This window comes from Cibotium barometz, chromosome 8 (assembly GCF_041138505.1).
Source record: "Cibotium barometz isolate CiBa-2024 chromosome 8, ASM4113850v1, whole genome shotgun sequence".
Taxonomy (NCBI): Eukaryota; Viridiplantae; Streptophyta; class Polypodiopsida; order Cyatheales; family Cibotiaceae; genus Cibotium; species Cibotium barometz.
Genome location: NC_141053.1, coordinates 43,333,306 through 43,405,394, shown reverse-complemented (window position 1 = coordinate 43,405,394; position 72,089 = coordinate 43,333,306). Strand labels below are relative to the sequence as shown.

General features: G+C 39.8%; 1 protein-coding gene across 2 annotated transcripts; it reads right to left on the bottom strand.

The window, feature by feature from the left end:
- Positions 1 to 53,175: 53,175 nt before the first annotated feature.
- LOC147636301 (sugar transport protein 7-like) lies at positions 53,176 to 62,977 on the bottom strand. Of its 2 annotated transcripts, none has more exons than XM_086801136.1 (6): positions 62,718 to 62,977; positions 58,893 to 59,218; positions 58,550 to 58,800; positions 58,312 to 58,440; positions 55,193 to 55,442; positions 53,176 to 53,956 (listed from the first exon to the last, which is right to left on the bottom strand). In XM_086801136.1, the coding sequence occupies exons 1-6, from the start codon at positions 62,854 to 62,856 to the stop codon at positions 53,474 to 53,476; spliced, it is 1,578 nt and encodes a 525-aa protein (XP_086657262.1). In that variant the 5' UTR covers positions 62,857 to 62,977; the 3' UTR covers positions 53,176 to 53,473. The 2 variants fall into 2 exon arrangements, with proteins under 2 accessions (XP_086657262.1, XP_086657263.1); XM_086801137.1 differs by lacking the exon at positions 62,718 to 62,977 and adding an exon at positions 60,183 to 60,277.
- Positions 62,978 to 72,089: the final 9,112 nt, after the last annotated feature.

Below are 72,089 nucleotides of genomic sequence, written 5' to 3'. Positions count from 1 at the left end.
TTTCTCTTTAAAAAAGACTAAGGCAGGTCCTCCTCATTGTGATAGAGGCCATTGTTTCAAACTAAACAATAGAGAATAAATAAAAGTTTAATATACTTGAACATAAACAACCATAGCTTGTCTATCTTCAAAGAGGGAAATGAAAACCTAGAAACAAGCCGCACTGGTATGACCTGTTTTTGGGGTTTTTTTATGTTAAAAAATCCCAATGGGCTCCATAATGACCCCCTTTGGCCAAGCCTAACCTGGTCCTTAGCCTCACTTAATATTACTAGGGCATATTTTCAAAAGGAAAAAAAACCCCAGAAACAGGCCGCATGGGTTTTTTTTTCCCTTTTGGATATCCCAATGGGCTACATGAGTCCCCTTTGGTCAAGCATTCGAAGCAAGCAATAAACCATGGAAAAAAAAAAGCACAGCTTGTATAACTTTTAAGATCTTGAAAGAAAGCTCAAATAAGACAAAGATGGAATGTTAAAAAAAACCCTAGAAACAAGCCACTGGGGTTTTTTTTCCCTCTTTAAAGATGAGTAAGAAGACAAGATTGAAGATGAGCAAGAGAAGCCACTCACCTAGGCATTGGTGGATCCCAGAGTCGCTTGCCATGGTCCATCTTCCTTTCCTCCCATGAATTCCTTCAAAGGTTAAGCAAAGCACTCCCTTTCTCTTCTTTTTTTTAATAGAATTACCCTTCTTTATCTCCCTACCCTTCTTTTTCTATATACCTACCCTTCTTTCTTTATCTCCCTACCCTTCGTTTTTTCCATATACCTACCCTTCTTTCTTTGGACCTTGGACATCCATGATTTTTTAGATATCTATATCCATAATGTAAAACTAGATATGTGCCCTTCTTCTTTGGACATTGGACATCCATAATTTTTATTAGACCTACCCTTTGGTTGTTTACAATGTCCCAACTCTTTAGTTGGGTTTGTGCCTTTCTTTACTTATACCTTGATTGATTGCAATATTTATAAACATACCCTTCCTTAAGTAGTTTAATAGATAAATTCAAGTACTATTTCTTCTTGGAAAAAAAAAAACCTTCCTTTGAAAGGAAAGACTTTAAGATCTAAAAGACATCACCACTTAAATATGTATTAAAGCTAAAAAAAGGATATATGTTTTTCCATACTCTCTCTGTATGTTTCTCTCAAACCACATATACAAACTAAGAGATTTTAGAATCTAGATGACATCAACACATTAATACTTAAAGGAAGTCTTTTTACAGCCAACTGGTGACCCTCGAGATCCCAATCATATTCTCCACTCTCAACATTTTTAAAGTCCGGTTTAAAAATGTGTAAGGTTAAAAATTCAATTCATGGGAAGGTTAAAAATGTACTAGGTGGCCCACTAGTGGCTACTGACACTACTTTCTTCAGTGTTTAATGAGCAATAAATGATCCCAATAAACAAATATAATATATCTTCAGAGCCATTATAATCATTACCGGCAACTACTTTGATGGCACCACAACGTGTTCATAAATTAAAGAATATTTAGAGATTTTCTATAATCAATTATTTGTAAAGAGAATGGATATTTTATATAAAAATTGTTAATTGTTATTAGTGGTACTACAAGGAGAGAATCAACCTAGTTTGAAAATCTAGGTAGACCTTCTTTGAGTCTATTTTGTGCCATTTTTCTCCTATTTATTACAACTATGAATGATACAATGAGCAGGAATATTATTGTGTATGGCTCTAGCCAAGACAAAATTATTGTGTATGACTCTAGCCAAGACAAAAATGGCTCTAGCCATTTTTCTCCCACTGTTTATTACAATGGTGAATGATACAATGAGCAAGAATATTATTGTGTATGGCTCTAGCCAACAAAAACTATGCCTGGTCTCTAATGAGAGATTTTTTGAGCTTTACTTATCTACATTCTGTGATTATTTTGATCTGGCTGGACTTTTGATTGCACTGAAGCCCCTTTCTCTGAGCTCTGAGCCTTTAAAACTGGACCCCGTTCGACTGAATATAGGTGAAATGGGTTTTGAGCTTGATGCAGACATGTTTGAATTTTATAAGCTTTTGTTGACAATGATAAAAATAATACTCCAAAAGAAAATGCTTTGAGTGTGCTAGATGCTATTAGGGCTTTTCCTCTTAATAGCAGTTTGCATGTTGCATTACATAGTACCATCAATATACATAGAGTGGATAAATTTCCCCCATCATATGATAGATATGTTGCTTATGAGATGCCGCCATGTGGGAGTGCTTCTGTAATGTATGGTATGGAACAAAGGCAGGATGGTCACTCATGGGTTATGTGACAAGCAGCTCTAGTTGTTTTATGGTGCTGGTCGATTTAGTAGATGCTCAAGCCATTTACGTTGTGTGAATGTAGATTGTCCTTATTACTCTAGGATGCACTTGCATAATGAGACACAATGGAAAGGCTAATTGAAAAGAAGTTGTCCAAAGGGAATCGTTGGTTCAAAGTTTGGTAATATTTCTTGCAAACATTGTGATCAAATGCTTGAATGTGTGAAAACATGCCCAACTATTATCTATTACTGTCTACCAAGAGATCATCAAAATAAAAGTAGATTTGCTATACATATGGGTAATCATGCTCATCCTTACAGAGAAGGCATAAGTACATGCATTGATAAAGATGTGGAAGAGAAGGTGAATAGTAGGGTCACTCTGAATCCTTTCACTATAGCAAAGTAGTTGCAAACAACAATGGCCCAAGATGTTATATTTGACATGCTTATGAAGGATGATGCACATGGCTACTCAAATATTGGGGATAATGAGTTTGCACAAATGTTGGAGTATGTTACTCCTTTAACCAATAAGAAACGCATTGAGAGGTGTTTTGAATATGCCAAGCGAATTAAAAATTATTTTAGCTACCAGTCTTGAGGCAATTCTTGAACTCAAGAATAAGTGTCGATACCCTTTTCTTCAAAGTGTGCTCTTTTTTGGGGCTAGTTTGGGGACAAACATCAACCCCATGTTTTTAAGATGTCTACCAAGGGTCCTGGTAGTGGATTAGACCTAGTTAACAAGATGAGGCCAGGTGGTAGTTTGGAACATATGTGGGTCCATTTCAACCTTGTTCACAGGGTATCTGGATGGCCCACTATGTATGCCCATGTATACGATACATTCATCTGTGAACTGGTCACCATAGCTACTATGTGCGAATTTAGAGTTGAGGATCGACATGCACAAATAGAATTTTGGAAAATGTTGTATATAGTGGTACAATAATTGATAACCTGAGTTTCGTGGATTCATGGGACAAATGAAGCAAATGTGAATTGGATCGCTATTCGTACTATTTATTTTGGAGGGGCAAAGAAAATATTGCTTGAGAAAGAGAGAATTTGTATTTTTCATTGGGAGCAAAGTATGGTGCGGCACTCGCATAAGTGTATTCGACTATCTGTCACTGAGGAACACAAGTCTCTGTGTAGAAAATGGAAAAATACACCTTCAAAGACAGCCGCTGAGGCTTGTAAAAAATGAGATTCGAAAGTTTTGGTTTTCAGGCCATGCTATGCATGGAGAGATTCCTGCATTGGAGACATGGCTAGCTTGGTGGGATATTAGGGTTTTTCACTGGGGCTCTTAGATTGTTACTCAGAAGGACTCTGAATGTGGTCAATTTGCAAAACTACTCCTGGTAGAAAAATAACTTGTTTTGGGAGATTTCTAGGATAGAATGTCAGATGTAACTCTCAAATTATTGATTTGGGTTGGACAAAAATAGTGGAGTGTTGGCTCCATGCTTTTGGGGTCGCATAGAAACTATCTCGATGGAGTTGTTAGGGGGTATGTGTGGTTTTGCAATTCGTCTTCAACACACTCTACTCTGTTTACTTGCAGGTCCTTGGTTTGGATGCGACTGCTCTGAGTTTATTCACCATGAATCTCTAACAAAAATTGAGTTGTTTCAGGCACTTGGAGGTAGGCGATCAAATGTCGCACCTTGAAAGAGAGCAGTTGAATGTGGTTATGTTTCATTGGATATTTATGCCTTTTTGGGGTCTGCAGGACAAGGGATCATTAGATTGTTTTTTGTGGTTCAATTTTGGGTGGTTACAATGTCTTCTCTGCCTTTATTATGGATTGGTTTTGTGTGTTGGTGGTTCAGGCAATTTTGGGATCTTCCAACGTAGTTGTGGTTATGTAAGAAAGCTCAATTATATATGCACTTTGATATAGATTGGTTTGTGTGTTGGTGGTTCATGGAATTTTAGTGTCTTTGGACTAGTTAATGGAGAGGTATTATATGTAAGTGCATTGTGAAATATAGTCTAAAAACTACCAATTTTTTTGGGGTATATTACCAAGTTTGGCTCTAATTTTTAGCTTGCTCTCGGAGAAGGTTTCTCGGAGAATGGGATTGCTCCTTTGTTGAAGACTTTAAGAATGGTTGTAGAGTCATTGCCAAGGGCAAGAAGGAAGGCAGGTTATTCAAATTGGATGCAGGTATTCCAGAGTTGAAATTGGCCATGTTTTCTAAAAGTCATAATGTGGTCCAAGATATTGAGATGTGGCACAAACGTATTGGGCATGTGAACATACAGAAGTTGAAGAATATGTAAGCAAGAGGCATAGTTGGTGGGCAGCCCAGATTCAAATACGATGGGAGTATGCATGTATGTTATGCTTGCTAGTTTGGAAAGCAAGCAAGGTTGCTATTCCCTAGAGAAGGCAACATGAGCAGTAGGCCACTTGAGATTGTTCACAATGATGTATGGGGGCCTGCACAAAGCCCATCCATTAGTGGCAGAGTAGGTAACATTCATTGGTGATTATAGTAGAATGAATTGGATCTATTTTATCAAAGAGAAGAGCGAAGTGTTAGCAAAGTTCATGCATTTGAAGAAAATCAATATTGGTTGTTGGATCAAATTCTTGAGGACAGATGGAGGTGGTGAATTGTTTTTCCTCTTAGCAACACCATTTTGTTGAGGTGTGTACCTGCACATGAAATCTACCAAGTTCTAATGCGATTATTTCTCAAGAAGTCCTCAAATGCATGTGAGGTGTGGGTCATTGGTGATGTGTCTAGGGAAATGCTAAATGAGAAGAGTATGCCAAACTTTTATTGTGGGCAGAAGCATGTGCCACAATGGTGTATTTTCTTAATAAGACACCTATAGTTGCCATACATGAAAGTATGCCAGAGATGCAAATTCTGGTTGAGAATTGATGAATTGATTTAGATTCTGAGTGAAAGATGATGATTTCTGAATTCTGGTTGAAAGTAGATAAGTTGATGAGGATGAATGGAGGGAATCCCAGTGTGATAATGTTAGTAACCTGGAAGACGATTAAGACTTTCAGCAGATCAATATGAGATTAATGGATCGTGCTGACAGATTGTTGCTGTTTGACTTTTGATCCAGTGGACCTAATTGTGGAATGACAAATTGAGAACCTACATAACTGAAATTCCCGTGGGGAAAATGTTCAGATGGAATGACAAATTGAGAACCTGCATAACTGAAATTCCCGTGGGAAAAATGTTCAGATGGAATTTTCGGTCTGATAGACCATTATTGTGTTAAGGATATGAATGAACTATATTTTGATAATGAGTTTTGTATGTTCTTCTCGTAGAAGGGATCTTCATCCCAAGGTTCTATGAGGGTTGACCAGACTTTAAGGAAATCAATTGGATCTAAAGTTGGATTCGAATTATAAATAAAGTGGTCTTTTCACCTGAGCGTCTTGGTTAAGTTGGGAAAAGGGGACTTTTAACAAAGAATTTTCGTATTAATAGGATCATGGATCAAGATATCCCAAGGGTAGCTTTCATGCAGGATATTCTCAGAGAATACTTGGATGATTTGTTCTTGTCTTCTTCGATGATATTCTGATATACTCTAAGAATGCGACAGATCATGAGGGTCATCTGTGTGTAAAGAAGAGTAAATATACCTTGTCCATAGATTGTACTGATTCTGGATTCATAGTATCTAAGGATAGAGATTATCCTGACACCGTTAAAATCCAAGAAGCCATAGATTGGCCAGAACCTAAGTTAGTAAAAGAAGTCAGTGGGTGGTATCAAATCTTTATACCCAGCTATGCTCAAATGGCATCCCCTTTGACTAACCTTCTCAAGAGAATGTTCCGCTTCAGTGGATTGCTTCATGGCAAAGTATTTTTGTTAAGCTGAAGGCTGCCTTAATAACCAAACTCGAAGAAGAAGATGAAAGAGATTATCCTCCCAGTTACGAGATGAGGGCATCTCGCATTTTTTAAGTGGGGTAGGATGTAAGTTTCCTCCCTCCATCTTTTGAGATGAAAAGTTGTAAGAAACTCCCCTTTAGCCTCTTGTATCATCCCCCCCCTCAAAAATGGAAAAAGATCTTGTTTTACCCTATTTTAGCCTAGAGAGAGAAAATATCTAGAGAGAGAGAATTCAAAATTGAGATATTTTTGGATACAAAATTATCCTAATGTCTAAGATGAATTCCCCTGAAACCGAAGTTCAAAATGAACTTTCCAATGTGCATTCCTAGGAATTAATTGAATATGTGTATAAGGGACCTTAGCCTAAGGGTCCACATTTTCAGAAATTTTTGGATTAAGATCTAAATAAGGTTCCAGAGGGCCAATAGGATTAATCCAAGTGTTGGGATGAGATAAATGCAATGAATAAAAGAAAATAGCCCAAAAATGAGTAAATGCTCACATAAGATGAAGAGTTGACTGAGTACAAGGTTTATTAGTTAAAAACTACGGTATATTAGTAAAAAAATAAAATATTTTGGTGAAATAATGCATTTTTGGCACCTTGGTAAGGAGAGGAAGACACTTGAGCTAGGTGCCTTCTTTATCATCATTGTTTGGCTTTTTTAATTAAAAATAATCAAGATATTTCATATCTCCTCTCTCTTGGTGCAAACTGGATCAAAAAGGGAGCCAAACTGATCAAATCTTGTCCAAATTGGGTCAAACTGAAGCTGGAAGGCTCTAGAACCCAATTGGACTTGGTTAGTGGCCTCCCTCACCTATAAATAGACCCTTATTCCTTTGTATTTTCATATGGGAGCAATACCATGCTAATATTATCTCTAAATTAGCTTATTTTTATTATCTCTCTAATTTTCCTCTTCTCTTGAGAGCTTTGGAGCTTCTCTCTCCTCCAACCTCTCTTGGAGATTACTCTCTCTCTCTTGGTGCCCAAATCAAAGGTAAACCTAATTTAATGGTTTTTTTTCAATTCTCTCAATGATTTTCTTCTTCTCAACCCCTCTAAATCTTGAGAAGCTTTCAAAGTAATGGTTTTTCTTCAAATCAAGCTTTCCCAAAGATTCATAATGTCTATTTAGATTCATTTTAATTTTTATGCTTAATCTTAATGTTTTTCCTTAAGAAAATCTCTCTCTTGAAAAAATTAGTCATTCCTATGGCTAAATCCTTGGTAGAAGGATGATTCTTATTCATAATCTCTTTATTCTAAGCCAAACTCTATGCTTGACAAGCTAGAGAAAGAGATTAGTTATTTTCATGACTTTTAATCTAGTAAAAAGAAAGATTAATTCTTTTAATCTTGTTTATGGTATGGAAAAATCATATAAATTCATCCTATATTGAAAGGAGGTTATGCTAAAATTTTCAAAAATGAGGAATGATTATTTTAGTTAATTTAGAGAATTAATCATAATTATGCTTATAATTATGGTGACAATTATGCTATGTATGCATAAATCTAATTTTAGCTTAAAAGAGAAGTTTCTATCATATTTTCATTACAAGTTTTCATTTCAAATAGAAAATTGAATATTCTCAATGAATGCAGCGAAGCTCTGGTAAAATTTCCTAGAAAAGAGATAAATCTTATTTTTAATTTTAATAAAGCAAAAAGAGGAATTCCTATCATATTCTAGGCATAGATATTTTATGCTAAAAGAGGAGTTTTGAGCATTATTCAATAGTCAAAAAAATAAAGAAGGTTATGCACAAATTTTATAAAATTGTTGAATGTAGGAATGATGAGAATGAATGTGAATGAATGTAGGAATGATGGGAATGGATGTGAATGAATGTAGGAATGATGGGAATGGATGTGAATGAATGTAGGAATGATGAGAATGGATGTGAATAGGTATAGGAACGATGTGAATGGAAGTAAATAGATGTGAATGGATGTAGGATATGATGTGAATGGATGTAGTAAAAAGTGTATGCCAAAAGCATCCAATGTGTGCAGATCCAAGTGAGATCTTGGATGAAGAAAGTCACCCTCTAGGCTCCTTCGCAGGTCACCTAGCGCTTCACTCATAGGCCACTTCCTTGGTCCCTCATCCACCATACCAGAGGCTCACCATTTTAATCGAATCAAGGCTGGTCAAGACCTCGACCGACCTTGCCACCACACGCGAGACGTCCTTCATTAACTCTCCATCATCTGGATAATATTTTTGCTTATAACGTCAAGGTCTTAGATTCACTCGTATATATTATTAGTAAAAGACTGCAGTTCTACCCCCACGGTATATACAGGTAATCACGGTCCTTGGAGCTATAAGGTAAATACCATCATATATAGGTCTCAACAAGCAAGTCAGGGATTTCACACAATTGCGGTACTTCCACCTGAAGACCCAATTCCCAATTTATGAATCTTCATTATTCTAAATATCAATTTGTATGAATTTCATCACACAATTACAATCTTTTACTGGTACTTTGTAAATTTTTGACATTTCTTGCTTCTCGGTTGATGAACTTTAGCTGATTCGCTCTGATACCAGCTAAAGATCAGTGTTCCACATCAAAATATCTAGATAAAAAAGGGAGCCAAACTGATCCAAATTGGTATCCATTCACTATCTGTCTTTTATAAGGGGGTGGCATTGGTAGCTCCCTTGTAGGAAGTTTTATAAGTCCAAAGTGTTACCCACGATAGCTTTTGTTCCCAATCGTTGCGTCAAGCCTCCACAGTTTTGGTAAAAATGGCACACAAAACTTTGTTCATGCTTTCTGCTTGGCCATTCTCTTGCGGGTAATAGGGGGAGGACTTTCTATGTGTGACAAGGAACTCTTGAAAGAGGAATTTGTCGAAATATACAAGTGAATAGGGTGTGTGCGAGCACAAACCCTTAGCAAAAGAGAATCTATAAATGTGAGAGAAGCTGTGAAAAGGTGAGAAGTATCTACTAGGAGAGAATAAAGGGTAGCATGAGAAGATTTAGGAGGTGTGGAGATATTTTGGGAAGAGGTGGAGAGAATCAAGTAAAAGAGGTGGAGTGAATCAAGGAGAGATCAGTGGGATTAGATGCTTGGATGTAAACTCTATAAATTGAGGCATTGGCCTAATGAGAATTTGCTGGTTTTTGATTATCCATGCCTACATTAAGCTATCAGTTAATTGCTCACTAATCACATCTTAATTATCATCTAATCTCTTTTCTAATGATATTGATTCTAGCATTTGATCCACCATAGCTCATCACATTGCTGCAAATTTAACATGGTATCAGAGCCTAGCTTAGAATCCATCAAATTTATGAGCCCACTACCCTTGAATCTTGAAATTGGATCAAGAGGTAAGACCCTCTTCACATCATCACAAGCACGGCACAAGAGATAGCCAAATTTAATGGGGAGCAATTTTATACATGGCAAACAAAAACCATGTATTTTCTCATGAGGAAAAATATGTGGGGGCTAGTTGAGGGAAGAGATGAATGCCTAGAGGTGAGTGGGAAAAATGAGTGGAAGAGAGGAATGAGAAAGCATTAGGACTTATCGCACTCAGTTTAAATGATGAAATCATTCATCACATCACAGGGATACAATGGGCAAAAGATGCATGGGATGAACTCAATAAATTATTTGGCAGTCAAGCAAAAAAATTTAAAGATAAATATGTTAATGCAATTTTACAAACTGGATATGAATGAAAGTAAACCTTTAATCACACACTTGAACAAATATAAACGCATTAAGCAACAACTAGCAGCCATTGGCAAGAAGGTAGAAGATGATGAGGCACTAGTAGTGCTTCTGAAGAGTGTGGACAAAGGTGAATATGAAAACATTGTAACAAAATTAAATAATGTACCTGAATTGAAGCTGCAGGAGATAGAAGGAGCTCTACTAGAGCAAGAGACCGGAGTCAACAAAGAGAAGAAATGGCTGGACTCAACAGCTAGTGAAGAAAAAGCATTCTCCATCCGAGGAGGATTCTCTCGAGGAAAAGGACGAGGAAGAGGCAGAGTAGGAGGAAGGACCTTCACTTGCCACAACTGTGGAAAGCCAGGACACATGGCAAGAGACTGCTACAGCAAACCCAGTGGAGAAGGAACGACATCGGCAAACTGCATGGAGGCTCCTAAGGAAGTGGAGTCAGATCATCTTTTCTGAGAGAGAGAGAGAGAGAGAGAGAGAGAGAGAGAGAGAGAGAGAGAGAGAGAGAGAGAGAAACCCCACAACCCAACGTAACCTGCCCCAACAGAGCAAACCACCTCTGAGCCACCGATGATGTAGGCCATGTGGTAGATGTATGTGTGAGCACTTTAGTCAAGGTCACGGGCACTTGTAGTAGCCATGGACACATAGAGAGAGAGAGTGTGCCGAGGACTATAAGTTTAGGGACTTGACGCACTGGTCGCGGACTACCAAGTAAGAGGGAAACTTGGTATAGGGTCCAGGTGTGCTAGGAGTATTCACTTGAGGGAAGGTGTTGAAATATACAAGTGAATAGGGTGTGTGCGGGAACAAGCCCTTAGCAAGAGGCTATAAAAGAGAATCTGTAAATGTGAGAGAAGCTGTGAAAAGGTGAGAAGTATCTACTGGGAGAGAATAAAGGGTAGCATGAGAAGATCTAGGAGGTGTGGAGATATTATGGGAAGAGGTGGAGAGAATCAAGCAAAAGAGGTGGAGTGAATCAAGGAGAGATCAGTGGGATTAGATGCTTGGATGTAAGCTCTATAAATTGAGGCATTGGGCTAATGAGAATTTGTTGGTTTTTGATTATCCATGCCTACATTAAGCTATCAGTTAATTTCTCACTAATCACATTAGTTAATTGCTCACTAATTATTATCTAATCTCTTTTCTAATGATGTTGATTCTAGCATTTGATCCACCATAGCTCATCACATTGCTGCAAATTTAACAAAATTGGATTACCTCATTAATGCAATGCATCCATTATTGTTGATGAGCTCTAGAGGGTAACCAAAGCATGTGATGACTGATTCATAAAGGAATTTGGCAGTCGATCGTGCATCAGCCTTACGGGTAGCCCAAGCTTCAACCCACTAGTGCAATAGTCCGTAGCAGTGATTATATTTCAGGCTTAAGTGTATCTGGCTGCTAGACTAATGGGTCCTATGAAATTGATGTCCCATTTCTCAAATGGTTGCAAGGACATTACAAGATTCAGGAGCATACTATCCTTAGAGAGGAATTACCGCACCTTGGCACTCGTCACACCACTTGACATATTTTGCTGCATCCACTTAAGGTGGGCCATCATAACTTGACTATGAGGACCTTGTGGGTAGTGATATCTGGTGCAAAGTGCCCACCAGCACACAGGTAGAGTGAGCCTGTTTTAGAAGGAAGACATATTCATCTTCACGGATACAATGTCTAAGAATCTTGTCTTTCCCTTGCCCCGATAGAGTTGTCCTGTGATGAGTTGGTAGGGTACTTTCTGTTAATTAGGCAACGGGGATGATCCTTGTTTAGGAGGGGTTCCACTAGTAAGCCGTTGGCCAAAAAGTGTGCTACCTCCTTGCCCCATTAAGGAATTAAGCATAGTTGGAATAGAGCGGCATCTGGTAAATCATTTTTTACTCCCACAGGCAGCTCGCCATTAGGGATCCTTAGCATGTGGTCTGTGAGAACATGTGAGCCTTTCCTCACTATGACGGTAGAGAAGTCAAACTCAAGCAATATAAGCAGCCACCTGGCGATTCTACTTGTCGTCTCATCAGGGCTTGTTTACAAGCTTGTTTACAAGGTAGAGAAGAGCTTGATGGTCCACGAAGAAAATGAATTTGGTTGCCAAAAGATAATGGCAAAAATTCTTAATAGTATAGACCATAGCCAACCCTTCCCTTTCAGTTGTGGTGTAATTCCTCTCAGCTTCATTGAGTTGATAGCTAGCAAAGCTGATGGGGAAATCCATATTGTGTTCACTCGGTTGGTGGGCCAGCACACATCCCAACAGCAAAAGTGAAGGCATCGATGTGGACATGAAAGATAATGTCTCAGTTGGGGGACCTGAGAATTGGAGCATGTTAAAACCCTAAGATCTCTCTAGATAATTGTTATGCATAAATATGCATAAACTCATCCACCCGACCACCCTTCGAGCCTAAGGGATGATGCACCCATGAATTGGAGCATGTTAAAACCCTAAGATCTCTCTAGATAATTGTTATGCAGCATAAATCAAGCATAAACTCATCCACCTGACCACCCTCGAGCCTAAGGGATGCACCCATGAATTATAATGAAGTACATCATACCTTTACCTTGATGTCCCATACCATCAAGAGGTATAACTCCAATCCAATAGCATGTAGCTATAGTATGAAATGGTAGGTGAGTAGTTATGATCCTCTACACAAGAGAGCATAACATAACCTAGCCTCAAGATAACATCAAGAGACCATAGCCTTAGCCTCCCTTGAGTGTGCCCCATGCCCCTATTATATAGGAGGGCCCTCAAGTGACTCTTGACTCTCCATCTCCCATGTGTGACCCTTGGATGCCTAGCCTGAACCTTAACCCTTAAGGTTAGTCCTAACCCATGCTCCACTAGAGCTTGTTTCCATGCTCCCATGCTCACAAGCCTAATGTGGGTTAGCCTCCTAGTATATGCACACATAATGTGCATATCACATAATTCCCCTCTCTCAAAACATTGCACTCTTGCAATGAAAAGAAGGAGAACTATGTTGAACAATCTCAACCGACTCCTAAGTCGAATCCTCTATTTTCCTATCTTTCCACCTAATTTTAACCTTAGGGGACTAGTTAACTACAAAGTTTCCTTTCCCTGAGTTCAAGTACCTTATCAGGTTCATGTGGAACATAGGATAATTCTTTGACTTCAACAAGTTCTTGAGGAGTAACTATGTTATCCGCACCTCCCAATTTCCATTTCAATCTATTGATATGAAAGATTAGATGAACTCTAACATGTGGAGGTAGTTTAAGTTCATACGCAACCGTGCCAATCTGATGTATAAATTGAAATGGACCACAATATCTAGGAGATAAATTCGAGCATTTTCCTATTGACAAAGTCTAAGAATCTTTAGGAACATTAAAATAAACCAACGCTCAAAAGACCAAGTTGAGCATCCTCTATCAGCATAGAACCATGCCCTATCCTGAGCACTCCTGATAGAACCCCGAGCTTTGGTCAGCATTTCTTGCATATCATGCAAGAAATCCCTTGATGCATCAAGCTCGATGTCCTTAAGACCGACATCAATAGGTGCCTTGGTTGATACTCATACATAAGCATGAATGGACTAAAACCAATAGACGTATGTTTAAAACTGTTATAGACAAATTACATCAATGGAAGATATTTTTCCCAATTTGATGCTTTTCGAGAGACATATGCACGAAGCATATCCTCTACAATCTGATTCATATGCTCTATTTGTCCATCAGACTGCGGATTATTAGAGGAACTCATACTCAAAGTAGTTTCCTCGTTGTAAACCATTCGGAATAAAGTAGAAAAACATGGCATTATAACAGCAGGAACCATGTATCCATCCGATGTACCCCACATCTGCTCATGGAATTATCGGCATCCCGACGAGTTACCCATATCAACATAGAGAGACATCAACGTCTCGATGAGTCACATATGTCCATTCGTAAACCATCAGGTTGACTATATAAATCACATAAAGTACGGAACTAGAGAAAGAAATGCCAACAAAGGAAAAATCCAAATTTCCTTAATCCGAACAACACAACAAGATAAACTCGTTGAACTCTAAAGAAAGAGATTTCAACAAGTGAAAATGCCATGAGATTACACTCATCAATACATGCAGACTATAGATAAAAGAAGTTTATCTAAAGAAGTTTATCTAAAGAATGCCTGCACTAAGAAGTTTATCTAAAGAAGTTCATCTAAAGAATGCCTGCTATAGATAAAAGAAGTTTATCTAAAGAATGCTTGCACTACAACTTTAAGTGAATTCAGAAAATGAGATTGTCTTTGAATGTTGAGGTCAACATGCCAAGTGATGTAAGCAAAGCAACAATCTTGAGCCCAAATTACCCCATAAGATAATATATGCGAGGAATCGCTAACGTCCCATACCACCATGATACCACCCATACATACCTTATTAATTTGAAACTCCCTAGTATGCCATCTAGGAAATATGAATAAAATCCTATATAAAAGGAATAAAATGGCCTTATCCCAGACTTTCACTTGTCTCTATATTCCCGAGACCACATTCAGGAATAACTCTTTCTGAGTACATCATTAGAAAAGAAATTGAATTATTGGCACCTTTCTAACATTTGATAGCTACCCAATAAACACAATAAAGTTAGGGTAGAAAAATAACTCACCTAGATACATAAGCAACTAGGTATCCAAGTGGAAATATGTACAAAAGTACAAGGAACATAGTCCAAAATTATGTGCCAAAAAATAAAGACAAATGCTACCTTCAAAGCACATGAAATTATCCCAAAAGATCAAAAGATCCTTATAAAATCATGGAAAAAAGTATAGATGCTTCTTGAATCCATGAAAACCATTGTTGATCATAAAAATCAATGCATACCATCTAATGGACATTAATCATGCCAAAAGAAGAATTAAAATTGGTGGCCATCTCATCAATCTGGAGTATATGAACGTGGTGTTGTTCAAACAAAACTCCAAAGTAAGCAAGTGAAACACATGTGTGTAACACTCAATAAAAACACCCTAGACATAAGTGATCTAGGCAAAACCTGATGACTCCATATAAAACTTGGAAAACATCTAATAAAATCCACCAAAACAAACAGATCAACTAACCCATGATAGAATTTGTCTTAGGCTTAAGAAATTAAGCATAGACCACACTTAAATAAGTGCAAAATAAATTATCGTGGAAAAGTGTCAAAGGTGAGACACACTTTGAACTTAGATTATAGCCATCATTGAAAAACTTAAGGAACATGTCCAAAAAGAATGGCTAAACAATGGTGAAAAATCATGCAAACATCGTTTAGAATTAATCCAAACAGAAATAACTATTAATACGAGGTATAATTGTATTAATAATATGCGAATAACTTGCATCTATCTAATGTCAGCATGAGAAAACGTACTTCAACATTAAATAACCCTTGAAAATATGAAATTCTCGAGAAAAAGAATTATCATGAATTGTTTCTAATTTAATAGGGCCTCAAAATACTATAATTTTGAATTCCACCAAACTTATCTTATGGCATTCCAAACCTATATTTTTCTAAAAAAAATTTAGCAATTAGATTTGCCAAAATACCATTGATATTTTAAAAATACCAATTTCTAGGATTTCTAAAAATAAGTTCTAGAATATTCCTAATTTTTCTTGAGAATCCCATCGTTCATGAATTTTCCAATTCCGCCCGACAATTCTCAAATCTAATGACCACATGCCAAACACCAACCCCACATTTTTCAAAAATTTAAAATAACCTTTGTCTCATTTTTCACTAATTTTTTAGATTTTTTTTAAAAATTTTTAATTTACCCCCGAAGGCATAAGAATATGAACGATCAAAAAATTTCGGAATCCCAATGGTCTTCCCAGAATACGGTAAGCCAACAGTTTTGGGAAAATGAAAAGACAAAAAAAAATTGGAATGTGAAAGGTCAAAAGTTTCTGGAATCCAAAAGGTCAAAAGATATTTCGGAATTTGGAAAGCCAAAAGGTTTCCCGAGAATGCGGAAATCCAAGAGATTCCAAGAAAAAAAATTCAAAAAATTCGAGAGAATTTTTTTCTCAAACCTCATATTTCCTCATTTTTTCAGGCTTTTCCAAGCTTTTTTGAAAGGATTTCAAAAGCTATTTTTTTGGAATTTTATAAAAAAACTCTCTTTTTATATAAATATTAAGCTTTAGGTTTTTTAAACCTTCAAAAAAAATAAATTTGGGGGGGTGGCAATTTTTCGCCTAGCATTGTAGCGCAGCCCCCCCCCCCCCTACGCGATTCGTATACACAAATTATCTCTCCTCACTCTTCTCTCCTCTCCATCTTCTCCAATCCATTCTCTCTCCAACCCTCCTTCTCTTCTCTGTTAATCAGAGAGGTTAACATTGGATTTAAAAAAATTAATCATAATCAATAATATTAATTATGATTAAAGTTTAATCAAATTATACCAACTAAGAGGTGTTCACACGAGCGAGAGAAGAAATAGAAGAAAAATTTAGAATTGAGAGACAAAGAGAGTCTCACACACATGGGAGAGCATTCCATGCATCAACATGCTGCCCCCTACTGCATTTCAGCAGAAAATGGGTAGAAATTTGATAGCATTCCCGCGGCGGCGGAAAAACCTGTAAAAATGTATAAAAAATATATTTTCAACCATAAAAATGCTCAAAAAATTAGAAAAAATTATAGAAAATTAGGTTTTTTCATTCTACCAAAAATATCCATAATATAATATGTGGTATTTTGGTAAAAATTTCCATTGATGCTTATTTTAAGCTACAAAAAATAGAAAAAAATAGCATTAAACTCACGGAATTCCCCTACAATGTCGATTCTTCCATTGAATAATAGTAACAGGCGTTCCAACCGCCATATCGATGATCCATGTGCAAATCATCAACACAAATCAACAAAATAAAATTTTTATTTAGTAAATATTAAAATTATGACACTTGCCATCATCTTGACAAGCATGCACCTCCACAAGAGCATTCTCCCATGCTCAAATACCTGATTAGAGACAAAAACACCAAAATACCTTCTCAAATCTCCTTGGCAGCTTTCTTGTTGACACCGAAGACTCCATAGTCTTCATACTTGTTGAAACCTCCATTTTCAACTTCCATGATGATGAGTAGGCTTTCCATGTTGCAAAACTCCCATTTGCAACTCTCTTGGTGGACAGCTTCTATGCAACCTCCTCTCAAACTTGAGAATAGCATCTCCAAATCTCTCTCAAATCCTCAATGATAATATGAGTGTGCTAATTTTTTTTCATAATAAATTGAAAATAATGCTTAATCAAAGAACTCATAACCAAGAAAAACTATACATAAGTATTCACCCCATGACCAAGAGCCCACCCAAGCTTTGATACCATAAAGAGAATTGTGGGGGAGAGGGAGAGCTTCAAACCCTAGCATGCAAACATACACACACATGTGGCATTCTTATCTTACCATAATATCTTGCACCTCTAGGGTGCTTTCACACACTCAACCAAATAACCCATTCATTTTACATTGCACATTTCAACACCCCTCCTCAATGTAAACTTGGGTGTGTGCATAAAATCTCTCCAATCAATTTGATCACTCACCCCCCAACCAATTTGGCATTGCTAATCTCAACACATCAACCATCAGAATGGTATGTCTGACTACTTCGGAGGTACCCTCTTCATATCTGTGTACTTCCAGGTGAAGAAATCTTGGAATTCTGTAAGCCGAGTGATGAGCTTGGTCTTTTCCTCTATAGAGAGGTCTTCACCAATGTATACTAGCCTTGGGTCTTTTCTCGGGCCTGGCAGGTTTATCTCTTTGACCTTGACTCGACCATCATAAGAGGTCCCTAGTTGCCTATTGTGAGACCTTTGTGCCCAAGTGATATGTCAGCCATCTGAAAGGTCTTGAAATGTTTGGGTACATGTTTGGGCTCTTCTGCCCTAGTGCTTTCTTCTTCCACTAGCCGTTTGGCTTCTTTTTTTACTAGCGCTAACTTTTTATTACATGCTCTGTGTGCAGAGTGAAAAATCTTTTCTAGTTCTGGCGTGGGTTCAATGGGTTCTACTAGCTTTGGGGTGGTCGTGTGGACCAAAAGGGAGCTATTGACAAACTCTTTTTGTCAGATTTCATTGAAGTCGTTATGTGCTTCAGCCCCTACATACTTTAGCCACTGGGTGTCTAAATCATCTAGAAAGACATATCATTTCCAACCCTGGGAATCCATCAGGCTTGCAAGTCCTGTGGGAGCGTGTGTCCCTTGATGGTTCCACTCTAATGGCTTTTTTAAGTTCTTGGGTGGCAACACATGTTGCATTAAGCATATATAGAGATGTGATCTCCTACCCAGTTGCCATAGCAAACCTCGTGCCGGTGCGTCTAGGAAGGATGTCAAGGGTGGCAAGGATATGCATCCAATTTTCAAAGTCTTCCAGCTCCGGAAGAGGTGCACAATCCTCATTATCCTTTTCATCATCGAGAGTCTTGTGGCACATTTTGACACAGATGGATTGCAGTGGATCGGATTGTTGTGACTAAGTCCTCTACGAATGATTTGCCACTCATTGGATGTAACTTCCATGTGCATAGATTGATCTTTACCGTTTGGTCCTTTCTTCGAATTTAAATGTGGTCGGTATCCCAATTGTGGATCAACTTTGATTCTCTCATGAATGTGTTGAGATATCGAGCTCGTCTAGTTGTTGAAATTTGAGCAAAATGATGAGCTATGGTGGATCATACACTAGAATCAACATGATTAACAAAGTGATTAAGAAATGATTAAGACGTAATTAGTGAATAATTAGCAGATAAATTAATGTAGGCATGGATACTCAAAAACCAGCAAATTCTCATTAGGGCTATGCCTCAATTTATAGTGTTTACATCAAGCATCAAATCCCATTGATTTCTCCATGATTCACTCCCAGAATATCTCCACCTTTTGCCTGATTCTCTCCACCTCTTCTCTTTTCCCTGAATATCTCCCAGAATAACTCCACACTCCTAAATTCCCTCATGCTACCCATTATTCTCTCCCAGTAGATTCTTCTCACCTTTTCACAGGTTCTTTCACAATTACATCTCCTCTTTTACAGCCTCTATCCAAGAGCTTGTTCCCACACACACCCTATTCACTTGTATATTTCAACACCTCCCCTCAAGTGAATAATCCTAGTACACCTAGACCCTATACCAAGTTTGCCTCCCCTTACTTGGTAGTCCGCGACCAGTGTCTACTCCTCCCCTCAAGTTATCTCAGCACATCTGGACCCTGTATCAAGTTTCTCTCTTACTTGATAGCCCGCGACCAGTGCCTCAAGTCCCTAAACTCCATAGTCCTTGACACTCTCTCTCTCTATGTGTCCAAGGCTACTATAAGTGCCCGCGACCTTGACTAAAGTGCTCACACATACATCTACCACGTGGCCTACATCATCGGTGGCTCAGAGGTGGTTTTACTTTATTGGGGCAGGTTACATTGGGTTGTGGGTTCTCTCTCTCTCTCTCTCTCTCAGAGATTTTCACATGGCTCCTCACTCTTTGGAGCCTCACATCTTCTCTTGTTTTCAGTCTTCTTCTCGTGGCAGCATCTCTCCACTCGTCCGTCTCTTCTTTCAGTCTTCTCGGGGCAGCTTCTCTTCTTGTGGCAGCTTCTCTTCTCGTGTCCATGTCTTTCTTCAGGTCTTCTTCTCGGTGTGGATCCTCTTCTTGGGAAGAGATATTCTTCTGCTTCCATGGCTGGGGCCATGAGCTCGTCCGTCAGGTCATTTTGCTCCATGTGAGCAACATATTTCAATGTTTTGCTGACAGTTCCTTTGGGCTTTTTATATTTATTTTGTATCATTATGCAATGCAAACCCAAATTTATGCGGGAGGTCTTACCTCTTGCCTTAATCTGGACAAGGGCAGTGTCTGTTCCCATTTTTACACTGATAAAATGTGCCCAATACATAATGCGTATAGCATTCATTCTCATGCACATTCCAAATGCAACTCTGGCTGTGAATAATCTTGAATTTGAGTGGGATTTACAGGCATTAACCAAGGGTTAAATGCAAAATGATGATTTTCACAATTTTATCAGCACAATTTTCCCAGAAATTACACTAAATTAAGGGTAACCAATTTGTACGGGATGGTTGGAGTATCAAACCAACTCCGATTTGAAATCTGAAGTTATAGGGATCTATATCAGATACCTAATGGTTAATTTGAACCCTCAATTGCACCAAAGTACAGTGATTAGCACTGATTAATCACTGATTAGCAAATTAATGCTCTGGTTTGTGTGCAAAAAACAGAGTATGCGGGGAGCTCAGATCTGGTGCCTTCCACTTCAAATGAGCTCAAATGCTTTCAAAGGCATCAATAGCAATGAGTCTAGTAGAGGATTAAGCCAAGAAACACAAGATTTGAGCAAATAATGAAAGCTTAATCTCTATTTTACCAAAGTCACCTGCAGATTTGATGAAGAGCTTTGATCTCTCTGTAGACTTGATGAAATTGATTTCTGTCTTCACCAGCTTGTAGAGCATGCTTGATTACCCCTTGTGCTAAAGGGAATTGAAGTAATTTGTTTGGAGCAAGTAGCAATGGCAAAAATACCTCAGAAAAACGGCGCCTGCAGAAACGGCGAAATCTCCCAAACGCGCTGGCGGTTTGCTACGTTTTTTGCATAGGCTTGAAGCCAAGGAGCTTAGCTAGCTATGGCTAGAAGCTTTTGCCCTAATTTGATGTGTGCTAGATGCTAGAGACCCTCCACTGGCTGGGGGTGAAGGGGAAGAGTGAAAGCTTACTAAAAACTGATTTTTTTGCTAATTATTTTACTAATCCTGATTAATTCACTAATGGGCTCATAAATCTGGTTGATTCTAAACCTGGCTCTGATACCATGTTGAAATTTGAGCAAAATGATGAGCTATGGTGGATCATACACTAGAATCAACATGATTAACAAAGTGATTAAGAAATGATTAAGACGTAATTAGTGAATAATTAGCAGATAAATTAATGTAGGCATGGATACTCAAAAACCAGCAAATTCTCATTAGGGCTATGCCTCAATTTATAGTGTTTACATCAAGCATCAAATCCCATTGATTTCTCCATGATTCACTCCCAGAATATCTCTACCTTTTGCCTGATTCTCTCCACCTCTTCTCTTTTCCCTGAATATCTCCCAGAATAACTCCACACTCCTAAATTCCCTCATGCTACCCATTATTCTCTCCCAGTAGATTCTTCTCACCTTTTCACAGGTTCTTTCACAATTACATCTCCTCTTTTACAGCCTCTATCCAAGAGCTTGTTCCCACACACACCCTATTCACTTGTATATTTCAACACTAGTGAGGTGGTGGACACTGATGACCCACCTGGGGGATAGGCCACACTTACACCACTGGCATGGTTGGTGAGATCTTGGGTGATATGCGGCCAGTGGGATGACAGGCTGTGTGACAGCCATTCTAGAGACTGGCATAGTTATAGCGCCAGCTCATTTAGTCGGGTTCACACTATAGAGAACCCGTGTATGTATTGGTTGAGTACCTTTCATACTCTTATTCTTGTATATGGTGTGTTGAGTGGTGAGTAGAGAAGAAGAAGATTTTCAGCCTCTCACCTTGTGTGTTCTCTATTAGGGTTTTGTGAGTGTGTGTGTGTGCTTGCAAGAGCTCAAGCTCTCTTCCCCCCTGCATCTTTTCATGGTATCAGAGCCTGGTTCGTGCTAAGGGCTGAGCTGCAAGCAAGAGAACCACAGGAAGCTGTACGAGGGTAAGAGCTGCAACTACTCTTCCCTATTTGTGTTGGTGACTACACCCTTGTCTCGGGAGCTCTACGGGAGGCACCCGCAACGATCTCTGATTGAGGAGCTTTCTTTGCGGGAGTAAAGCTATAGGGAAACTATAGTGTCCCATTGGACAAAATATTTTCAGGGCCAAAAACGCGTTTTGGGTGCGTCTGGACCTCTGTTTTTCAGAAAGCAGGCGATTTCGAGCACTGCGGGTAAGTCATCGATTCTCTGCAGAACTCTATTTTAAGAATTGCAAGAAGACAGATTGACTGTGCAGACACTGTGGGTGCTGCAAAGAGGTCTACAGTTGCCATTGGGTGTATGTATGCACATTGAAGTCACTGGTTGTGACATTTGAGAGTACTACAGTACTGCTATGCAGAAAATAGAGCAGTTTGTGCAGAAAAACCAGAGTGTAGTTTCTGGTAAAATTGTGTGTTTGGCAAGATGTCAAATGATGGGATAACTCAGATTGTGGCTGAGAAGCTTGATAAGAATAACTTCCATGCTTGGAGGTTCAGGTTGACAAATTTCCTGATGGGAAAAGGCTATTGGGACTACATAGAAGGTGAGCATGAAGAGGCACCGGAGATACCGGATATAAAGTGAAAGAGTTTAAAGACTGGAACCAAGGAGCCAGGAAGGTTATGTATTGGCTATCCATTAGTATACAGGACACCATGATTGGGCACATTCAGGATGCCAAGTCCCCCAAGGAAGCGTGGGACACCTTGGTAAAGCTTTATGAAACAAATACCAAGGCACGCAAGATACAGTTGAAGAATGAACTTCATACTGTGGAGAAAAAGAGCATGTCTGTGAATGACTATGCGTTGAAGATAAAAGGTATTGTGGAATCCCTTGCATCTATTGGTGTGTCAGTAGATGATGATGACAAGGTGGAGGTCTGTCTACATGGTCTCGGGCCACAATACAAGGCGTTCAAGACGTCCATTCAGACTCGGGAAAACATTCCCAACTTTACAGATTTGGTGTCTATGCTGATTATCGAAGAGAAGAGCTTGGGTGAAGACCAACAGTCTTCACAAAGCAAAAACAGTTCAGAGCAACAGGCTTTCTATAGGAGTTCAGGAAGAGGACGAGGTAGAGGAGGCCGTGGACGCGGTCAAGGAGGTGGCCAAACAGGTAATCAGAATTATGGACAGCAGCAGCAACAACAGCAGTCCCAGAATCATCAACAACAACAACAACACGCAGGTGGAAGAGGCAAATTCAGAGGCAGGGGGAGTCAAAGAGGCCGTGGAAATTGACAAAGGCAATATAATGATGCACGTGAATGCTATTATTGTGGTAAGCCTAGACATGTGCAGGCAGAATGTTATAAGAAGCAGGCTGACATGCAAAATGGGAAAGTGCAGCAAAACAACTATGTATCCTCAAGCAGAAATAATGAGGATAATGAAAGGTTGTTTGTTATGCAGCATGTCGTGAATGCCATGTCTGAAAATGTTGATGTAGCACAAAAAGATAATGTATGGTATGTGGATTCAGGCGCTTCGAACCACATGACAAGTCATGGGGAGTGGTTCAAGGAGATGAAAACCCCGGAAAGACCAGGTTTTGTGGAAACAGGGGATGACACTGCTCATCCAATTGCCCATGTTGGAGATGTGCCATTGTCTATGCAGGATGGCAAAGTGAAGTATCTTCTTGCAGATGTACTTCATGTACCGAACATAACAAAGAATCTAGTTTCAGTTGGCCAGATGATTGAGCAGGGTTTGCAGGTTTGGTTTAACCCTGATGGTTGTTATGTTGAAGACTTTAAAGACAAGTGCAGGTTGGTTGCAAAAGGCAACAAAGTGGGCAGAATGTTTACATTGAATGTAGACATGCCTGAAATGAGTGCTGTGATGTTTGCAAATGGTTCAGGAATTGTTGCAGACACACACATTTGGCATAAAAGGATTGGACATGTAAATGTGCAGAGATTGAAGTCTATGCAGACAAAAGGAATTGTGACAGGGCTGCCAAAATTTAAAGTGGAAGGTATGCAGAAAATATGTGAAGCATGCCAATTTGGAAAGCAAACAAAGCATGTGTTTCCACGTAACAGATATGTGAGCAGAAATGCACTAGATGTTGTGCATTCAGATGTATGGGGTCCTACGAAGACCATATCTATGGGAGGCTGTAGGTATTATGTGACTTTCATTGATGACCACACAAGGAAAGTGTGGGTATATTTCATGAAGGAGAAGAGTGAGGTGTTCACTCACTTTCAGAATTTCAGAGTTTTGGTTGAAAAGCAAATAGGGAAATATGTAAAGTGCCTAAGGTCAGATGGAGGGGGAGAGTACTTCTCCAATGAGTTCTGTGAATTTTTGAAGAAGAATGGTATTCGGAGACAGTTTACATGCAGATACACTCCGCAGCAAAATGGAGTTGCTGAGCGAAAAAACAGGCACATTGCATTGATTGCGCGAGCATTGATGGAAGAGAAGAATATGCCGCATAGCTATTGGGCTGAGGCTGTTTCTACAACAGTATACATCATGAACAGGACTCCAACTGCAGCCATACATGATGTAACTCCAGAGGAGAGGTTTACTGGCAGAAAACCAGATTTGTCTCATGTGAAAGTCTTTGGATGCATTGCATATGTGCATGTGCCAGATGAGCTGAGAACTAAGCTGGATTTGAAAGCTGAAAATGTGTGTTTATTGGATATTCCCTTGAGCAAAAGGGATACAAGTGTTATAACCCTACTACACGTGAGTTGAGGGTAAGCAGGGATGTCTTTGATGAGATGAGCAGCTGGTATGCTGCTGAAAAAGAACCTGTTGGGGCTGATGTGAGTGGAAGTGTGGTTGCACAGAATGCAGGTCAGCAATCACAGTCTTTGAGTGGACCAGGAGAGTCCTCATCTAGTGGGTCTATTGATAGACCATGGAGTGGCAGGCTGCGTCATAATACCAGTCCTGCAAATGTGATTAGTACATCATGTAAAGGAAAAGAGAAAGTGGTTGAGCCCCTTGGTGAAAAGATGCAGGGGGGAAGAGAGCTTGAGCTCTTGCAAGCACACACACACACTCACAATACCCTAATAGAGAACACACAAGGTGAGAGGCTGAAAATCTTCTTCTTCTCTACTCAACACTCAACACTCAATATACAAGAATAAGAGTACACATAATATGAAAGGTACTCAACCAATAAATACACGGGTTCTCTATAGTGTGAACCCGACTAAATGAGCTGGCGCTATAACTATGCCAGTCTAGAATGGCTATCACACAGCCTGTCATCCCACTGGCCGCATATCTCCCATGATCTCACCAACCATGCCAGTGGTGTAAGTGTAGGGCCTATCCCCCAGGCGGGTCATCAGTGGCCACCGCCTCACTAGACGAGCTCGATATCTCAACACTCCCCCTCGAGCTCAACTCCATCTCATGTACACCAAGCGAAGCCCTGAATCTGCGGAGCTTCTCTGTACCCAATGCTTTGGTGAAGATGTCAGCTACCTGATCCTCTGTGCTGACATAAACAAGGTCAAGATCTCTTGCCAAGACCTTCTCTCTAACGAAATGGTAGTGGACCTCTATGTGCTTCGTACGAGCATGAAAGACTGGGTTCCTGGCCAACTGTATACTGCTAATGTTGTCACAGAAAATGACAACTTGTCTATCCACTGATAGACCCAAATCTGCAAGTAGCTTTCTCAACCAAGCTACCTCACATGCTGCCATAGCAGCTCCTCTGTACTACTCGGCCTCTGTACTCGATAGAGCAACCGTAGGCTGCTTCTTTCTGTTCCAAGTCACAGCAGCACTCCCCAAAGAAAACATGAATCCACTGGTAGATCTTCTATCTGAGATACTACCAGCCCAATTAGCATCTGTGTACCCATGTACACATATCTCTATCCCAATCTCATAGAATAGTCCACAATGCAAAGTAGACTTCACATACCTCAGTATGCGTCTCACTGCATCCAAATGTAGTTTCTGTGGAACCTGCATAAACTGACTCACCAACCCAACAGCATAGCTCAAATCTGGTCTGGTGATCATCATGTAGATCAAACTTCCTACTATGCGTCTGTACATAGTAGGATCCTCCAAGATCTCTCCTGAATCTGCACTCAACTTGCCATTCTGATCCAATGGCACAGAAATAGGCTTACAGCCTGTCATACCATACTTGGACAACATGTCCAAGCCATACTGTCTCTGCAGTAATCCAATACCATGTGGTGACCTAATCACCTCAATGCCCAAGAAATATCTGAGCTCCCCCAGATCCTTCATCTCAAACTTTTGTCTAAGCAAGATCTTTACATCAAAGATCTCTGCATCATGGTCCCCCGTAATGATCAAGTCATCTACATAGATGACAACAAGCACAACTCCTCTATCACCATGTCTCACATACAGCGAGAAATCTGCATTGGCCACATGAAAGCCAATAGTGACAAGATATTCAGAAATCTTGTCAGACCATGCTCTTGGTGCTTGCTTTAAGCCATACAAGGCTTTCTTCAATCTGCAAACATACTCGGGGTGACCCACATCCTCATAACCAGGTGGCTGCAACATATACACCTCTTCTTGCAAATCCCCATGCAAGAATGCATTCTTTACATCCATCTGATGTAAAGACCATTGCTTTGACGCAGCCACTACTATCACAACTCTCACCATTGCCATCTTGGCAACTGGGCTGAAAGTTTCCTCATAATCAATCCCATATGTCTGCGCATATCCTTTGGCTACCAATCTAGCCTTGTACCTGTTTATGCTTCCATCACTGTTATGTTTAACTTTGTACACCCACTTGCATCCAATGGCTTTCTTGCCTTCAAGCAATTGCACTAAGTCCCAAGTTTCATTTCCATATAGTGCATCCATCTCCTCATCCATAGCTTTCTCCCAACACACATTTCCAACAGCCTCATCAATGCATGTGGGCTCTACAACCTGCACAACCTTTGCCATATATGCATAGTGATGTGCCACATAACCATCATATGTAAATCTCTGCACACAGGGTTCTTCACTCTCCCTGATCTTCGTAGCTTTTCATTCATGGCTTCCATAGCCTTCTTTACACCAGGTGTTCTCATGGCTGGGATCCCAAGCTCCTCATCAAGGCTCATATCTGAACCACTAGACTCTTCATCAACATGAGAATGCCCTACAGAAATGTCAGGTATACCAAGGGGCTCAACCACTTTCTCTTTTCCTTTACGTGTGTACTAATCACATTTGCAGGGCTGGTATTATGACGCAGCCTGCCACTCCATGGTCTATCAATAGACCCACTAGATGAGGACTCTCCTGGTCCACTCAAAGACTGTGATTGTTGACCTGCATTCTGTGCAATCACACTTCCACTCAAATCAGCCCCAACAGCTTCTTTTTCAGGAGCATACCAGCTGCTCATCTCACCAAAGACAACATGCCTGCTTACCCTCAACTCACATGTAGCAGGGTTATAACACCTGTATCCCTTTTGATCAAGGGAATATCCAATAAACACACATTTTTCAGCTTTCGGATCCAACTTAGTTCTCAGTTCATCTGGCACATGCATATATGCAATGCATCCAAAGACTTTCAGATGAGACAAATCTGGTTTTCTGCCAGTAAACCTCTCCTCTGGAGTTACATCATGTATGGCTGCAGTTGGAGTCCTGTTCATGATGTATACTGCTGTAGAAACAGCCTCAGCCCAATAACAATGCGGCATATTCTTCTCTTCCATCAATGCTCGCGCAATCTTAGCAATGTGCATGTTTTTCCGCTCAGCAACTCCATTTTTCTGCGGAGTGTATCTGCATGTAAACTGTCTCCGAATTCTTCTTCAAGAATTCAGAGAACTCATTGGAGAAGTACTCTCCCCCTCCATCTGACCTTAGGCACTTTACATATTTCCCTGTTTGCTTTTCAACCAAAACTCTGAAATTCTGAAAGTGAGTGAACACCTCACTCTTCTCCTTCATGAAATATACCCACACTTTCCTTGTGTGGTCATCAATGAAAGTCACATAATACCTGCAGCCTCCCATAGATATGGTCTTCGTAGGACCCCATACATCTGAATGCACAACATCTAGTGCATTTCTCCTCACATATCTGTTACGTGGAAACACATGCTTTGTTTGCTTCCCAAATTGGCATGCTTCACAGATTTTATGCATACCTTCCACTTTAAATTTTGGCAGCCTTGTCACAATTCCTTTTGTTTGCATAGACTTCAATCTCTGCACATTTACATGTCCAATTCTTTTATGCCATATGTCTGTGTTTGCAACAACTCCTGAATCATTTGCAAACATCGCAGCACTCATTTCAGGCATGTCTACATTCAACGTAAACATTCTGCCCACTCTGTTGCCTTTTGCAACCAACCTGCACTTGTCTTTGAAGTCTTCGATATAACAACCATCGGGGTTAAACCGAACCTGCAACCCCTACTCAATCATCTGGCCAACTGAAACCAGATTCTTTGTTATGTTCGGTACATGAAGTACATCTGCAAGGTACTTCACTTTGCCATCCTGCATAGATAATGGCACATCTCCAACGTGGGCAATTGGATGAGCAGTGTCATCCCCTGTTTCCACAAAACCTGGTCTTTTCGGGTTTTTCATCTCCTTGAACCACTCCCCATGACTCGTCATGTGGTTCGAAGCGCCTGAATCCATATACCATACATTATCTTTTTGTGCTGCATCAACATTTTCACACATGGCATTCACGACATGCTGCATAACAAATAACCTTTCATTATCCTCATTATTTCTGCTTGAGGATGCATAGTTGTTTTGCTGCACTTTCCCATTTTGCATGTCAGCCTGCTTCTTATAACATTCTGCCTGCACATGTCCTGGCTTACCACAATAATAGCATTCACGTGCATCATTATATTGCCTTTGCCAATTTCCACGGTCTCTTTGACTCCCCCTGCCTCTGAATTTGCCTCTTCCACCTGCGTGTTGTTGTTGTTGTTGTTGATTCTGCGACTGTTGTTGTTGTTGCTGCTGCTGGCCATAATTCTGATTACCTGTTCGGCCACCTCCTTGACCGCGTCCACGGCCTCCTCTACCTCATCCTCTTCCTGAACTCGTGTAGAAGGCCTGTTGCTCTGAATTGTTTTTGCTTTGTGAAGACTGTTGGTCTTCACCCAAGTTCTTCTCTTCGATAATCAGCATAGACACCAAATCTGTAAAGTTGGGAATGTTTTCCCGAGTCTGAATAGACGTCTTAAACGCCTTGTATTGTGGCCCGAGACCACGTAGACAGACTTCCACCTTGTCATCATCATCTACTGACACACCAATAGATGCAAGGGATTCCACAATACCCTTTATCTTCAACGCATAGTCATTCACAGACATGCTCTTTTTCTCCACAGTATGAAGTTCATTCTTCAACTGTATCTTACGTGCCTTGGTATTTGTTTCATAGAGCTTTTTACCAAGGTGTCCCACGCCTCCTTGGGGGACTTGGCATCCTGAATGTGCCCAATCATGGTGTCCTGTATACTAATGGATAGCCAATACATAACCTTCCTGGCTCCTTGGTTCCAGTCTTTAAACTCTTTCACATCTGCAGAGCAGTCGGATTTATATCCGGTATCTCCGGTGCCTCTTCATGCTCACCTTCTATGTAGTCCCAATAGCCTTTTTCCATCAGGAAATTCGTCAACCGGAACCTCCAAGCATGGAATTTATTCTTGTCAAGCTTCTCAGCCACAATCTGAGTTATCCCATCATTTGACATCTTGCCAAACACACAATTTTACCAGAAACTGCACTCTGGTTTTTCTGCACAAACTGCTGTATTTTCTGCACAGCGGTACTGTAGTACTCTCAAATGTCACCAACAGTGACTTCAATGTGCATACATACACCCAATGGTAACTGTAGACCTCTTTGCAGCACCCACAGTGTCTGCACAGTCAATCTGTCTTCCTGCAGTTCTTAAAACAGAGTTCTGCACAGAATCGATGACTTATCCGCAGTGCTCGAAATCACCTGCTTTCTGAAAAACTGAGGTCCAAACGCGCCCGAAACGCGTTTTCGGCCCGAAATTCGTAGTCCGATAGGACTGTGTAGTTGCCCTATAGCTCTTTTCACAATGGTTTTTAAACTGAGGCATTGCATAACAAAAAAACATTTGTTCTATTTCCTTCTCTTGATGAAGCTTTTGGAGCTCAATAATACATATCAAAGGAGAAGATGGTACATTGTGCTTTCCTTGCAATGTAATGAGTTTTCCTTTATGCTCAAATGTTAGTGTATTATGCAAATAACTTCTCAAAAGTGTTTTTCCCAATGAAAATAATTCAAGTGTGCATTCCTTTAGGCTTATCATTACCATTCCCAATAAGTTCTTATCCTTGGGACTTAGGACAATCCCTTTTATCATGTCCCGGCTCAAGACAAGAGAAACAAAGTTTTTCTTTAACCATTCTCTCAAAATCTTACCTTTTTAGAAACTTACTAGGATTGGGTTTTTTCTTTTTAAGAGGTTATTCCTTTTTAAATAAAAAACCCTTTCTTTTTTTAAAGCCAAAATTTTCTTCATGAAGCTTATATGAAACTTTTTTATCATTTTCTTTATGATTACCACTACCCATGGTATCATCAAAAGTTTATAGCCTCATCGAAGTTTCTTGACTCTTTGGAGTGAAATTTCTTCTTGTACTACCTTTTTAGGCCTCTAAATGAAGTACTTTTTGAAAATTTTCTATTCCCTTAAGCTTTAAGACAATTTCTCTATAACAAGCTATATATTGAGTGAGATTTAAATGCTTTTGTTCCATAGAACAATTATCCCACTTCTCCTAATTTCCATCTTCTTCATTTTTAGGAAGATATTCCTTTAAGAATAATTCCTTAAATGAATCCCAAGAATTGGGTACTTGCCTAGCTTCTGCTAAGCTCATCCACCACTTATTATAAGCCTTGCCTTGTAAGGATAGGCTAGCTTCAATGGGGCGGTTATGATCAGGCACATTTCTTAAAAGATGCAAATCTTGCCATTTTTGTAGAAAAATATGGACCACAACTTTATTTCTCTCCTTCTCTTCTCCACTAAGGGGTGCCTTTAAATCTTTGAATACCATACCTTGGTCTCTAGTTTTGGGATTCTCTTCAACTATGGCTCCATTCAATCCTTTTTCAAGAGTTTTTCTCTCTTCCCTCATCAATGTTTTTAGATATTTCTTTTACTCCCAATCCTTCCCCTCCTCCCATGAAGAAGCTAAGAAGACTCATCATTTTCTTAATTTTATTCTCTATATTAGAGATTTTTTTTTTCATTTCCTTCATTTCGATATCCTCATACTCATTAAGATCTAAATCTTGCATTTCGATATCCTCATACTCATTAAGATCTAAATCTTGCATTTCTATTTCATTTGTTTTTGTAATATCCTCTTCCATATCGAAAGAGGACATTGGGTTTTTTGCCTTCTCCCCATTTTCATCCTTTCCACCTTAAGAAGCCATTTACTCTAACAATAAGCAAAATGGAAAGTTTCTTATAAAACAAAAAAGCAACACAACGACCTTACTTGGTTGGGTAAATATAAATTGTCTCTAATGATGTGAAAGAACAATTCCATTGATTCCTTCTTGTTGATATTTGCTTCAATGATTCTTCAAGGTTGTCGTGTACTTTACTTGCTTCATGTAAAATCTCAAAAGTATGCCCAATTTATTAGGTATAAGAGGTATGCTCAATCAATTAGGCAAGAGGTATGTCCAATCTATTAAGAAATAGGTATTTGTATCGGGAAGATTTGAGAAGTATAAGGATTATGGAAATGAATAGAGAAGAGATTAAGGATTAGCTTATGGAAATGAATAGAGAAGAGATTAAGGGGTAGATATTAGAATTAGCAAACAACAATGAGTAGCTCAATGGAAATATGAAAGAGATAGACCTTAGCTCTGATACGCCATTTACTCTAACAATAAGCAAAATTTACTCTAATAATAAGCAAAATGGAAAGTTTCTTATAAAACAAAAAAGATGCAACACAATGACCTTACTTGGTTGGGTGAATATAAATGGTCTCTAATGATGTGAAGAACAATTCTGTTGATTCCTCCTTGTTGATATTTGCTTCAATGATTCTTCAAGGTTGTCGTGTACTCCACTTGCTTCATGTAAAATCTCCAAAGTATGCCCAATTTATTAGGTATAAGAGGTATGCTCAATCAATTAGGCAAGAGGTATGCCCAATCTATTAAGAAATAGGTATTTGTATCGGGAAGATTTGAGAAGTATAAGGATTATGGAAATGAATAGAGAAGAGATTAAGGATTAGCTTATGGAAATGAATAGAGACTTCAGATATTAAGGGGTAGAGATTAGAATTAGCAACAATGAGTAGTTCAATGGAAATATGAAAGAGATAGAGCTTAGCTCTGATACCAATGTAATGCTCCTTGCGTCATACAATGAGTAGCTAAATGGAAATATGAAAGAGATAGAGCTTAGCTCTAATACCAATGTAATGCTCCTTGCGTCATAAGATTGAGGACTTGTAAGACTAGAACTTTGATTCTCCACCCAACCATATCCCAGATGAACCCTACACACATGGTTATATAGGCCTAGGTGATGCATGACCTTCCAACTTCAGCTCCTTGACCTTTCAATGGCTAGGCATAGCCCTTTCACTATCCAATGCCTCCTCAACTCCCACTAGAACAGGGCGTCTACTTCTATGGCCTTTGGGCTTCCCTTATGCACCATCTACATCCCTTTTACATGACCTTAACGCCTATTAACCATTCCTTTAGGTATTTCCAATTTGAAATCCTATGAACCTTATTTATATGCAAACTTTTTACATATAAATAATCTTTTCTAGTCTTACCTAATAGTGTTTTCTGATAGTCTCATAACAAGTCCCAAGATCCTTTATCCATCACCAAGAAATTGTCATTCTGAACTTCGCATGGAAGTTGTTCCTATCTAGTTTCTCACTGATAATCTAGTTGAGTCCATCAGACATGTTTGCCGATAATAACCACAAACCTAAAAATAGATAACATGCAACCTGTAACACAACAAGTATCTTCTAGTTTCTCACTGATAATCTAGTTGAGTCCATCAGACATGTTTGCCTATAATAACCACAAACCTAAAAATAGATAACATGCAACCTGTAACACAACAAGTATCTTCTGTGTGACTGTTGTATAGGCACAACCTATATGTCACCAGATATGACCAAAGTACATGTACATATACCCAAGATCACTGCACTCCCAAAATGCATTGACGCAATGTAATAACCAGAATGTGACCAGAGGCAGTTCTTAATTAGAACTTCCCAAAATTGCCAAAACACCTTACAATGTGATTGAAACGCACCCGAAATGCGATTATGGCCGAAAAACTTTCAGTACAAAAATTTTAGGCACTTTCAAGCTTGCGAAGAAAGGTCCTTCATTAGAGATGTGTAGCTCTTGGAGTCACCCAAGGGATGTTGTACCTAAATAAGAAGGGGAAGAGATGATGATGCTTTTACCTATGTACCACTTCCTTGTTTTCTTTGTTATTTCCTCTTGCTTGCCTCCTTAGGGCTCACATGAATTGGAGCTCTGATACCATAAAGAGAATGTGGAGGAGAGGGAGAGCTTGAGTTCCTTTTGCAAGAAAACACACACATACAAGAGACTTCAAGTCACAAGAGAGAGATGGATGGCTGAATTTTCTTCTATCTTATTCTCTTCTCTACCATATAACTAAAAAGATAAAAGTACATACTATAAGGGAAAGTACTCTCCTACAATAACATACAATGGTCGGCCCATTGTGTAAACTCGACTATATGAGTTGGCGCTATAACTATGCCATAACTCTATTACTCCAAAGTGGATGTCTCGAGGCCTACCATCCACACTGGTACCATATCAACTATCCACTAGTAGCATATCAACCATAATCTCACTAACCATGCCAGTGGCATAAGTGCGGGACCTATTACCCAAGCGGGTCATCAATTTCTGCACACTAGTTGAGCTTGATATCTCGACAATTTTCTCAATATACCAAGGATTTACATCCAAGAGCAAAGATAGAGTGGGAAAAATAAAATATTTTTTAGTAGAAAAATAGCTCTACCATTAGGAAAATTAAGGACTCTCCATTTTGCCCCTTAAGAAGTGAATAAAAAAAGATTGGCCCGAACAATGAGAGAGTTGGGATTCTAGAGCCATGTAGCATGGATCTTTTTGTCATATCTTTACCCAAATCTCTTAGGACAATAAAATAATAGATCCCATAACTTAAAAAAATAGAGAAATGTCAAATTTTTTGTCATAAACTATTCTTTCATGTCAGATGTACCTTGTGGTCAGTACATGGAAGTTTGAAAATCAAATTTTTTTTTCTTTTTTATGTTTTAACTTTATACTTTCCCTACTTTCGCATTTCACTACCTTTTTATTTCCTCCATTTTTTGGCGGAATTCAATTTTGTCATATCTTCTACAACTCTAGTTCTTTCTTCATGAAATTTTATATGTATGTTGTTCTCCACCATATCTCATTTGGATAAAACCTCAGTGCATTATTCCCATTTTCTCACATAAAATTTCTCTTCTCTACACCACAGATTGCTATCTTTATCTGAAGTGGCATTAAATTCATGTGATTAATGATCATAGGTTTAGGGTTTGTCTATGTTTTATCTTGATGTGAGTAATGACCATAGGTAGTGTTACTATTTATTTTCATAGGAGCAAGGTTGTGTAAATCAAATCAGTAGGTTGTTGTTTATTTCTTGTTGTTTTAATCTTTATTTGTTGCTTACAATCTTCTTTGCACCACCATAGATAGCTATCTTAATCTAAAGTGGCATCAAATTCTTGTGAGTAATGATCATAGGTTTAAGATTTGTCTATGTTTTATCTTTATTTGAGTAATGATCATAGGTTTAGGGTTTGTTTATTTTTTGTCTTGATGTGTTGATTTTTATTTTCATAGCAGCAAGGTTGTGAGCAACAAGATTATGTAAATCAAAGCAGTAGGTTGCTTTTTATTTCTTATTATTTTAATCTTTATTTGTTTCTTACAATCTTAACACATATAGTTATTAATCATGTAGTCTAACTTTGTTAATTTGGTGCTTTGAAGGAGGAGGAATATCTGTAATATTCACACAGTGGAGGTGTTTAATAGGAGAGATGATGAAGTAACTGGATCCTTGATCAAAATATAGTAAGTTAAATTAGATTTTAATGCGACCAGATACTCGTGGGTCAAGCTCAAAGATGTAACAAACCCCAACAAACAATGGAAAGGTAGAATTATAGAGTTCAAGAGATGCCACCAATGGTATGAATACAATAACAAAGACTTTCATTTAGCATGTTTATATGCACAAAGACATTCGAGTGCATCATTACAACTTCAGTGCCAGACATAAGCCTAACATTAAGTTTATATATGTGTGCTTTGTGTTCTTGTGCTTTGAATCCATGGTTATTAGATATAGTTTTAATACAAGCATGTTTGTTGCTTGTAGTTTTATATTCATCTACTCTACATGAATGGCATAATGTAGAGTGTTTAAGTAGAAAGCTAAATGTTTTATACATGCAAAGATAGGTGCCTTGATATATGACAAGAATGCAAGTGAATTGGCATCTCAGAATGTTTACTTTTATAATTCATTGTATGTTGTAGAGAGACATATTTTGTAGTACATTCCACTACCACCATTGTCTAGCTAGGAATGGTATAATCCTAGCTTAGACATGTTATAAGCATGAAGGGTCAAGATAAAACTGATGTTCATGGTGCCATGAAACCCTCCATAGGCTCTAGAGATGTGCATCTAAGTTGGTTTATTCCATTTGGTTTGTTTGCACATTTTTTTGGATCCAGTGAAGTGAAGAAAACTAAGATTACTTACTAATGCAAGTGCCCATATGAGGATTGGATGATTTATCTTGGGTGATTCATGGCATCTCAAGAGAACTTACCATGATGATATCATTGAGTGTAGAATCACTATGTCAGATGTTACCTTTAGGTAAGATTACACTTATGTTGATTTTTGATAGTTTTTATTCACACGTACTTATTGTGATTGTTGTTTGTTGTTTTTATGTTTTTATGTTGGTTGTTTGTTATTTCTTTTTTATGACACGTACTTCATTGCAAGACAAACTTTGTGCATTCACTTCAAGTATAGGAGGTGACAACTTCTACGAGGGGAGTGGCTCAGCTTGGACCAATACATGGGAGATGGCATGCATTCAGCACTCATTGATGTGGTTATTCTTTGGGAGGGTCATGACCCTTTTAACGTTAATGTACATAGTCATTGGCCCCTCACTTTTCTGAGAGAGGTAGGAAATGCAACTAATGTCCAATGATCCCCCTTATAACTTCTATTTCAAGTTGGATGGTAGGAAGGTTGGGAGATGGAGTAAACATTGCAAAACATGCAAGCAGTGTGTTGCTCGACACATCCTTGAGATTATGAAGTCAATATAATTCTTATTCTTTTAAGTGAATATAAGAAGATGTTTCTCTACAAGTGTTGTAAATTTAATTTTAATTCATTTTCATAAAGTGTTGTGGTTTTTCAAGTCTAATGTGTTTTCAAACCCATGAATATGTAAGAAAATAATGATAAGTACAAACGTAAATATAAGTATAAGTAAATGTTTAAGTGCAAATAATATTGTAATTAACTATGCTAGAAATAGAAGTATGATTTATTATATTTTAATAAAGTGTCATTAAATTTTAAGTCTATAGATATAAGTATAAGTATAAAAAAATATATAACTTTAAGTATATATTTAAGTGCAAATAATAACATAAGTAACTATGTAAATAATATAATATAATAATATTATTATAATGTAACATGAAATAGAAGTATGATTCTTTATTCATTATATTTTAATGAGGTATCCTTTACTTACTAGAGTATAAACATAAGGTATAAAAATAATATAATTTTATAGCTATTTGTAAGTACAATAATAAACATAAGTGTAAATTTATTAAAAATATTATAAATTTGAGTGTAAGTATAAATATGAGTATAAGTTAGATCAAACTCATTTATACTATATATTCTCTAGCTCTCCATTTGTGTGCTAGCCTCCTCACTGCCCATCATGGCTGCCTCCCTTGCTTTTGCCGTGTGGATTAGTAGCACTCACTATGCTCACCTTGGGGACTAGATCTACCCCAAGTTTTGCAAGAGTTTAGACCTCGAAGCTACCACTACCACCTTGGACCCAAATTCCACCTTGCTAGCTGCATTTTGCGATGCAATCTCGAAGACTTTACCTACTCTATCCCAAACTCCACCTTGAGTTGGATTCCTTTGGAGTTCCTCTTCAGCATGAAGAGTGGATCCAACCACAAGAAGGCGATGCCCCATGCAGCTCGACATGCATTTCACATGTGTACGATTTGTTGGCACGCGTGAGTCACCTCTTAAGCTTAGGGTTTTTTAGGGTTATTACAATGATGGCATTTTCTTGTATAAATAGAGGTCGACCTCTACTTTTGCCCATTCCTTGTTGCCAGCGAGAAAAACACACTAAAGCCTTCCCATCCTTGCCCTCAGCTCCCCTCATCATGGCGCGTACAAAGTAAACAGTGAGGAAGATGACCGAAGAACGACCACGTGATAAGAACAGCACAAAGAAGAATTTGGAGTGATACAACCGCAATCTGAAGAAAAAATTGGCAAAGCAAGCTAGCTCATCCTAGCAGGGGAAACATGTAAAGTTGGTGGATTACGGCACGAAAGATACCAATGAAACAGACACTGACACACCGACACCAACTTGAGGAGCCTACATGGGCACACATGGAGATTCCCAACCACCCAGCCATAGGAGCAAAGACCTTGCCACGCATCACTACACAACAAGAGCAAGAGCAAGAGTAGTAACAAGAGCAAGAGGAAGAAGCATAGGCCCCAAAAAGACAGAAGAAAGTTGAACTATTAAAAGCCTCACCCACCAACGACAAGCACGTCCCACTGAATGTCTTACTCGTGGCCTTACCCGTAGAAGGAAACGCTTAGGGTACAGGGCTTTCTAGGAGATACGCCATTACTAGAAGTCCATAGAGCTTCTCATCAGAGCACCTTTCTCAAATGAATGTGCAAAGAAATTTTATGGGAGTACAAGATGGAATCTCGAATGTAATCGGTTGCCCTTGAGGCCTTGCAGGAATTCGCTGAAGCGTACCTTGTAAATCTTTTTAAGGATACCAACTTGTGCGCCGTCTGTGCAAAGCAGGTCACAATTGTTGAGATATCGAGCTCATCTAGTGAGGCGGTGGACACTGATGACCTGCCGAGGAGATAGGCCCCACACTTACACCACTGGCATGGTTGGTGAGATCATGGGTGATATGCGGCAAGTGGGATGACAGGCTATGTGACAGCCGTTCTAGAGACTGGCATAGTTATAGCGCCAGCTCATTTAGTTGGGTTCACACTATAGAGAACCCTAGTATGTATTTGGTTGAGTACCTTTTCATAGTGTGTACTCTTATCTTTGTATATGGTGTGTTGAGTGTTGTGTGAAGAAGAATAAGATTTTCAGCCTCTCACCTTGTGTGTTCTCTTTTAGGGTTTTGTGAGTGTGTGTGTGCTTGTTGTTTTGCAAGAGCTCAAGCTCTCTTCTTCCCTGCATCTTTTCATGGTATTAGAGCCTGGTTCATGCTAAGGGCTGAGCTACAAGCAAGAGAAGCACAAAAAGCGGTACGAGGGTAAGAGCTTCATTTACTCTTCCCTATTTGTGTTGGCAACTACACCCTTGTCAGGAGCTTTGCGGGAGGCACCGGCAAACGATCTCTGATTGAGGAGCTTTCTTCGTGGGAGTAAAGATATAGGGCAACTATGTTGTCTTATCAGATAAAATTTTTTGTGCCGAAAGCGCGTTTCGGGCGCGTTAGGACCTCTGTTTTTCAGAAAGCAGGCGATTTCGAGCACCACGGGTAAGTCATCGTTTCCATGCAGAATTTTTTTTAAGAACTGGAGGAAGACAGATTGGTTGTGCAGACATTGTGTGTGCTGCAAGGAGATCAACAGTTGCCACTGGGTGTATGTATGCACATTGAGGTCACTGGGGTTGTGACATTTGAGTGTAGTACAGTACTGCTACAGAAAATATAGCAGTTTGTGCAAGACAAATCCAGAGTGCTATTTCTGGTAAATTTGTGTGTCTAGCAAGATGTCAAATGATGGCATAAACCAAATTATTGCTGAGAAGCTTGATAAGAACAACTTCCATGCTTGGAGGTTCAGGTTGACAAATTTCCTAATGGGAAAGGGTTACTGGGACTACATAGAAGGTGAGCATGAAGAGGCACAGGAGATACCGGAGATCAATCTGACTGCTACAGATGTGAAAGACTTCAAGGATTGGAACCAAGGAGCCAAAAAAGTTATGGATTGGCTCTCTATCAGTATACAGGACACCATGATTGGGCACATATAGGATGCCAAGTCCCCCAAGGAGGCGTGGGACACCTTGGTAAAACTCTATGAAACGAATACCAAGGCACATGAGATACCGGAGATCAATCTGACTGCTACAGATGTGAAAGACTTCAAGGATTGGAACCAAGGAGCCAAAAAAGTTATGGATTGGCTCTCTATCAGTATACAGGACACCATGATTGGGCACATATAGGATGCCAAGTCCCCCAAGGAGGCGTGGGACACCTTGGTAAAACTCTATGAAACGAATACCAAGGCACAAAAGATACAGTTGAAGAATGAACTTCATACTGTGGAGAAAAAGAGTATGTATGTGAATGACTATGCATTGAAGATCAAGGGTATTGTGGAATCCCTTGCATCTATTGGTGTTTCAGTAGATGATGATGATAAGGTGAAAGCCTGTCTATGTGGTCTCGAGCCACAATACAAGGCGTTCAAGACGTCTATTCAGACTCGAGAAAACATTCCAATTTCACAGATTTGGTGTCTATGTGTTGATTATAGAAGAGAAGAGCTTGGGTGAAGACCAACAGTCTTCGTAAAACAAAAACAGTTCAGAGCAACAGGCCTTTTACACAAGTTCAGGAAGAGGACGAGGTAGAGGAGGCCGTGTGTGAAGAAGAAGAAGATTTTCATCCTCTCGCCTTGTGTGTTCCCTTTTAGGGTTTTGTGAGTGTGTGTGTGCTTGCAAGAGCTCAAGCTCTCCTCTCCCCTGCATCTTTTCAACAATAATGGTAAAGGATATGCAATGGCCCGCTGTATTGGCAGAGAAACGAGGATCCAAAAATGAAGAATGTTTAATAATGTACCTCAATTTTCAATGTATCTTTTTTGATATTAATGAAATTTTGATGTGTAATATATCTTGCAATTGTCGATGTGTACGTCTTGCAATTTTCGATGTGTACTTTATCTTGCAATTTTCTATTTGGTTTAAGCGTGTATGTGCTTTCAATCAAGTTTCACGAGATAATAAAAAAGTAAATGGCCAGAAGGGTGCAAAAAAAGGCCCCTCCAGGCCACATGCAATGTCCATTTTTTCACCCTTTTGCCCCACATGGTTTTTCTAGTAAGATGTTTCAATTTTGGATAAAGTCTCATTCTTGCGAAGGGCTTGGGGTGGCTCAAATGGGTTTAAGAGTAGGAAAGTCATGATGGCCAGGGGGTGCGAAAATGATGTGTACGGGGATCTTGGACAGGCCATTTTTGCACCCCTCTGGCCCTCCTTTCTTGTGTGGCATATTGTCTTGTGGTGGTAGGGGTGCTAAACTGACGAGTGGTGGAGCTAGGGGTGGAGGTGAAAGAGAGGAACATTGAACTATTTTGTGTAGTAGGCCCAGTTGCAGAAAACATTTTTCCCAACAATTCAAAAAACCTTCCTCAAATTTTTGTAGTTTTTTTCCTAAAATTTAAAGGTTTTTTTACAAAATTATAATTAAAATCCCTTAAAATTTGTCTATTTGGTTTAAGCGTGTATGTTCTTTCAATCACATTTCATGAGATAACAAAAATGGCCAGAAGGGTGCAAAAATGGCCCCTCTCGGCCACGTGAAATGGCCATTTTCACACCCTTCTAGTCCACATGGTTTTTCTAGTAAGATATTTCAATTCTGGATATTCTCATTCGCGGAAGGCTTAGGGTGGCTCAAATGGGCGTAAGACTAGGAAAATCATGATGGCTAGAGGCGTGCAAAAATGCTGTGTACGAGGGCCTTGGACAGGCCATTTTCGCACCCCTCTAGCCCTCCTTTCTTGTGTGGCATATTGTCTAGTGGTGGTAGGGGCTCTAAACTGATGGTGGCGGGTGGTGGATCTGGGGGTGGAGGCAGAAGAGAGGAACACTGGACTATTTCGAGCAATAGGTGCACTGTTTGTAGAAAACATTTTTCCCAACAATTCAAAAAACCTTCAACCTCATATTTTTATAGGTTTTTCCCTTAATTTTAAAGGTTTTTTTAATAAAAATATAACTAAAATCCCTTAAAATTTATCTTATGGTTTAATTAAATTTTTCCTCTGGCCCTCCTTTTTTTTAACAGAATCTCTCCACGAGTCACTTAAAAAGACTACACACATTCTGCCCATGTTGTCAATAGAAAACACGATCATTTGACTTCAAAACCAACACCACAATGCAAAGTAGACTTCACATACCTCAGTATGCGTCTCACTGCATCCAAATGCGGTTTCCGTGGAACCTGCATAAACTGACTCACCAACCCAACAGCATAGCTCAAATCTGGTCTGGTGATCGTCATGAAGATCAAACTTCCTACTATGCGTCTGTGCATAGTAGGATCCTCCAAGATCTCTCCTGAATCTGCACTCAACTTGCCATTCTGATCCAATGCAACCAAGCCATACTGTCTCTGCAGTAATCCAATACCATGTGGTGACCTAATCACCTCAATGCCCAAGAAATATCTGAGCTCCCCCAGATCCTTCATCTCAAACTTCTGTCTTAGCAAGATCTTTACATCAAAGATCTCTGCATCATGGTCCCCCGTAATGATCAAGTCATCTACATAGATGACAACAAGCACAACTCCTCTATCACCATGTCTCACATACAATGAGAAATCTGCATTGGCTACATGAAAGCCAATAGTGACAAGATATTCAGAAATCTTGTCAGACCATGCTCTTGGTGCTTGCTTTAAGCCATACAAGGCTTTCTTCAACCTGCAAACATGCTCGGGGTGACCCACATCCTCATAACCAGGTGGCTGCAACATATACACCTCTTCTTGCAAATCCCCATGCAAGAATGCATTCTTTACATCCATCTGATGTAAAGACCATTGCTTTGACGCAGCCACTGCTATCACAACACACCGTTGCCATCTTGGCAACTGGGCTGAAAGTTTCCTCATAATCAATCCCATATGTCTGCGCATATCCTTTGGCTACCAATCTAGCCTTGTACCTGTTTATGCTTCCATCACTGTTATGTTTAACTTTGTACACCCACTTGCATCCAATGGCTTTCTTGCCTTCAGGCAATTGCACTAAATCCCAAGTCTCATTTCCATATAGTGCATCCATCTCCTCATCCATAGCTTTCTCCCAACACACATTTCCAACAGCCTCATCAATGCATGTGGGCTCAACAACCTGCACAACCTTTGCCATATATGCATAGTGATGTGCCACATAACCATCATATGTAAATCTCTGCACAGGGTTCTTCACTCTCCCTGATCTTCGCAGCTTTTCATTCATGGCTTCCATAGCCTTCTTTACACCAGGTGTTCTCATAGCTGGGATCCCAAGCTCCTCATCAAGGCTCATATCTGAGCCACTAGACTCTCCATCAACATGAGAATGCCCTGCAGAAATGTCAGGCATACCAAGGGACTCAACCACTTTCTCTTTTCCTTTACGTGATGTACTAATCACATTTGCAGGACTGGTATTATGACGCAACCTGCCACTCCATGGTCTATCAACAGACCCACTAGATGAGGACTCTCCTGGTCCACTCAAAGACTGTGATTGCTGACCTGCATTCTGTGCAACCACACTTCCACTCACATCAGCCCCAACAGCTTCTTTTTCAGCAGCATACCAGCTGCTCATCTCATCAAAGACAACATCCCTGCTTACCCTCAACTCACGTGTAGTAGGGTTATAACACCTGTATCCCTTTTGCTCAAGGGAATATCCAATAAACACACATTTTTTAGCTTTCGGGTCCAGCTTAGTTCTCAGCTCATCTGGCACATGCACATATGCAATGCATCCAAAGACTTTCAGATGAGATAAATCTGGTTTTCTGCCAGTAAACCTCTCCTCTGGAGTTACATCATGTATGGCTGCAGTTGGAGTCCTGTTCATGATGTATACTGCTGTAGAAACAGCCTCAGCCCAATAGCAATGTGGCATATTCTTCTCTTCCATCAATGCTCGCGCAATCTCAGCAATGTGCCTGTTTTTCCGCTCAGCAACTCCATTTTGCTGCGGAGTGTATCTGCATGTATACTGTCTCCGAATACCATTCTTCTTCAAATATTCAGAGAACTCATTGGAGAAGTACTCTCCCCCTCCATCTGACCTTAGGCACTTTACATATTTCCCTGTTTGCTTTTCAACCAAAAACCTGAAATTCTGAAAGTGAGTGAACACCTCACTCTTCTCCTTCATGAAATATACCCACACTTTCCTTGTGTGGTCATCAATGAAGGTCACATAATACCTGCAGCCTCCCATAGATATGGTCTTCGTAGGACCCCATACATCTGAATGCACAACATCTAGTGCATTTCTGCTCACATATCTGTTACGTGGAAACACATGCTTTGTTTGCTTCCCAAATTGGCATGCTTCACAGATTTTATGCATACCTTCCACTTTAAATTTTGGCAGCCTTGTCACAATTCCTTTTGTCTGCATAGACTTCAATCTCTGCACATTCACATGTCCAATTCTTTTATGCCATATGTCTGTGTCTGCAACAATTCCTGAACCATTTGCAAACATCGCAACACTCATCTCAGGCATGTCTACATCCAACGTAAACATTCTGCCCACTCTGTTGCCTTTTGCAACCAACCTGCACTTGTCTTTAAAGTCTTCAACATAACATCCATCAGGGTTAAACCGAACCTGCAAACCCTGCTCAATCATCTGGCCAACTGAAACCAGATTCTTTGTTATGTTCGGTACATGAAGTACATCTGCAAGGTACTTCACTTTGCCATCTTGCATAGACAATGGCACATCTCTAATGTGGGCAATTGGATGAGCAGTGTCATCCCCTGTTTCCACAAAACCTGGTCTTTCCGGGTTTTTCATCTCCTTGAACCACTCCCCATGACTCGTCATGTGGTTCGAAGCGCCTGAATCCACATACCATACATTATCTTTTTTGTGCTGCATCAACATTTTCAGACATGGCATTCACAACATGCTGCATAACAAACAACCTTTCATTATCCTCATTATTTCTGCTTGAGGATGCATAGTTGTTTTGCTGCACTTTCCCATTTTGCATGTCAGCCTGCTTCTTATAACATTCTGACTGCACATGTCCAGGCTTACCACAATAATAGCATTCACATGTATCATTATATTGCCTTTGCCAATTTCCACGGCCTCTTTGACTCCCCCTGCCTCTGAATTTTCCTCTTCCACCTGCGTGTTGTTGTTGTTGTTGATTCTGGGACTATTGTTGTTTCTGCTGCTGCTGCTGGCCATAATTCTGATTACCTATTCGGCCACCTCCTTGACCGCGTCCACGGCCTCCTCTACCTCGTCCTCTTCCTGAACTCGTGTAGAAGGCTTGTTGCTCTGAACTGTTTTTGCTTTGTGAAGACTGTTGGTCTTCACCCAAGTTCTTCTCTTCGATAATCAGCATAGACACCAAATCTGTAAAGTTGGGAATGTTTTCCCGAGTCTGAATAGACGTCTTAAACGCCTTGTATTGTGGCCCGAGACCATGTAGACAGACCTCCACCTTATCATCATCATCTACTAACACACCAATAGATGCAAGAGATTCCACAATACCCTTTATCTTCAGCGCATAGTCATTCACAGACATGCTCTTTTTCTCCACAGTATGAAGTTCATTCTTCAACTGTATCTTACGTGCCTTGGTGTTTGTTTCATAAAGCTTTACCAAGGTGTCCCACGCCTCCTTGGGGGACTTGGCATCCTGAATGTGCCCAATCATGGTGTCCTGTATACTAATGGAAAGCCAATACATAACCTTCCTGGCTCCTTGGTTCCAGTCTTTAAACTCTTTCACACCTGCACAGCAGTCGGATTTATATCCGGTATCTCCGGTGCCTCTTCATGCTCACCTTCTATGTAGTCCCAATAGCCTTTTCCCATCAGGAAATTCGTTAACCTGAACCTCCAAGCATGGAAGTTATTCTTATCCAGCTTCTCAGCCACAATCTGTGTTATGCCATCATTAGACATCTTGCCAAACACACAATTTTACCAGAAACTGCACTCTGGTTTTTCCTGCACAACTGCTGTATTTTCTGCACAGCGGTACTGCAATCCACTCAAATGTCATAACCAGTGACCTCAATGCACATACATACACCCAATGGCAACTGTAGACCTCTTTGCAGCACCCACAGTGTCTGCACAGTCAATCTGTCTTCCTGCAGTTCTTAAAACAGAGTTCTGCAGAGAATCGATGACTTACCCGCAGTGCTCGAAATTGCCTGCTTTCTGAAAAACGGAGGTCCAGACGTGCTCGAAACGCGTTTTGGGCCCCAAAATTGCAGTCCGAGGACTACATAGTTGCCTTATAGCTTTACTCCCGCGAAGAAAGCTCTTCAATCAGAGACCGTTTGCCGGTGCCTCCCGTAGAGCTCCCGACAAGGGTGTAGTCACCAACACAATAGGGAAGAGTAGTTGAAGCTCTTACCCTCGTACCGCTTCCTGTGGTTCTCTTGCTTGCAGCTCAGCCCTTAGCATGAACCAGGCTCTGATACCATGAAAAGATGCAGGGGGGAAGAGAGCTTGAGCTCTTGCAAGCACACACACACACTCACAAAACCCTAATAGAGAACACACAAGGTGAGAGGCTGAAAATCTTCTTCTTCTCTACTCAACACTCAACACACCATATACAAGAATAAGAGTACACACAATATGAAAGGTACTCAACCAAATACATACATGGGTTCTCTATAGTGTGAACCCGACTAAATGAGCTAGCGCTATAACTATGCCAGTCTCTAGAATGGCTGTCACACAGCCTGTCATCCCACTGGCCGCATATCTCCCATGATCTCACCAACCATGCCAGTGGTGTAAGTGTGGGGCCTATCCCCCAGGCGGGTCATCAATGGCCACCGCCTCACTAGACGAGCTCGATATCTCAACACCTCCATGTCTTGTGTTTTTTAAATAAACTCCCTTTGCACGATAATGACTTTTCTCCATTCCTTGGGTGCTCCACATGTTAAGTGAGCTGTAGGCATTCATGAACCATGCACCATGAGCGTACAAGATGTGCTGCAGATACCAAACAAAACCACCATTAAGGAAAAATGCATTGGAAGAAGATTTTTTTTTTTGCGAAACCTTTAAAAGCATTATATTACCATGTAATGCGCAATATTCAATTAACCACATGTGTGGACCACGGCTTCAATGAAGCTTTGCAACTCTGCTTGAAATTGTTTGTGGTTTTCCTCTGTTGTGCTGCTTTGACTCATCAACCACACTACCTTATTAAAATTTTCCCACACTTGCTCATGCAAAACAATAATGTTTTGGAGGAACATTTTCACCTTCCTTGATATGTTGCTTGTCTGCATTTCTCTGAACCTTCTTCCATTTGTTGACAGGCTTAACGTTCTCACCTTGCCTCAACTCATTGAAACCTTCTGCGCAACCATATGTGAAACTCTAAAGGTCTTTTGGTTAACTCGTATCTCCACGTTACTCCTATGGCAACCAATGTCATTTAAAATCTTCTCCACTCTAGCAATCGGCTCATCTTGTTGAGTTTTACCAGCAAGCATAGTGAACGCATAGTCTATGTGACACTTTAAAAGATACGCATGAAATCATGCAAAGTAAAAAAGTGAACATTCCTAAGAGGGAAAAGAATTATGGGGTTCCATCTATTATCCCTTAAGTCCCTATTTGGAGGTGCCAACATAGGTGATGAAAGGACACCACCGTCCCGCTCTCCCTCGCAATTTTCTGTTTCCTCACATTCCTCTTCACCATTGATCAGCATTTTGGTTTTTTGTTTCAATCCATGCATGCACCAAGGGCATGGTTGAGTTGTATTTGCACCTTGAGTGCAATCCAGCATACACTTAATTGTCTTCAGATCCCCGCCAAGATGCCAATCAATATCAAAGCTCTCTAAACCATCAACATCCAGCTTCTCACCCCCTATTTGTGACTTTATCACATCACAAACCCAAGGCAACCTCTCAAAGACCCATGCTAGCACCTCGTGTGTCTCCTTAGGAACCTTAAATGCTCCTAAACCACTATATATCTTTCTCTGATTGAACATTGAAACGATGGTTTAGTGTGTGAAAAGTGTGTGAAATATTATTATTCCCTTGCTTTTGAAAATCAATTGTGCTCTCTCTCTCATTATCGGGCCCCTCTACAAGAGTGGTAGCATATGGAGACTTGAAGGCTTCCACCATAGCGTGGTTCATGAGTATGACACTCATTCTCTCTAGCCTTCTTCCCTTCACAATCTGGAACTCATCTAACTTCAGCATGAAGGAGACCTTGGAACCTATAAAACATGGAAATCAAACAAAATGTTAAGTTGTAACTTGTTCCCATAAATGAGCACAAAACTAATGTGTACAATGTAACGAAACCTAATTACATCCAGAAGGAAACCCATAGAACAATATCATAGCCTTTTGTAGCTTTTGCATTTTGTTGTTGAACTCATTGAATTCGAATGAAACATTACCATCTGCAATCTTCTTCTTTCCCCATGCTGCAATGCAGAGTGTGTCCTTGATGTGGTAGTAATCCCCAATCCTACATTTTACATCTTCATTGCTCACTCCCTTTGCTAGACGAACCCTCTTTGGCAACAAGAAAAGGTTGTGCATGATACCATTCTTACAAAGGGTATCTCCTAGAAATTAATGAAGAGCATTGTAGCCCTTCGTGCCAATTCCCACCTCATCACATGCATTAACAACATCAACACTACTGATACTTTAGGAAACCTCTTGTATGATTTCATTGGAAACAGCCCTACGTATCTTCTTGCAACGGGGATCCCTAATCATTTTAAGCACATGCTCCCTTGTTGTAATAGACCACAAGTGCTCAATACAATCCTTGGTTTGATTAGAACCTATGGCATCTTAAAGGAATAAAAATCAACAAAATTACATTAACATTACACAAGTGCACACATGATTTACATTGGCATTTTGAATTGGAAGTGCTATAGAATAAGAAAGAGAATCCATACCGCACTGCTTGAACTCTCCACTTACGACCGAGTGCCCCCCCAAGAGCAAGTGTTTTGATGTGGTTGAGTGGCATCTTACGCTCCCTAGCTCCAATAGCAGTGCTTTTCATGTGGGAGATGGTCTGCGTAAGCTTTTCCACACACGCTGCTCTCTCTTAATTTACACCCTCAAGCTCCTTGATTTTTTGCTTGATCTTGAAGTTGGTCTTGGTGTACATGAGCAAGGTTAACTTGGAGCATATGCAACTGTGATGACAAGTAGAAGACTCTACCAGTGTCAGTTGTTGTTGCAGTAGCCGAGCATCCCATTCTCACCATCTTCCACATACTGAATAAATGATGGTAAGTCTTTGAAACTAGGTGGGTAATGCGCTCTTAGTTTAGTTGGGTATAGATTCCCATCAACCCATAGATCCACATTAGTGTGACCCCCTTGTCTACATACATTCCTCTCTTGTTTTGTGAGGTGAACCTTGTCCGAAGTTGCATACTCTTCCAACACCCACACATGTAAATCCACCTTGCATCGATGCAATGGGACATTAGCGTTAGAGATTTCACACGATGCCATGCTTAGAGAGAGTTGATAGGGGAAAAGAAGAGGGAGGCACTAAGTTCACAGTAGAGAGAGAGAGAGAGAGAGGAGTTGAGATTAGAGGGAGTGAGTGCATGCCATAACCTTCCAAGGAGTTGAGATTAGAGAGAGGGAGGATGCAATCACAGGAGAGAGAGAGAGAGAGAGAGAGAGAGAGAGAGAGAGAGAGAGAGAGAGTTGGTTCAATTTTGGGGGGAAAAAGAGGTTGAAAATTGATTTTTTGATATATATATATGTGTGGGGGGGGGGGGAGGTTGGGATAACTTTTGAAGCAAAAAAGTTCAAAAATGAGGGAAAAAATTCACTAATTTTGCTCCCCGCCCCCTTAGTTGCGAGATTGATGATGTGGAAAGTGACAAGATGATCTTGACACTATTTGGTGGGGAAGTGGAGGCTTTAAATGAAGGAGAAAAAGGTGGAGGCATTCAATGATGAGATAGAGTGGGTTTTAGGGAGAAATCAAGGTTACAATTTGAAATTTTTACATATATATGGGTCTTGGGTCAGTTTCAAAGTATTAAAGTTGCAAAATGAAAAAAACAAATTGACCATTTTGGGCCCCTCCTTAGCTACGAGCTATCTAGAAAGAAAAGAGGAGAGAGAATCACAACATTATACCCTATTTTTGTAGGGGAGTTATGGGCTAGAAAGCTCAAATTATAAGCTCCAAAGCATAAAATTAGTCTTAATACCTAAAAATTAAGAATCCTTACAAGGCCCAAAAGATGTCCAAAGGTTTCCTAATGGCGTGAAAAGGCCTGGTTTTGTAGATCCAGGTCTCCTCACGCAAGCCTTCGAACAATGCCCTTACATGTCTCTCATGGGTGGGATCACGTGTGGGGTCTACATGCCATAGAGGCTCCATATATCAAATTTGGGGCCATTATATAAAAAAAATCTTCATCTCCCATGCATTGCATGATCGGTGCTGACATGAATTTTTAGTGGTGAGCAGGAAATTGTGTATCTTGATGAATTTGCATCGAGGCAGAGTGAAAGGTCTGGGGGCCAAGGAAGGGTTCAGGACTTTGCACTAAAGGAGTACATTGGTAAACTTGCCAATGATGTGATAGTCTTCCACAAGAGTTACTCTCTAGGGTATGCAAAGAACTTTTTGAAGCTTAAAGCACTTACAATAGGTGCTTCATTCAAACTTATTCTGACTAATTCAAGTTTGAAAAAAGTTGTTCTACTTCGACGCTCAAAGTTCCTTTAGGGTTCCATGTTTTGACTCTAGCCATCAAAGCGGCTTCAAAGTCTGGAGAGCCTAGTAGTAAGAAGCCTTGGATATAGCCATGATGACTATGTAACTTTAATGACTATGTTTTGATGACTATGTAATTTTTTATGATATGAATGGAAATTTGGGTTGCGGAGGTTTTTCTTTAATATGTGTCTTGGAATGTATTTTATTAGTCGATTCAAGAAAATGATTTCAAATTACACACATAACTTAAATGAAAATTGTAGCCATTTAAAGACACAAATAAATTAACAAATTATATAAACTCAAATTTAAAGACTTATTTGCAACACAAGATAAGAGCAAAAAATTTGTATATTTATCAAGGTATACATCGAGCTTTACATAGATTTTGAGAATTACATTTATGCGAGATATATAAAAATATAACTGAAGATCCTGGCCCGATGGAGGATCTCTCCAGCATCGCACCAACTGCATGTCCTTTTCAATGATGGTGACCCTCTTTGCATGGACAACTACAAACACCGTGTCACCAAAAATATCCACTAGGTATGCCCCCACAGCCTCCTGGAGTGCTCCAAGGCCTTATCTGTCCACCTCGTAGTAGGTAATGGACTTGATGCTGCACAAACCCAAAACCTCTTGTCATGATGGAGTTGCAGATCCTGCATGATCTCTTGCACCACACGTTGGAAGGACAACTTTGACATGAGTAGATAGACCATATTTTGGTATTGCGTAATCTCACGGAGAGCCATAGTGCCAAGCCTCCACCTACGCTTGCGATGTTGCCGCGGTGGTGGTTGGACGAGGGCTGCTCCACGTCTCACCTTGGGGGGCAGACTCTCTTTGCAATTTTCTTGGTGTGAGCCATGCTCTTGGAGGTGAGAGAAAAATTAAAGATGAGACATGAGGTGAAATGAGGGTTACTTCCAAACTTATAGATGGATTTTAAAAAAAATTATCCTGCTACATAAATTTCATAAACTTTTAATTTTAAAAAATACTTTTCCTTATTAGAATGAGCTCAAATTTTATGTGTACATAGAAGTATCATAGACCACCTCCTAGATAAAATAATAGCCCCATCAGAGGCATGTAGAGTCCTTGACTTACTTTTTAAAAAAGAAGGCCTCAACAAGTGAGCCTTAGACATGGGCCCTACAGGCCAATATTTTTATCTAGGCTATGTAAACCATATGATCTATGCACATAACAAATTTCAGTCCATTCTGATCATTACACACCATCCATCAATTTTTTCTTAGAGAAAATAATATTATCGTATAAAATAGCACTTGCACATGCACATGGACTTTCTTACACATGCACATGCATGCTCATGATGTAAGCCACATGATCTATGCATAGAACAAATTTTAGCCCATTATGATCACTACACACCATGCATCATTTTTTTCTTGGAATATTTAAGAATATACACCTACATATGCACATGCAAATAAAAAAGCACCTACGCATGCACATGCACATGCAAATTTTTTTCCATGAAAATATAAGAATATACATTAACACTGAAAATGATGAAAACTTAAAATATCCAAATCTATGGGCAAATCCGGTATATCGTATCAAGGACACAACATTGGAAATAAAGAAAACTTAAAATATCCAAATCTGGTACATCGCATCAAGTACAACTAGTTGAGTAGAATTGAAAAAAAACATGAAATCACAAAATGATACACGAGCATTTACACAGCTCTTCAAACCATGATATAGTTAAGGTTGAAAGCATCACTACTGTCGTATCCTACAAATAAGATAGAGATACGAGGGCTTGAGTGTGATGCGCCGGGCATGGATGGCTAACAGTTGACCATCATGCATAAGGTCCACCAAGTAACTTTCAATCGAAAGCTTGAACCACCTTCTCCAATCATTCTCAATCACAGTCTTAGTCAAACAAGAAAGCATGCATCCTACAATCAAGCAAGCAAGCAAGCAAGAAGGCAAGAGATCAAGAGAAGAAGAAAGCTTTACAATTGAAAAATGACAGAATTCTTCCATTCACATTAAAAAAAGTTGTATATATACAAAAGGGATTTGCCCAACCACCCAACTTAAGTGGGTGCCCAAATCCAATCTTTATCCATATATAAGGTTTGCCTATGCTCAATGACCCACAATCTTAACATAATGTGAATATACCTTAAGCTAAAGGCAAGAATTTTGAGTGTACCAAAAACAGTTAGTACACTCATTAATTCTATTTCATGGAAGCATGTTTCAGGCTTTGATACCCACTACCTATACATAATGTGAATACATCTTAGGCTAGAGGCGAGAATTTTGGGTGTACAAAAGAGTTAGCACACCCATTGCTCCATGGATGACATGTTTAGGATCTTCTACAAATTCTGATTTATGAAAGCACATGAGTAGATGCTAAAATTTGAGGTGGTCACTTCTAGGTAGCACCATATGAAATGATATACTTTTTAACTTTTTCCTCAAAATCATTTAAAAACCTTGTACATCATGTGTTCTTCAACCTATGAAATGATCACTTTTTCTTTATTTGATCATTTTTTCATAAATTTTCTTTTCCCCAAATCACTTAAAAATACTCCCGCATTCATCCGCTATTTTTATGTGGTAGACTCATTTATCTATGTGAAGAGAGAACAAAGATTGCAATGCACCCTTTAACTTGATTTGTTGAAGATCTCAACAAAATGGTGCCAAAGCTTATCGTTCATGTTAGCCTATACGCCAACAAGCTTGACAAAGAAAGCTATAATGCTTGAAGGTTTAGGATGGAAGGGTAAAAGCATGGTAAGGTGGACCAAAAAATAGTGTCCCAGACATAACTACTATTTAGTAGAAAAGCAATCTTAATTTGTATTTTTAATATTATTTATATAAATTTAATGTAAAGACTCTTCAAAAATGTATTATTTTCCTAAAATTAGATCCTTCATACGCCTTACTACCTCAATTGTAATAATGAATATTAAGTGCTTTGCGAGTGCTAGAAGCACAAAAAGTAGTCCACCTTACCTGCTTTCAACCAGAAACTATACTGGTGATTTCATACGCCTTACTACCTCAATTGTAATAATGAATATTAAGTGCTTTGCGAGTGCTAGAAGCACAAAAAGTAGTCCACCTTACTTGCTTTCAACCAGAAACTATACTGGTGATTTAAAAAATTGAACTTTTTAAAATTAGGAAGACCTACACATGAATGAGAACCAGAGAATGTGCAAGACAGAGGATAAAGACAAAACCAACTTAATTTATTTAAGACATCAAAAGGATACTATAGTTGGACACATTTAAAAAAATGTTGTGTGAGGGAGCGTGAACCATGCTTGCTAATACGTTAGAATATGAGAACCATGTGCAAGCTATAGCCCAATGGAAGTGTTCATGGCTACTTCTTCCAACATTGATGATATTTGTATTTAACTTATGGTTATGGGCGTGTACAAACACCTTAAAATGCATGCAAACGTCATAAAATAGAAGGCACTAACACAGGTAGTCCACGTGATCTCCACGTGGTTTTAGGACTTACCAGTGATCTCCACGTGTTTATTAACGATGTTATTCGTGGTGATGGGCGGGCGGCCTTTTGTTTGCAGTATTCTACCCCAGAACCAGTGGTCTTGGAAGAGCGCGCCCACGCCTTCGATGGGCACGTTTTTGGTCTCGGGCAAGAAGAAGAAGACGAAGGTGGTCATGAGGACCACCCAGCCGGCAAAGAAGAAGAAAGTGGCGAAGCGCATACTGCATAGCATGGCCAAGAAGCCTTGGGCGACGGCAAAGGTGACGGCCAGGTTGACGGCCACCGTCAGGCTCTGTCCGGCCGACCGTATCTCCAGTGGGAAAATCTCGCTTGGAACCAGCCACCCCAGCGGGCCCCACGACCATGCAAACGAGCTCACGTACAAGCAGATCAGCACCACCACGAAGCCCGCCAGCCCGCTCGACAGCTGCTGCTTCTGGGGCCCGCCGAACTGCAGTGCCAGCACCACGCCAATAATCGTCTGCAATTCAACAAACATCATTTGATGATCCAGTCAGCAACTGAGTCACCCTAGAACAGATCCCAGTCAGCAGCTGAGTCAGCCAAGCATGCCTCTTGAACAAACATGTAGTGGTGCTTGTGTTAGGAGAGAGAGAGAGAGAGAGAGAGATGAGAAGGTTTAATTAAGATGAACTCCTGTATAAAAATCTGACTTTGAAAACACAGAGAGAGTATTCATACTACTTTTCCATTAGTTTATAAAGCCAAGCCAAAACAGAGGAAAAAAAATGAGATTTGAGCTACACACTTGTGATACTTGTGATTAGATACATAGATGTGTTACTTTATTAGCTTCCGTTAATCTATTACATATTAACCATGGACAACCAAGGCACAAGGAGAGGGGAGAGAGGAGAAATCTTGAATTTCTAAAAAATGAGAGGAAAAAATCCCTTTGATTGACCCTTTGTATTCCGGTTTCCATATCTTTTACATGGTTTCCATATCTTTTACATACTGCAGCAACACACGGGTTGAGTACTAGTATGCTACTAACAAATCATGTATATGTTATCAAATGCGTAAAGGCTAGAGCCATGACTTATTTCTTTATGTTAGTTTTCCAAATGCAATAGAGGATTTTCTGCTTACACTAGCACTCATTCCAAAATAAGGGAGTGGGGAAGGACCTACTCATCAAAATGGAGGAAAAGAAACAAAAAAGAGGAAAATACAAAAAACTAAGAAAACTTTAGGCTTTTAGGAAATGTACAAGGGTTATCATAGGAGAGCTGAAGCTACTTTATACCTAAGATGAATGCTAACCATAAATTAAAGTTAGATGTTAAATGAGTTAACGACATCAGAAAATAAATAAGTTTTTTTAGAAAAATAATTATATAGATTAATATTAGCAGCCCTTTCTACATCAGAGACTTAACAAAGACACCTATTATGTATACCCGATTTACATCAAAGACTTAATCCCATTTTCTATTCAGCAGATTACATACTAGGTCCTACATTTCGTCCTCCCGTACAAAGGAAGAGGAGGGGGCACTTCTCATGGAAGAATAAATAAGTTTTAAGAGCAAGGGGAGGAAAATGTAGTCGGATTCAAAACTTAAGTCTAAGATACATAAAAATTGCAATAAAAATATATATATATGAAATAAATTCTTTAAAAGTTGCAAAAAAGAGGGGTGTAAATAAATTACCAAGGAAGCAAAAAAATAAAATAAAGATCTTTTTGCACCTGTGTTACTATCATCTGAATGCCAGCCTCCATGAAGAGGGCTCGTCGGCCGACTTTGTCGACGAGCATGATGGCGACCAAGGTGGCGAGAACATTGACGGCGCCGGTGATGACAGCCGAGTAGAGAGACGCCCCTGCCCCGAAGCCGATGGTCTGGAAGAGCACAGGGGCATAAAACATGATGACGTTGATCCCTGTCAGCTGCTGGAAGGTCGGAATCAGCAGTGCCATCACCAGCTCCGGACGATACCTGTAATAGTAATTCCAAACATTAACACTAATGATCTCTACTTAATAACAAATTATTATCACAAATTATGCAAGTTCATCTTTTGGCCGGCCTTTTAGATGGCTATTTGAAACACGCTTCAAATGCAATACGCAAATTCTTTTTTTTTTCTTTTTCTAATACAGTATTGGCGCATGCCTTCCATCAATTGATTTTCATTAATATACTTCGTAGTATATACATTCCATCAATTTATTCAGTCTGTAATGTCCCGCCAAACCAATACCATGGTAATAACCAAACATTACTCCAATAATTGATGAAATCAAATTTTCTTGTACAAAAACCAGTGGCATCTAGTGTGTATAATTAGTGCATGTAGTGTGTGTGAGTAGTGTACTTTTAAATTTCCAACCAAGCCAAAAAAACAAAAAAAAACCTTTTTAAAAAAAAACAAAGAAAAAGAGTGTGATGAATACAAATTTTCCTGCACAAAAAGCGTTCAGTTGGTACTAGGTCAGGTACTAGGATTGGGACAAACCCTTCTAGGGGGGGTCTATCTTTTGGAAGGAAGGTAGAGAAAACTTTGCCTTCAGAAGAAAGTTTAAGCTTTGAGAAAAAAAGTGATATAAAAAAATTGGAGATTTAACATGAGCTTTTGGAATAAAATTTGGGGTTATATAATTATGGGATTGTCCTTCAAATTTGAGTGTTTTTTGGGATCAACTTGTCGTGGAACTTGTGCTTGAGTGTACGTACAAGCGAATGTGCTTAAGTACATTATTTTTAAGTGATCGTCGAAAAATAAAGTAAATAATGAAAAAACAAGTGTTATTTTTAGTAGCCCATCATTTTGAAGAGTGAACTAGCCCATCAAAAATCATCATCGCTCTGAATGATCCGCGTGATGCTAGGATGCTATAATTTGAAGGTTGTAATACCCCATTTTTTTTGGTGAAAAGATGCTTTAGTTACAAAAAAGATGAAGATGTCACCTGTATTAAACATGCTAGGTTCTCAAGAGTTGCAGCTTGGCGCTATCTAACAACTCAGAGATGAAAAGACTAGTTAACACCTTTAGCTTTGTTAAAGCTTCCACCTTCCACTTAGGACGCTGCACATGCAGGCATCGACGGAATACTAGCTGATTTCTACCTATCCAAAGTTGATCTCTAGACAGAATAGTTGAGAGCAGTCCTTAGCGAAGTGGTGCTTGCGCATTTGTAACATGATCTGAGAATGTGCCAAAGTGAACAGAGATGTTGAATTCAATCCCTTCTGGGGTTGAGAGTGACAAGACATCTGGATATCGTTTCTTCTATCCCACGAGATACAGCACCGGCGCAGCCCTCAGCCTTCATTATGTTCCAATGGAGGTGTATACAACACCTTGTCGAGCCCTCCAGCCACACGATGGCGACCTCGGCCCATAGGTAGTAAGGTAAGTCCGGGAAGCTGACCCACACTGGGCACGCATTTTGTAGAACGTACTCTCGTTTGAATGTAGGGTACCAAGGAATGATATGCACCAAGTTGTCATTGTAGCAGGGCACCACAGAGCATATGTTATCTCTCCGCACCATAGACTCAACCAGCACAGCACCTGGAAGAATCCTTTGCCAACAAAATGAAAGTGAGCAAAAGTGGCTTTACCTTGAAATGCTATCACGAACCACTTTTTAATTTCCTCCTTCGTCGGGATGCATCCTATGAAGTACATGTAAGCCCCACACACTGTTGCACGCTTGAACTCGAGGCATCATGGTCCATGTGGAGGGCAACGCGAGTGGTGAAGACTTTCTTTAGAATAGAGGGTTGGGGGTCATGAAATAAGTTGGACTTAGTGGTTGGAAGGTCTACCGCAACTGCATCTTGTAGACTCTGCATGACGGAGACATCCACTGTGCCGAAGGACAAATTGTGAACATACGAAAGAGGTTGAGGCAAAAAGTTCCACGTGCCTTGGTTAAAAGGAGAGGTCATTGGAACAAAAAGCTTTAGCATAATCACTATGACATGCAGGAGAATTGGGCTGAATCAAATCCCTTGCATGATGACTAGCCAGATGTCGCCCCATCTGCTCCAGCACTAGAGCCGAGGTGACACTTGCACTCTTGCCATAAGTAGAGTACTAGATCCTCTATATCGGCATGTGCCAGCACTGACTGTCGAACGTGCTGACTAGGAGAGGCGGGCGGCACAATGGCCGAGGCCTGCAGCTTGAAACCCTTGAGCTAACCAGGTTGTCGTACAGTTCTTGGACTTTCTCGTCCTTTTCTTCCCAGTGCTCTCTTTCCCTGTAGTTTTTCTACAAGTTCTAGCTCTATAATACCCTATTTAACGCGGGTTTATGCATCACAAGAAGTGTAGAAAAACGAGAATTCTTCAAAAAAAAGGTATGATTTTGAAAAATAAAAGACAGTAACTAACCTAGTAGAAAAATGAAATTTTGGGGTCACGAACTTGTAAGTTCAAGTTGAAATGAGCTCTTTAAATGAAAATTTGCGGTCACCAACTTTCTCGGAAAAGGGGTACTATTCTCACCAATTGTTCCCGGTTCACCTCGTGAGGTTACTTCCCATTCTTAAGCATGGATTATTATACGATAATCTTCGTTTGCTTTTTTACTGGTAAAGAATGAAAAAGTTTCTGGCCGATACCAGATTCAAGTTGTAGCCGTTCCATGGAGGAGGTATTGGGTCACTCTTGGAGTGATTATTTTTTTTAAAAGGAGAAAAAATACCGCTGAAATAATTAGGAGACGTATGATTCATCCTAGGAGGCCTTCAGTTCGATCAATCAATAGGAGAAATGCAGATGATGAAATAACTGCTAGGAGACATATTTATGGAATAACGTGAATGCCGCTTTTGTGACGAAATATAAATACCTCCTCTGCAGGATGTTGCGGAAAGGGTGGTGCTCCACGCGCTTTGCTCCCTCGCTGGCCGCCACCAGATCTGCGAACTCCTCATTCACATCACTCGACCCCCTTACCTTCTTCAAATTTGCAAGAGCCCTGCCAATTAATTATATGAGAAGTTAGCGACAGTGATTATAATTATAATAACGATGATCATGATCCGTAGTTAATTAGCTGATTTGGTGAGAACAATGATGTATATAACCTGTCGTAGTGCCCACGCTCAACCAAGCTGTTGGGTGTTTCCGGTAACAGAAAAGCTCCGACAAACATGACCACCGCCGGAGCTCCCGCTAAACCCAGTGAGAGGCGCCACCCCCATGGGATCAGATTTTGTGTCACGTAGTTTATAACGTTGGCTAGAAGTATGCCTATTGTCACAGCCATCTGAAACATTATGTTTAAGCCCCCTCTAAGATGCGCCGGCGCCATCTCCGACAAATACAACGGCACCGCCTACCATCAAAAACGTGAGTTAAATTACAAAATTAGGTTACCATCTTTAAACCCCAAAGAATAGTGTATGATTGAAGTTATTTAGTATTTACCTGGTTTCCAAAGCCGACGCCAACGCCAAGCAGAACGCGGCCAAGGATGAGCATGGCGATGTTGATGGCGCCGGCGTTTAAGATGGATCCTACGAGGAAGGTGAGCCCGCCGATGCGAATGGAGACGATGCGGCCCTTGCTCTTGGTGTAGTGCGCCGCCGCAAACGATGCGAAGAGCCCCGCCAAATACAGCGACGACGTGAACGCCGTCAGCACCTGGCTGTCGAACTTGCAGTACGGATCGCCATCGCCCTTGTTAATCGCCTTGTTTCTGTACACCGACGGGAAGAATGGCTCCAAAAAATCATCCATCGACGTCACCCCCCCTACAATTAACATCACACTAATGCTTTGTTAATCCACCCTCACCAAAATATCCTATATCCACCCTCACCAATATCCTATATCAGAAAGCTAGTTAATTGCGTTAATTATCCCATAATACATTCAATAATTCTGAAAACATTGTGGATTTGTTGGCGACAATTATACTTACTAAGCATGCGGTAACTAGTGGCGTGTCCCGTCTCTGACGGGTAAAACCAAGCAATCATAGGTCCACTTCATAAGAAATGGAGAAAGCAAGTGCAATAGGTCCACTTCATAAGAAATGGAGAAAGCAAGTGCAAACTGGAACTCTCAGCTATGCACTATATATGTAAACATATACATTCTCAAATTTTATTAAAACCAAGCAATCATAGGTCCATTTGATCGAAAATGGAAAAAGCAAGTGCAAACAAATAAGAGACGTGTGCATCAATATAGATCTCACACCACATTTCAACTACATTTAGCCTTGGATCTCTTCATTTGTGAAAAAAAGGAGAACCATGAGTATTAGGTGCACCCTAGAACTATACATGATCAGAAAAACATGCACATTTTGATGGAGCCAAGAATTACATCATCATTATGGTAAACTTAAAGATCCAGTTAACATTAGCACAATAATATGAAAAAAACGGTGTGCTCGTTGAACTCCATTCCATTGGTCATTTGTACTATGCAATACGACAGAACTGTGCATTATGGTAACCCTAGTGCCTTCACAATAACTTGTTCCATGTAAGGGAGAAGAAAGTCACGTACAACAGAGTTAAAATTGAGCTCCACTCCATGGATCTTCTCATGTGTATGAAGATATGAACTAACTGTGCATTTGATATAGAGTTGAAAGGAAATCTGTGAAGATAACTGAAAAAAATTGTGCAGATAGCATAAAAAGCGAATGCACGCAGAATTAGGGTAACTGAAGGAAAAGCATGCTTAGGGTTAAGGTTGGAATACTTGAAGATGGAAGGCCTTTGTATTTGGAAGAATTGCCACTCCATATGATCTTGGCAGTGCCGTACTTCTGCCCTTCTTTGAAAGTGTTGTCGCTCCAAGATCCGGTGACGATTTCTTTGAAAGTGTTGTCGCTCCAAGATCCGGTGACGATGTAGTCTGCGGCATCGCTAGAGTTACACGGGTAGAGAACTGCGATGTGGCACCACCTTGCAGAAAGAGAACGTCATAATCTTCAGGTACGCTACGTTCTGGATGACTGAGAGAAACTTTTCGCCCGATGGCTTATCTCCATTATGCTCATGCCGCACCCCTTCCAGTTGTAGAGATCCACCTGCGCCTGCTTCAGTACAGAGGTGTGTAGAGTTTCATGCCCCACAGCAAAGTTGAAAACGCGGCCATCATCATCATTCTAGTTCTGGTGCTTCCTGTCTTCTTGAACAGGAGATGAAACCACGGCTGTGCAGCGAAAAGGTGCGGCACAGAAGCCCCGACTAGGTTTAGGGTTGGCGAAGAGAGAAGGACGGGGAGACATGTCCTTAGTAGCTCAAGCCAATGGAGGAGCTCTTCATGGTGATGGCACGAAGATGCTCATCATCCGTGTAATCAAGGTATCTTAGTTTACCTGCTTGTTTTGAGTGCAATACTCCACCCCCCCTCCTGATGCTGTCGAGTGATCTACAAGGGTTGTTTTGACATGGTCCACATGAGCCAAAATGCATATGTTGCGAACTCTCCTCCTGCTAGGGTTTGTGGTCTTTCCTTTTTCAGAAGAAGTGTATTTTTCTTCTTGTGCCATTGATTCCTGGGGATCAAAAGTAAAAAAAACAGATTTTGACTGTCGAAAAGCCCAGATCAAACGCAAACGCAGAATCTGCTTTTTCTCATAATGAAGCTAGATTCGGACAATTTCTTTAATGTGCTATTTTCCTTCGGTCGGTCAATGCTTGAGGAGGAGCACACCCGCTGCCATGGATGATGGCACCAAGTAGAGCTCGACATTTCCGACAGCATTCCGCACTTTGGTTTTTCAAGTGCTGCTGTCAGGTCATGTAGCACAGCGTTTTGCACTCTTTTCGGCCTAGTGCGATCAGGGCCTATTGGTGGGTCACTCACTCTTTGCGGACAATTATGCTTACTAAACATGCTTAACTGCACTCATTTATTACAATATAGTGGCATGTACGAGACTAGACAGACAGAGACTCGAGAGGGCCCGCAGTGTTCGAAAAAAACCCGGGTTTAGTGTAATTTGCACCTGCAACTTCTGAAAATTACCTTCAAATTTTTAACTTGAAGGTACAAAAACCTGCAAAATTTGGGAAATTTTAGAAGGAAAACCTCCAAAATTTGAGAAATTCTTCAATTAATAATTTCCCAAATTTCTAATGAAGGTTTTTAACTTTTTGGCAAAATTATTTTTTTCGAACACTGGAGAGGGGCCCGACAAAAACGACATTAGCCCTGGGAAAGGGAAGAGAAGGAATCCAAAGCTTTAATTAATCAGCTATACTACTCAATGATTCTAATCACTTCAATGCAACATCACTACTCAATAATTCTAATCACTTTCTATTAACCATATTCGGGCTCAGCGTGCTACTAATCCCCTTACGGGGGCGCTAATTAATTATTAGCGCTCTAAGGTGAAAAACTTAGAGAGCACAGAACAAAGAAGTTTTTTTTCATGGTCGTGCTTTCTCTCTCGTCACACGGAAGACCAGAGCACACGAAAAAAAAAAAGATCGTTCTCTTTCTCTCTTGCGCACGGGGGACTGTAAATCTTGAGGTGGAGCCCTTTTTATAACCTTCACTGAGACGGTTATGGGAAGTTTCTGGAAGAACCCCTTAGGAAAAAAATCAGGCTGAGGCTGTTCCAATCAATCCCCCAGAAGACCCGGATTTCCACCACTCGACCCCCTTCTGCCCCTCGTCCTCAACCTACCATCCTAGAGCTGGTCTGTGCGCCTTAGAGAGGGGGAGAGAGAACCCGAGAGAGAGAGAGAGAGACAGAGAGAGAGAGACAGAGAGAGAGAGAGAGATCTTTCAACACTGTCCACATCGATCACCCTCAATATATAACCCACTTCTGCGCTGCTTCCTTGTCCCCTTCCAAATTGCACGTGTTCAATTATGGGGTGAGAAGTAGACCTGCACTTGAAGCAGACGTCCACAGAGAGAGAGAGAGAGAGAGAGAGAGAGAGAGAGGGAGGGAGAGAGAGAGATCCGCTGCCTTACTTCTGTGCATGCAATCTTCACAATCTAGCAAATAATCGGCAAATTCAAGCAATTCAACCTTTGTTGGCTTTTAAAAAATTCACTGAAACTTTGTTTGCAGTCAGCAATGAGCAAAAATTATAATCTTTGTCCTTAATCAAATTAATTAATTGCGATCAAGAACATCGTCAAGCGACATATTTGAGAAGAAATCCAAACCAATTCAATCATTATCATCACCAAGATATACATTAAATCGAAAATTTCCAAAAACAGCAATGGAAGGATGATTTCCAAAGCTTGGGTTACAATTGCACTCACCGGAGATGCCTATATCGTAGCCGAATATCAAGCCACCGCTAGCTGCGACTATGGAAACAAAGATCAGATACCATGTGGTATGACCAGCGTAGGAGTACTTGACGGCCTGCTGGCTTGATATTATGTGCCCACCAGCCATACTTCTGATATGAAAATCAAAATGCTTGAAGTGTACAGATAAATTAACTGTCTCAGAGTCGAAACTACGAGGTACTCCAACGGCAGGGACGAGTATCTGATCCCCACGATCAAGCTACGTCAAAAACTAAACGTAGCATGAGGAGTGAGGATAACTCTCAGCCGCCTTTTGAGTAGAGAAAGTAAGGGGGCAAAAGAGCGGTCTTTACTGCCATGTTAAGATTTTACTAATGCATCGGCCGCCTACATTTGGGCGACGAGCCACTGTTGATGTATATCCAACCGCCTACTTTTCTAATAGTTGGATATTTAACGGAGTTATTTATTTTGGGCACACGTGTAAGCACTTCTAGAGTTAGGGCCGGTTCAGACGCTTCCTGCAGAAACCTCTCGAGGAGGGCATGGAACTCTACCGGTCAATTCACACCAAGCAAGATTTTGACACCCCAGGGGCCCAAAACCTTCACAAGAACGGTGACCCTTCAAAGGAAGTTAGGGAAATTTAGTAATATGCCCTTCCAATCTCTTCATAAAGAAAAGCTAGTTAAGAAAAAATAGGGGCGCCCTTCAAATTCTAGGCCTTCTTAAGATGTTCGCCATAATTGGTGTGTCTTGACTCTTGGGTTTGATCACACCCCAATAGCTTTTGACACCCAAACAAATGTATGTAGCCCAAGTTGTGCATCTTGGATTCATTCTAACCTTGCCAACTTCAAATCTAAATTGTCGGTCGAGGGGTTGAGGTCAAGCGAAATTTTTATTGTTCGAACATCGTAAATGTTGTGCCAATAAGAGGTAGCCACCCAAGATTTCCATTTTTTCACTAAATATGTTGGAATAGGGCCTTTTTTAGTGACGTGGCGATATGTGGACCATCCCCATACCACAGGCTACCAATGTCTTGGAAAGTGTCATCCAAAAGGATTTCAATCAGCTGGTTTTTCAATTTAACACAACAAACCTGTTTATGTTTCCTTCAAAAAAAAATCATGAGCATAGAATCTTGACATTAGCTTTAATATTGCAAAAAGGTGGTAGCTTTTATATTGCTTTCACATGTAGGGAAGCAATAGTAATAATGTCAAGAGAGTACCATTCATATTCCCCATCTCTATTCCATACGACGCATCATCTATCATGTTCAATCATTAGGCTGATTGGTCATGATGCCTTTAGGGTTCTAGGTAGACTAGATGGGTCTCAAGCTCTCCCTTTTGTCTTCCAAGCATTTTTTTAAGAGGAGGGAGGCCGCAGAGAGGGGGGGGTGTACACAGAGGGATGGATTTTTCAAAGTGGCGTATAAGTGGTGACATATGTAGAGGACTTGAGATCTCAAATAAGTTCTAGGTTATCGAATTCTCATTCCAATCCACCACACGAGGTTTTTTTTTCTAACAATCGGTGCCCATCCCCTTACCCACCACTGCTTTTCTAACAATAATGCTAGTTTTGAAGGCCATGCACACTAATCAAGCAAGCAAATTGGGTTGGCTTCCTCCTTCAAATACATGGATGGGGTGTTTTAAGAAATCTACCATTTTTTTCCCTTTCCTCTGCAAACATGCAATCTTTTATGCTCCCTATTGTATTTTCCATGGCTTCTTTCTCTTCTATGTCTCAATGCCTCTTGCACGGGCCAATGAAACTTGGAGATCATTTGAAGATGATGAGTATATGCCCAACTCTCATGAGGATAATGTGAACATGCCTCAAGAGACCACAATGTAAGTACTAGCTATCATGTGTCCTAATTCCCTTTCTATTATTGTTATAAAAATATATATCAAGCATTATATGAATCCTTTTTACCATCGTTTAAAGAGGAGATTATACTATTTGAAGAAGAATTTTCTTTATACTTATAACTAAATCTTGAGAAAATTTTCCTCCTCCAATCAATTTGAGAAGGTTGTTTTAAAGTTTAAACAAGTTTAAGCCTGCTAGGCTAAACCTATCTTTTCTTGAACCATGTCTTCTACAATTAACCAGCTCTTGCTTCCTCATGGGGATACCCTTTGCATGTCATCACATATCAACCTTCTACAATTAACCAGCTCTTGCTTCTTCATGGGGATACCCTTTGCACATTGTCTCATATCAACCTTCTTGTAGACCCACTAAGCAAGCCACACCCTTCACACATGGAATTTAATATTGAAGTTCTTTATAGAGTTAAGGCTTACCTTTCCAAATTCAAAACATTGAAGTCTTTTGAGCTAATTAAATTGGAGAATTTCAAATTTGGGAATCTATTAGACAAAAAATGGACTCAAAAAGGGCCCTCTAAGGGCCATGTCATAACTTTGCTAGAAAAAAGGGGCCCATGGGTGAACCTTATGAATCTTACCTCAAAACCCCCACATGTCATTGGAAAGCCCAAATGAAAAATACATTTTAAATCTACCACCTCCAACAAATTTGGAGTTGATCAATATGCTCAAGTTATGCCTCCCCCAACTAAAAGATAGTTTGCAACAACGATTGTGACATCTATGTAACATGGATGTCACAATCATTGGAATCTACATTTTACTGGGGAAGGCATAACATGAGCACATCAAGTCCAAAATTTTCAAAGGTGATAGATTTAGAATCCACTTTTTAAGGGCTTTCCAACAACAGTATGTCAGATGTGGGGGTTTCGATGTAAGATTCATAAGATTCACCATGGCTCCCTTTTTTATAGCAAAGTGATGACATGGCTCTTCTTATAGGGCTCTTTCTGAGTCTAAATTTTCTTTGATAATGGGATTTTGAAATCGAGATTATCCTCATCGGTTCCACTTTTGAGCCGGTTGGTATCTAGATGGAAACCATTTATTATGTGTGAACATACCCATGGGCATTAGTTTGGTACCAAAACAAGTCAAACAGGCTATTCCATACACCAAGGAAAATCTTCTATTTGAGCTAGATGGTAACCACCTATTATGTGTGAATATATCCTTGGGCATAGTTTGACATGAAAAACAAGTCAAAGAGGATGTTTCTTCCATTAGAGCACACATATACCAAGGAAAATCTTCTATTAATAAATTGATATAGGCCTACACTAATAACTGGGCTAAATGTCTCCTTAATGCCAAATGTTTTTGTATAACGCTTGGCAAACAATCTTGCCTTATACTTACTATAACCAAGGAAAAAAATAGGGGCTAATCTTCGCCAATTGGCTATTTTGGGTTTTTTGCAAAAAAAAATCACCGAGTGTCTTATAACATTTGCCCAACTTTTGGCCATTTTGAAGGGTTTTAGAAAATATTCGTCCAATTTTGGACATTTTAGGACATTTTTTGAAAACATTCGCCCCATTTTCTATATGCCCTAATTCTATGTGTGCAAGGTGCTAGAGATCCTCCACTAGCTGGGGGTGAAGGGGAGAAGTGAAAACTCACTAAAAATTTGATTTTTTGCTAATTTTTTTTTACTAATCCTAATTAATTCACTAATGGGCTCATAAATCTGATTGATTCTAGGCATGGCTCTGATACCATGTTGAAATTTGAGCATAATGATGAGCTATGGTGGATCAAACACTAGAATCAATATGATTAACAAAGTGATTAGCAAATGATTAAGACGTAATTAGTGAATAATTAGCACATAGATTAATGTAGGCATGGATACTCAAAAACCAGCAAATTCTCATTAGGGCTATGCCTCAATTTATAGAGTTTACATCAAGCATCTAATCCCATTGATTTCTCCATGATTCACTCCCAGAATATCTCCACCTTTTGCCTGATTCTCTCCACCTCTTCTCTTTTCCCTGAATATCTCCCAGAATAACTCCACACTCCTAAATTCCCTCATGCTACCCTTTATTCTCTCCCAGTAGATTCTTCTCACCTTTTCACAGGTTCTTTCACAATTACATCTTCTCTTTTACAGCCTCTATCCAAGAGCTTGTTCCCACACACACCCTATTCACTTGTATATTTCAACATTTCTAACGTCGCCTAGTTTTGACGGTGGCCATGCTATCGATATAAATGTCACAAATAGAGGTCGAAATAGGTGTCAAAATAACTATCAGAATAAGAGTCGAAGTAAGCGTTGAAAAGTGCGATGATTTTTTTTGTGACTTCTAAAAAAAATCAAGTGTGCATCTATTCTCATAGTCCTTATCAACCCACTTTTTAGTTATTTTTCAAATAAATACAAAGATATGTAACAATATTTATAAAAATTAAAAAGCCAATATTTGATCCCAAATACAAGGATATACGTAGCAAAAAATTATGACAATTATCTACTAAAGCTCCCATTAATAGTCCCAAACAAGAAAACAATGACAAAAACCAACTATTGCTTGTAAATAAAAATGAAATAAGATGTTATAGCTCATCCTTAGGTATATCCATGGCTCCAAATACATCTATTTCTAGAAATACCTCTCCATCTGCATCTTCGTCAATGGGTGTTACCTCCTTTGGAGTAGAAGGTAGTTCATTCGTATTATCCTCTTCTATTTTAGGCATTAGAGGTGGTTGTGTTGAAAGTTGTTCTTTTATTTCTTCTTTGAAGTCCAGATAAGATGTTGTGTTTGCTTCTGGTTCAAGTTCTAGTTGGTTAATTACTATATCTTCATTTGATCCTTCTTCTAGTTAACTAGATCAAAATCTATTTCTTGTGCTTCTTGAGTGGGTTCCTCAATCTCTACTTCATCTGATATTTTCATATCTTCAAATATTTGTTTATCACATGGATCAATTTGGATTACAAACAACCACCATAGTGATCTCTCGGGTCCACCTTACTTGAACAAATTCGCTTTTATCTCTGCTGTGCATGGTTGCATGTGGTCCTTGAGTCACTACCTTCAAATATTTGTTTACCACATGGATCAATTTGGATTACAAACAACCACCTATGATCTCTCGGGTCCACCTTACTTGAACAAATTCGCTTTTATCTCTGCTGCGCATGGTTGCATGTGGTCCTTGAGTCACTACCTTGAACCATTTCACATCAAAAATGAATATAGAAAACTTTCTAAACCCAACCTTGATAACGTCTTGTATCGTTCAAGAGTAATAATCAAGCATGCCAACTTCACTACTTAGGTCACTTGCACTTGAACAACTTTCTTGCATAAAATTTACCTTGACACCGCAATGAAATGTTGTTCGCTTCTTATCTATTCGCTCCACTCGAAAGTGACGACCGCATGACCAAAGTGCACCAAATTTACGATACTGCAAGCAAAAGAAGATCATGAAATTGTATCAAGAACATAAATGTATACAAGACTATGTCTTACGATTTCTTGTGTATATATAAAAACTCACTTACATGGTAATCACAACCATATGCAAGCTCCTTCTCCTCGTCACTTATAACTTCGCCACTATGTTTTGCTTGTTGTATGGTTTTCTGAAGACATCTACTAGAAGGAAATTCTAGAAGTTGAGTGAGTGAATCTGGGTATGACAATCTCTAGTTGTTCGACTCTTTCTAAAATTCAAAAGATCTTGGTCTCTTTCCCTCTTTACTAAGCTGTACCTCTCAACCCATTTCTCCATAGCACATGAGTTGAGGATGCAAAATTTATTAATCTTCTCTTGCAATGCCATTTCCATTGTTCTCTGAAGGCCTTGTCCTTGAGGCTCTTCCCCCCAATGAGCCGATTACCTCTTCTTGTGTCCACAATCGGGCATATCTAGGTTTGACGTACTAAGAAATTTTGTTATGTATACAAGATACTCTTAAACAATCCATATCCCATTGTCATAGTTGAGTGAGTGAATCTGGGTATGACAATCTCTAGTTGTTCGACTCTTTCTAAAATTCAAACGATCTTGGTCTCTTTCCCTCCTTACTAAGCTGTACCTCTCAACCCATTTCTCCATAGCACATGAGTTGAGGATGCAAAATTTATTAATCTTCTCTCGCAATGCCATATCCATTGTTCTCTAAAGGCCTTGTCCTTGAGGCTCTTCCCCCCAATGAGCGGATTACCTCTTCTTGTGTCCACAATCGGGCATATCTAGGTTTGACGTACTAAGAAATTTTGTTATATATACAAGATACTCTTAAACAATCCATATCCCATTGTCATACTGTCCTCAAGGCGAGCTTTTTGATGAACAAAACCTTTCATTGTCTTCATAAATCTCTCAAGGAAAAACATCCATCGGCTATGAACAACACCTGCTCTTCATCCTTTTGAATTCTCCCTTTCAAGCAATGCATACAACCAGTGGGAGTATGAAACTCACTGATGCAATTTCTTTACACGCTGTTGGCCTTCTTTGGTTAAGACCCAAGGTGATCTAGGGAGAATCACCTTCCCATCAGGTTTGCTCTATGCTCATAAGTGCTGCATGCGATCCACCTCTTCTAGATCATCCCTTTGTGCCTTGCTCTCTTTAGCACCTGTGATGGTTTTCCTAAGCATATCGGCTATGTTCTTGAAAATGTGTATAGGGTCTAGGGAGAATCGCCTTCCCATCAGGTCTGCTCTATGCCCATAAGTGCTGCATGCGATCCACCTCTTCTAGATCATCCCTTTGTGCCTTGCTCTCTTTAGCACCTGTGATGGTTTTCCTAAGCATATCGGCTATGTTCTTGAAAATGTGTATAGGGTCAAGAAGATGATTGACTAGAAGATCACTTCAATATGGGAGTATATGGAAGATGGATAGCTGCTTCATTCCGAGGGGTGAACAACTTGGATCCACTTCCCATGCCCTCCTCCAATCACTTAGCTTTAGCGCACGAGGAGGCCTCCCTAGAAATATCTCTCGCAATGGTTGTCGAGGAGATACTTTTTGTGACCCTAGATAACCTTCCTCAAAGCTGTTAAGTACCAGGCCTCTAATCCTGGCCCACATATAGGGCATGCATTATAACCAAATAAATTAAAAGCCCTGCCAAACATGCTAATCGTTGTGATGAGATATGCAAATAATACATAGATACCAAAATTGTGAAATTAAATCAAATCAAGAAATCTTAGAATAATTAACTTACCAAAACACTCTCCATAGCTCGACCAATCATGCATGGTCCGCATAAGTATTCCTCGCACTGTTGTAGCTCTTTCTCCATAGCCCATCCAATCATGCATGGTTAACATAAGTATTCCTCACACTATTGTAGCCCTTTCTCCATAGCCCGACCAATCATGCATGGTCCACATAAGTATTCCTTGCACTGTTGCAGCCCTTTCTCCAAACTTCTTAGACGCATCATGAACTTGGATACCATCCCATAATGTGCGTAGCTCGTCAACTAATGGATCCAAGTAGACGTCCATGTTCTTAACCTTGTACTTCCTTGGAACTATCAAAGAAAGTAAAAGGTTTCCCTTCTTTATTGCATTTAATGGTGGTTGGCAGGTTATAGTTTCACTAGGCAAACGGGCCATGTACTCCATGATGATGAACTTCATAAGCCAAATGAATTAATTCCATCCATTGCTGGTCCGAGATGAATATGATGAGGCTCTTCCCCAAAGTCCACCCACTTCTCTTCGATATGCCTCCATGATGGAGAATTAGCGTCATCTTTGGATCTAGTGTTCCGATGCATAATGTCATGTGTGGATCTAGTGTTCCGATGCCAAGTCATTAAAGATGCAATGGATTTGCATATGAACATTGTTTTAATACGTGGAATGATGCTGAGAAAGTGTCATAATACTTTACTAGGGATCCTTTGTCCTTGGACATCTTGCCTATATCTCGATGAACCACACTATGGACACTCATGAAGAGTGGCGTACTCATGCCAAAAGAGAATACAATTATTTGGACAAGCATGGTGTGTGTTATAGTCCATCCCTATGGAGTGCAACATTGATTTTGCATCGTGCATGGTCCGAAGGCATCTCATTGTCTCTTCTGGTAGAATTTAATCCTTATGTGAATTCTAATTCAAATTTTTATTTTTTTGGTGGCGCACGACACCTTTTCGTAAAAAATTAGAATATACCGACTAGGCCATGCATGAACTATAAAAGAAGCTCCACCTCCCCCTCATTTAAACCAAAATTCATAGCGGCGTATTCAACATACATGGAACCCGTGAGTGCTATGAACCTTTTAAATTTTGTTAATTTAGAGGAGAAAATGCTATGTCCATGTAGTCATTGCAAGTACCAAGTTGCCCAATGTCAAAGAATTTACAATGAGCATTCCAAAAAATGGGGCATATTTCTAGTGGAGCACTTGCAACATCTACTTCTGGCCTCAATGTTTGCCCAGACGACAATGAACCGGTTGATCACATGGATATCCAACCTAAGCAGAGCAAAAGAGCAAGGGCAAAGGAAACCTCAATGGGATTGGAACCCGAGCAAGCTTTGATAGACTCGGATCAATTTCTAGAACATGACATGGATAACATGATAAATGCCATGCACGACACAAGCCATGGAGGAGAAGATGATCATGATTTAGAGCATGGAATGGCCCAAGAAGTAGACAACATCAGATGACATTTTGAGTATGCTTCTCAAGAGGAGAAAGAGTTATGTAGGCTTGCTCGTCTACCACTTTACCATGGAGCACGTGTTTTAATTCTCTGCACACTTGCCTCTCCATATTGAACTTGTAATCAATATATGGGTGGTCTAATACGAGCATTTCAAAACTTATGAGGTATGTGTCCCTTCCCCTCTCTATGTTTTACATGCTTGCATGAATGTCTTGTATTTCTCCTTTACTATTCGTTCTTTTATATCATACACAAGTTATTGAAAAGTGAACTAAAGCAGGCATTGAAATAACCATGAAAACTTCGACGTTTGTTTTGATGCTTATTTTGACGGAAGTATTGATGCGTATTTCGATGTCTATTTGACTCTGGGAATTTTTAACAAAATCATGACGCCTCACTTTTAGCATTTTTAAAAATTTATGCAGGTTCACCTCTCTCCCCAAATTTTTGCAAGTTCTCTCCTCTTACCTCCCCTATCCCTAAACCCTAAACCTAAGCCCTTCCCCCATCCCTTTCTTGCTTCAAATTGTTTTTTTGTATATGTGTGGCGCTAACATGCTGTGTTTTTTGTTTATTTTGCAGGTTCTATTCTCTCCCCCAAATTTTCACAGGTTTTCTCCTCTCCCCTCCCCCATCTCTTTAAACCCTAAACCTAATCCCTTCCCCCATTCTTTTATTACTTCATATTTTTTGTATGTGTGTGGCTATCATGCTGTGGTTTTTGTTTGTTTTGCAGCTTCTAATTGGCCTCATGTTGCACCTTTAAGATTCCAGGTAGCCCTTCTCCTT

Coding starts and splice junctions, on each gene's coding strand:
- LOC147636301 (XM_086801136.1), bottom strand. CDS start 62,856: ATGGCTGGTGGGCACATAATATCAAGCCAGCAGGCCGTCAAGTACTCC. Junction 59,219..62,717: donor CTACGATATAGGCATCTCCG/GTGAGTGCAATT, acceptor TGTTAATTGTAG/GGGGGGTGACGTCGATGGAT. Junction 58,441..58,549: donor GAGCGTGGGCACTACGACAG/GTTATATACATC, acceptor ATTAATTGGCAG/GGCTCTTGCAAATTTGAAGA.